This window comes from Coffea arabica, chromosome 2c (assembly GCF_036785885.1).
Source record: "Coffea arabica cultivar ET-39 chromosome 2c, Coffea Arabica ET-39 HiFi, whole genome shotgun sequence".
Taxonomy (NCBI): Eukaryota; Viridiplantae; Streptophyta; class Magnoliopsida; order Gentianales; family Rubiaceae; genus Coffea; species Coffea arabica.
The window spans coordinates 28,615,147-28,687,235 of record NC_092312.1 but is presented as its reverse complement, the minus strand read 5'-3'; the positions used below and the strand labels follow the sequence as shown (position 1 = coordinate 28,687,235).

General features: G+C 37.0%; 6 protein-coding genes across 13 annotated transcripts in view; 3 read left to right on the top strand and 3 right to left on the bottom strand.

Annotated features, from left to right (window-relative positions):
• The window catches only part of LOC140035291 (uncharacterized), a 19,184-nt gene extending 3,426 nt beyond the window's left edge, over positions 1-15,758 (top strand). Inside the window, exons 2-4 of one of the 5 annotated variants that reach the window (XR_011839298.1) lie at positions 12,494-12,561; positions 12,632-14,850; positions 14,939-15,758. Coding sequence is in view for 4 of the 5 variants with exons in the window: in XM_072075650.1 (XP_071931751.1) it covers positions 14,251-15,753 (1,503 nt within the window). In the remaining variant the exon portion in view is untranslated. Of the gene's footprint in view, positions 1-12,493; positions 12,562-12,631 lie in introns of all 5 variants that reach the window. The other 4 variants (XM_072075650.1, XM_072075649.1, XM_072075647.1 and 1 more) reach the window with 4 other exon arrangements.
• A 624-nt stretch (positions 15,759-16,382) lies between these two features.
• On the bottom strand, positions 16,383-16,772 carry LOC140035596 (uncharacterized). The gene has a single exon (XM_072076888.1). The coding sequence runs from the start codon at positions 16,770-16,772 to the stop codon at positions 16,383-16,385; it is 390 nt and encodes a 129-aa protein (XP_071932989.1).
• A 462-nt stretch (positions 16,773-17,234) lies between these two features.
• On the bottom strand, positions 17,235-17,888 carry LOC140035595 (uncharacterized). Its single transcript, XM_072076887.1, has one exon. The coding sequence runs from the start codon at positions 17,886-17,888 to the stop codon at positions 17,235-17,237; it is 654 nt and encodes a 217-aa protein (XP_071932988.1).
• A 13,335-nt stretch (positions 17,889-31,223) lies between these two features.
• On the bottom strand, positions 31,224-33,968 carry LOC140035594 (uncharacterized). Its single transcript, XM_072076886.1, has 2 exons — positions 33,827-33,968; positions 31,224-31,708 (listed from the first exon to the last, which is right to left on the bottom strand). The coding sequence occupies exons 1-2, from the start codon at positions 33,966-33,968 to the stop codon at positions 31,224-31,226; spliced, it is 627 nt and encodes a 208-aa protein (XP_071932987.1).
• Positions 33,969-43,702: 9,734 nt separating this feature from the next.
• On the top strand, positions 43,703-49,624 carry LOC113727131 (phenylacetaldehyde reductase). Of its 4 annotated transcripts, XM_072075652.1 has the most exons (9): positions 43,703-44,005; positions 44,196-44,259; positions 45,171-45,222; positions 46,113-46,244; positions 46,405-46,580; positions 46,734-46,922; positions 47,954-48,116; positions 48,389-48,575; positions 49,239-49,624. In XM_072075652.1, exons 2-9 carry the CDS (start codon positions 44,212-44,214, stop codon positions 49,384-49,386), a joined length of 1,095 nt encoding a protein of 364 aa, XP_071931753.1. In that variant the 5' UTR covers positions 43,703-44,005; positions 44,196-44,211; the 3' UTR covers positions 49,387-49,624. The 4 variants fall into 4 exon arrangements, with proteins under 4 accessions (XP_071931753.1, XP_071931755.1, XP_071931754.1 ...); XM_072075654.1 differs by lacking the exon at positions 44,196-44,259 and having other exon boundaries at positions 43,705-44,005; XM_072075653.1 differs by lacking the exons at positions 44,196-44,259; positions 45,171-45,222 and having other exon boundaries at positions 43,705-44,005.
• Positions 49,625-50,676: 1,052 nt separating this feature from the next.
• LOC140035290 (phenylacetaldehyde reductase-like) lies at positions 50,677-59,187 on the top strand. Its single transcript, XM_072075646.1, has 6 exons — positions 50,677-51,002; positions 53,147-53,316; positions 54,258-54,446; positions 55,859-56,021; positions 57,376-57,562; positions 58,842-59,187. The coding sequence occupies exons 1-6, from the start codon at positions 50,885-50,887 to the stop codon at positions 58,987-58,989; spliced, it is 975 nt and encodes a 324-aa protein (XP_071931747.1). The 5' UTR covers positions 50,677-50,884; the 3' UTR covers positions 58,990-59,187.
• Positions 59,188-72,089: the final 12,902 nt, after the last annotated feature.

Genomic DNA, 72,089 nt, shown 5'->3' with positions numbered 1-72,089 from the left:
AAGGGAGTGCCTTAGGCATTGCTTTTGCCTTCTCCCTTATCAAATGTGACCCCCGATCCCTCTCTTTGGTTGCGTAGACCTAAAAGTTTTTTAAAAGGATTTGTTTATTTTTTCTTTCAAAAACAAAACAAAAAATCATTTTTGGGTGACTTGGTACACCCTAACTCCATACCAAGTGGCGACTCCATTTTTCATCCAAAAACCCTTTTTGAACTTTATTTGGCCAAACCGTCGCATTTCACAATCCCACGGCCTTTATTTTCACTTTTGCACACATTCACATACATATTTCACACACCACATCCACACTATCAAAAAGTGGGGCGCGACAGTTGGCGACTCCACTGGGGACATCCTAAGTGGGTCCAAGCATTTGATTTAGCCATTCTTTTCCTTTTTCTACCCCTTTTATGCCTTGTATTTTGGATATTAGGGTTGCATTTTCCTTTTTAGGACCCTTTGCCTCCCTCGCTCACGAATGTATGATTGGTTGATTGGATGTATGTTTACTTGTTTATCTCGCGCTTGCATTGCATTTAGGGGGGGTGTGTCACCCTAGAGCCTCGCGTTGGTTCTTGATCCCTCCCCTCCAAACGAGCACTAGCATACGAGCATACGTTTTAATCTTTTCACCCCTCTTTTATTTTTCTTTTTCTTTAGTGGCTTGTCACGCAACTCCACCCTATTAGGATTATTAGGCGATCCACTTGGACATGTGATCGTGACACGACGTGTGCGTAGCATGATCCGAGGGGTCACTCGATCTTCCGTTTTAAACTTTAGGTTAATGACCTATTAGTTTTTAGTCGAAGATTGAGGATTCTTTTTAGATTCGCCCAAACGGGTAGCCGTGACACGACGTGTGCGTAGCAACGTCTGGGGAATCGCTCGAGCCACCGACAAAGAACCTTGGGATTGATGACCCTTGATTTCCAAGTCTGAAGGCTCGGGGACCTAAAACCTATCGAGTTTAGATGCATTAGTGAGCCAATACCTCATGCATCCATGATAGCTTGTCTAGGGTAGAGTCGGCCTTATCCTGAGTTAGGGACACTATTCACGAGGGGAGGGATCCAACCCCTTTTTCCCTTTTATTGCTTTGTATTGATTGCTTTATCTCGTTGCTACAATGTGTTATGTGTATTTATCTGTCTGAACTAACTTTTCTTGATTTTGTGTCCCCATTGCATTCACAAACCCCTAGCAAATAAGAGGTCTGGCATGACCTTCTTTTAGAATCCTACCCGTGTAGATAGGATATTGCACGTTTAAGAAGTTGTGGTATATTTCATTCATAAATTAATAATGTCATATCATTTTAGGCTTACCCTGGCAAATAAAGGGTCCCTTAGGTCATGTTTCGTTTCAAATTGCATGTTTTACTGCTTTAATAAATGGCATCATGCATAACCCTAGAAAGGTAATGCCATTTAGGGGATCCCGTGTCAGGAATAAACCACCTTGTGTCTCGGATACTTAATCCAAAGAGACTTGCACATTTACATTTTGTACCATCCAAAGGGGTAGTGCACAAGGTAAGGTAGGATCCGATCGTCTTCATAAGAGCGATTTTTGGAATATGAGCGTCTAATAATCACTTTTTGGCCATTGTATCAAAAGTTGGTAAAAATCCCTTGCGCAAAGGACATTAATTTGAAGAAATTCACAAATGATTCCTCCTATTGAGACGATAAATAAATTGAGGCCAAAATTTGATTTTAAAAGGCTCATAAGCTAATGCATTGTAATAATTTTTTTGAAACTACCAGTGGATAGCTTGATTTTTAATAAGCTCCCAATTCCATTTAATCCATTGGACCATTTCATTCATCAATTTCATCCAGTCCATTTTATCAACTTAGTCGATTTGGAATTCATTTGACCAGTTTACCCTGTTTTTAGGGCAATCTAGTTGATTTTGAATAAATCATCAATTTCAATCAATTCATTTGACTAATTTACCCTTTTTGGGTGATATGGTCGATTTTTGAATAAATCATCAATTTCAATCAATTCATTTGACTAATTTACCCTTTTTGGGTGATTTGGTCGATTTTTGAATAAATCATCAATTTCAATCAATTCATTTGACTAATTTACCCTTTTTGGGTGATATGGTCGATTTTTGAATAAATCATCAATTTCAATCAATTCATTTGACTAATTTACCCTTTTTGGGTGATTTGGTCGATTTTTGAATAAATCATCAATTTCAATCAATTCATTTGACTAATTTACCCTTTTTGAGTGATATGGTCGATTTTGATGATTTGAATAAATCATCAATTTCAATCAATTCATTTGACTAATTTACCCTTTTTGGGTGATATGATTGATTTTTGAATAAATCATCAATTTCAATTAATTCATTTGCCTAATTTACCCTTTTTGGGTGATATGGTCGATTTTTGAATAAATCATCAATTTCAATCAATTCATTTGACTAATTTACCCTTTTTGGGTGATTTGATCGATTTTTGAATAAATCATCAATTTCAATCAATTCATTTGACTAATTTACCCTTTTTGGTGATTTGGTTGATTTTTGAATAAATCATCAATTTCATTAAATTTATTTGACCAGTTTACCCTTTTTAGGGCGATCCGGTCAAATTTGAATAAAATTCTCAATTTCATTCAGTTTCATTTGATCAAGTTCCTTTTTTAGGATGATCCGGTCAATTTTGAGTAAGTTCTTAAATTTCACTCAATTCATTTGACCCGTTTCCCTTTTTAGGTTAATCCGGCCGATTTTAAATAAATGGTCAATTTCATTCAACCCATTTGACCAATCACGGTTTCAATGTCAATTTCAAATTGGGAAACTTAGTCGATTTTTGAGAAAACCATCCATTGCATCCAGCCATTTGATCAGTTGGGGTTTTGACCCGTGCTTCACTGAAAAAATTTGGTCAACGAATTCCAATATCTTCGATAGGAAGTTCGTCAAGGTCAAACCCGTGCGTTTTTGCAAATTCTTGTATCGATCAAAAGTGATCAATCCATTCGGACGTTGACCTCATTTTGACAAAGTGTCTCTCGTCACTCCAATTGACCAAATTTTTCAAAATTAGTTTTCACTCAATGAGTTGATCAGATCCGTCAGGTATGGTATAGTGCCTACCCTAGAGGATTGCATTTTCATACTAAGCCTACCCTTGGCATAAAAGGGTTCCCCCCATAGGACATGCATACCGATTTTATAATCTTGCTTGCTAATTCAGGGTATTTTTCTTTTGTTTTTCCCCTTCCCTGCATTCATAAAAATACTTCAATAAAGGAAAAATATTTTTCTATATCTGATGGCACTTCCGATCTAATAAAGTGTCAAAATTGCAAGTATTGTGTGATTTTTGGGCAGATCCTACAATGAAAACATAAATGATCTATCTGGAAGCTCTACGCTAAAGCCTCTGAGAGATGTTGTAATTGTTTTTCAAAGGAAAATTTTGTATATTTGATTTGTTAATACGTTTTGTTCCAAAAGAAAAGGAGACAAAAAGTGTATATGTGGAGCTCTTTACAAGTTTCTCTCTTCTCATTTGTATCGTAATTGAACAGGAATTTTTGTTTCAAACTTTTTCAGCAATAAAATTTTTGGACAATTATTGTCTTGTGTATATGTACATTTCATTCTTTATTCTTACTCATTAGAGATTTCATGATGAATTTTGAGAAATAAGGCCAAATTGAGATTTTTTCAACCTATAGCCTGAATTTCGCAAGTGTATACTCTCTAAAATCCTCATGTACACTAGGTTGGTGATCCGAGCTATACAATAAGAGTGCTCAGAAAAGGGTGAACGGTCACTCAAAAGGCCCAATGAGATACCTTTTCTCCTTCACTTAACCCCAGAATAAAATCAGTCACATTGATTGATAAATTACAAATTGGGGTCATCTTTGCTTGAAAATATCCATTGTGTTTAACCGATTCAATTCACATCTAAGTGAAAGCCAAAATGTGCATTATTCTTGTTTGTTTTGAAAATTTGGAATGATACTTCGAGCATTCTTTTCTCTACCTATACTCATTTTATCATTTGCTCTCCCATTTGAGCATTTGAAAGAATAATTTCGTTTTAAATAAGAGCCCTAATGATCACTACCCTATATTGGAAAATTTTCAAATATCAAAAAGGGGAATGAATTTTCAATGACCATTTCGTTACTTTGGTTGTCATGAGGTGTAAGAATGATACTTTGGCCGTCGTTTCTACAACCTAAACACTGATCATCCCTTGCATCCTCATTTGAGCTAAAATTGGTGGTTCTTTTCGAGTGCACATATGATCACACCCCACATTGGGGAAGGAGATTGGGAAATTTTGAAAAAGAAAAAAAGAAAAGGGGAAAGGGAACCGCGAATTGGGAAAATTTTATTCTACCTGGGTTTCAATTTTGAAAAGAAAAGAAAAGAGGAAAAAGGACAAGTTCTGTCTGGTGGATCACTTATGTTTCATAGATATGAATGAGCAAGAGTCTTCCTCAGTCAATTAATTCAGATACATGCAAGAAATTTCGCATTAATGAAAGTTTCCTCTCAGAGTTATTGTAAGGAACGGAATAAAAGTCAGGCCCTCTTCTTTTCCGATCAAGCATTTTATCCCTAGTTATCCCTTTTGAGCCTTCAGAATAAAATACTTCATTTGGCAACCCCTGAGAATCGCAAACCCCATACTGGGGGCAAGTTTGAGTTGAAAAGGAAAATTTCAAGAAGTGAAAAAGTGAAAAGTCACAAAATCAAAAGCAAAAGAAGAAAAGAGAACCTCAGTTCACAAATAAATTGGGGCAAATTTTGTGAAAGTTCAAGAATGACAGAAGGCCGAAAAATCAAAAGAAGAAAGAAAATGAAAGAGAAAAAGCCTCAATTGAGCATAAACTCTGGGGCAAGTCTTGATTTAACCCTAAAATAGGGTTGGCACAACAATGCGATCTCAGATTACTTAAACCACTCTTGAAATCTGCCTTCAAGCCTTAACTTTTCTAAGCACCCCACCTGACCCCATTACAAAAGCCGAAAGTCCTGACTTCTGTAATAGCCCTGTCAAGAAAATTTCTGATGCCGAAAATTTTAGCTGTATTTCTAAATTGTTTGGGTATGAGGCTGACGCTACTCACCATGAGAAAACCCACCAGATCGAGGAAAAGAAAAGGAAAGCGAAAAAACAAAGCAAGAAAAGAAAATGCAAAAATCGACTCTGAAACTCCTGGTGAAATGATGAGAAAAATGCAAACAAAGTCTGAGATCTTTGAGTTCAAAATAGGGGCAATTTTGGAAAAAATGCGATCTTCGGTGCAATGTCCTTGAAAGTCTTATTCTTTAACTATCGTTTTCAAGCCACATTATAAGCTTATAAAGTCCATCGTTGACTTATTCCTTCATGACAATCCAAAGTGAGGATTATGCTCGTAAGAAATCCATCAATCATTTGTGATCATGGGGGTATAACCAGTTTTCACAGGTTTAACTATCGCTTCTACACATGTTGTTGCAAGCCTATAAAACTTATACGTTGACTAAATTTTCTTAAGAAATAAGAGTGACAAACTCTTTGCTTTCACTAAGATGTGGTTTTGAAGGAATTACATACAATTTGGGCACAAGAATAAAAACAAGTCCCGACTTCTCATTTTCCTTAGCCACTTCTAACGAGAGCCAACAGGAAATGGTGATCCATTACCCAAATCATCGATGCTAAAGTTAGGAAAAATCTTTTAATTTGGCATTATTTTGAGAAATTCATCATGAAATGTCCTGTATGAGTTAAGCAAGACGTTCGATTTTCTTCACATTATATAGGAAACACAGTTTCTTACTTTGTTCAAATAAATGGAAAGTCATCCAAACCAGTTTTTGCAATTAAATGGCCCACACTGGGGCAAAATTTTTATTTGCAAGATTTCGCAAAATAAACCCACACTGGGGCAAATTTTTTATAGTCCATTTGAGAATTTCGTCCAAGAATCAAAATAATGCATTTTTTCAAATCAATCACGTTGTTTCTTTTCACAAAAATTTGAGTGCATGTCATATTTTGGTAAGCCCCTGTGCAGGTATTCATAGTTGAAATTGACGAAAGAGCATCTGGTGATGTGGAAGGCCGATGCCGAAGAAAGAGAAGAAAGAAGGGAAAAGGGCCCTATACTGGGGGCAAATTATTTTTGAAAAAGATTTTCTCGAAAAATCAGAAAAATTCAAAAATTAAAAATCAAAAATCAAGTTCAAATTCTTGTATCTTGGAAAATCAAATTTAATTGCTTGTTTTTTTTGATAAATCAAATTCAATTTTTTGACCACTTACCTCAGCAGGACCGGGTTTTATCCCGCTGACCGTTCTTACTTCGTTGGGACCGGGTTTCATCCCGCCAACCTCGGCAGGACCGGGTTTTATCCCGCTGACCGCTTATTTCGTTGGGACTGGGTTTTATCCCGCCAACCTCGGCAGGATCGGGTTTTATCCCGCTGACCGCTTACTTCGTTGGGATCGGGTTTCATCCCGCCAACCTCGGCAGGACCGGGTTTTACCCCTCTGACCGCTTATTTCGGCAGGACCGGGTTTTATCCCGCTGACCGCTTACTTCGTTGGGACCGGATTTTATCCCGCCAACCTCGGCAGGACCGGGTTTTATCCCGCTGACCGCTTACTTCAGCAGGACCGGGTTTTATCCCGCCAACCTCGGCAGGACCGGGTTTTATCCCGCTGACCGCTTATTTCGTTGGGACCGGGTTTTATCTCGCCAACCTCGGCAGGATCGGGTTTTATCCCGCTGACCGTCCACACCCCGTCAGGCTCAGATGTTGTCCCACTGACCAATACATCGCTACTGGAGCGTGGGTTTGTCCCGCCAGTGAGCATTTCATTTGTATCGCTACTGGAGCGTAGGGTTAGTCCCGCCAGTAAGCATTTCATTTTCACAGTCACTGGAGCGTGGGTTTGTCCCGCCAGTGACCATTTCATTTGTATCACTACTGGAGCGTAAGGTTAGTCCCGCTAGAAAGCATTTCATTTTTCACCGTTGCTGGAACGTGGGTCAGTCCCGCCAGTGAACATTTCATTTTTCATCGCTACTGGAGCGAGGGTTAGTCCCGCCAGTAAGCATTTCATTTTTTCTGCCACTAGCCGTGGGTCAGTCCCACTAGTGAGCATTTCCTTTTGCACCGCCACTAGCCATGGGTTAGTCCCACTAGTGAGCATCCCATGATTAAAAGCTTATTCGGGTCAGTCCCATGATTAAAAGTTTATTCGGGTCAGTCCCATGATTAAAAGTTTATTCAGGTCAGTCCCATGATTAAAAGTTTATTCGGGCCAGTCCCATGATTTTATATTTATTCGGGTCAGTCCCATGATTTTATGTTATTCGGGTCAGTCCCATGATTTTATGTTATTCGGGTCAGTCCCATGATTTTAAGTTTTTCGGGTCAGTCCCATGATTTTACGTTATTCGGGCCAATCCCATGATTTTATGTTTATTCGGGTCAGTCCCGTTTTAAATTTCTATTCGGGTCAGTCCCGTTTTAATTTTTGTTCGGGTCAGTCCCGTTTTAAATTTCTGACCAGGTCAGTCCCATGATTTTAAATTTCCAGTTTCGGGTCAGTTCCGATTTTAAATTTGGGTCAGTCCCATTTCAAAAAATTTTTTGTCAAAAAAGGTCAGTCCTCATTTCAAAAACAGCAGTCGTTCGAATAAGTGACAGCCGAATGGCACAGGTAGGTATTTGGTGTCTACTTCTTTGTCTCAAGTTTTTTCAAAACTCAGACAAAGAGGGGCAAACTGTAAACACCAAATTTTTTATTTTCAACTATGTTTATTTAATTGATTTAAGTTTAGATTTATGTGTTCAATTTTTAGGTTTTTTAGTTTATTTATTTATTTTTATTTTTATTTTTAGGTCTTTTACTTTATTTTATTCTAGTTTATTTTGGTCCTTATACTAAATTGCAGAAAAAAAGAAAAAGAAAAGAAACTTGACAAGTGGAAACTAGCATGTGGGACAAGTGTTCCTTCTTATTTGCTAACAACACATCACTTAGGTGGCAAGGGGAGAAGACACTTGTAGGATAGAGAATTTTGGAAAGAAAAAGAAAAAAAGAGGAAAAAGGAGACGGCAGAAAAAGAAAAAGGGGAGAGCTGAGAGGGCAACGGGGGAATAGCGGAGCAAAAAGAAAAAAAGAGAAACCATCGTGAGGGAGAAAAGAAAAGAAAGCAAAAGGGAGAAGAAAACAAGGGGGCGGCGGTCTGAGAGTAGGGAAGAGAGGAAAAACGCAGAAAAGAAAAAGAGAGTAGAAGAAAGCTAGGATTTTTTGGGCAAGAGAGCTTCGAGAGTGAAAAGAGGAGAGAACGAAAAAAAGAAAAGGAATGAACTGAGCAAAAGGAAAAACCAGAGGCGGCGGGCAGATAGAGCTAAGGAAAAATTAAGGGCGGCGAGGGATTAGAAAAATGTTCCGGCTGAAACAGAGAATCAAGAAAAGGAAAAAGGGAGAAGGATGACGGCCGAATTTCCCACCATCTCAACTGGCTGCTACGGCTCACTCTCCACCCTCTGTCTTCAAATTCTCCCCAATTTCCCCAAACGACTCCTCCACAAACCCCCTCACTTCCTATTCTGCTCTTCCCCGTTTCCAACACAAGCTTTTTCTGCAGTCACTCCCCAATGCCTCCGCCACAGCCCTTCCCCTTCACCGTTGTCTCTGTCCGCGCCAAGCCCAAAGAACTCATCCTCGGCAACCTTTATGTTCTCAGTGAAAAGGACAAGAACAGCTACGACATTGAGGCTCTCATCAATTTCTTCTCCACCTGCTCCTCTCCCGTGGATGACTTGAGCAGCAACAGCAGCGGAAATTTCCCAACTCACCGAGCCGTCACTATCTCATCGGATATCCATTGCGGCCTGTGAATTTCACCAAGAAAGCATTGTAAGTCGCCTTCCCTCTTTGAACTTCAGTTTCCATTCAAGCACAAACATCTGAACTTTCAAAGCATGTTCCGTGTCTCTGTTGGTGCAATTTTCTTGTTGATTGTTTATGGTTTTAGACTATACAGGCTCTATGTGTCAATTGGACTGATTTATCTTGTGTTTATGACAAATTTTGGGCTAGTCATAATCTCAAGTGAGCAAAAAATTTGGTAAAATTATAATGCCCGTTAGGTGTTTGATGAAATGCTCAGACAAAAGTCTTTGAGCCAGAAGAAGAAACCTTCGATTGTGATATGCATGATCTTTTTGAAATTTCGTTTTGGTCCTTCAACTTACTTTATTGTTTGTTTATTTATTCCCCAAAGTTTAAGACTTTACAATTTGACCCTAAATTTTTCATAATTCTTTCGATTAAGTCCCTGTTGTTATTGCATTGGAACCCCTCAATTTCTGTCTAATTTCATCGTATCCCAAAATTTGGAAAAATCAAACTAATTTCATCCTTTTAAGTTTAATTCTTTGTTTGCATATTTTTATGTGATTTTGTGGATAGATTAATTCTTGATTGAGGGTCATAATCGTGGTTTAATAATTTTAGTTGATTTGTTTATCTTGTTGGGTTTAGTGAAATAAGTGTTGTGGATTAAGAGGTTATTTTGTTTGGGTTTTAGAAATGGATTGTTGACTTGTTTTCTGGGTTTTGATTTGGGCTTAGAAGATTGACATCTAACACTTTTTGATTGGGTTTTGATGGTGAGTTTATCTGTTTTGATTTGGTTTTAGTTTATTATTCTTTTGGGGCTTTGGTTTGGGTTAGAGGGTCAAGGCCCATCTATTTGGTTGGCTAATTTTTGGCCAAAATAATATACAAGCCCACTTGTTTTTTCTTTGGACTTCCGATTGGGCCAAGTGATCTTGGCCCAAGAAAAGTGAAAATGGCCCATTCCCTTTTGTTTTGGATTTCCGATTGGGCCTGGAAGGTTTTGGCCCAAGCAAATAAGGAAAAATGGCCCAATGGTTTGGTCCATTAAGAAATCAGAAAACAATTTTGCAAATCAGTCCCTGAATTTCTGCTTAATTGTACTGTGGCCCTGGACATTTTCAACTTCTTTGAATTGGGTCCCTAACTTAATTGCAGATAGGCCCCTAAACTTTATTTTTCTTTAATTTTGACCCCAAAGCTTTGTTAATTTTTGCAATCAAATCCTTTCTTCTTTTGACTTCTTAAATATGGGTTGTCTACATGATTTAATTGATTCAATTTCATGTTTATTTTTATCTTTTTGTGATTATTTCTTGATTAAAGTGATGCCTTGACTCTTTTATTATTTTGGAGGGTAAATAAGTGGTTTCACTCTATTGGGACCCCAATTCAAGGGAGATATAACTTCTTTTATCTTTTTTGTCTCTCCCCTATATGATCCAACGTGCTAAGTGAGAATTGCATGTCTAATTTGCTTTCTTTGCCTTTCTTTAGTTCCTTTATTTCATTTACTCTTGCTTTTTGTTAAGTTATTATTTTATGGGGTATGTGTACACCTCTTGGCTTGTAATAGATAGGGCTTGGAAAGCACTTGATGAAGACCTATTGAAGACGTGTGCCTAGTTAACAAATGTAATAGGTTCATTAGCTTGATTGCTTGCTTTTGTTGCTATGTGTTAATTTGCTTTATTAGGCTCTTGCATCTAGTCGAGCATGCTAAGTGTTATGTGCTACGTGTTTATAGGTGATTTGCATGTCTACTTGCTTTCTATAATCGTAGATGAATGTGATGGATGAATGTACGTCACCACACTAGTCCAATGCTAGTTGTGACTCATTATTCCGTTGGGAATTCATAGAAAGGGCTAGTCCAACGCTAGACCCAATAGGCCGTCCCCCTTTCGTTAGTGCATACTTGCATGTTCACTACATTTCATGCATTTTTCTTAGTTTTATCATTTGGCATGCTCCTCCAATCCTTTTCCCCTCATTTTAGGCTTTTTGCATCCTCATGTTTGTTATAGGGTACATTTGCTTGAGAGTCCCCTTTCGATAAGGGAAACGAGCGAGTTTGGTTACAAAATAGCCTTAGCACGCTAGTTCTTCCTTCTAATCCAAGGGAAAATCAAAGTCGTAAAGTTAGGAGTTCTTCCCGTGCCCGACCTGATGCATTCCCTTAGGGTCATACACTTGCATTCTTTTTATATCACCTCCTCACTCTTTTAGCCACATTTTCTCACTACTTAGATTTTTCTCAATCCATTTTCTCATCACCTTTTTCCTATCCCTCATTTATTTTTCTACCTCACAAATGGCACTCAAATTGCACTTATACGTATCTAATATCGTATTTTCATTCATTTGCACACATAAACACCTTTATTTTCTCACACTTGCACACTTGCACTTGAGTCCTCACTTGCATTAATCACGACTTCCATGAGAGCTTTCCTTATTGGCCACCACAATTCATGTGGTTGGGACCTAAAAGTCTCATGAGAAACATTTTAGGTTTAGGATTGCATTTTTCTTTCCTTTTTGCATCCATTAGTCATATCCAACATGCGATACGTATCTTGGGTAGAAAAATTAGGAAAAGTAGGGGCTAAGTCACACAACTAGCTTTGGCTAGGGTAAGGGAGTGCCTTAGGCGTTGCCTTTGCCTTCTCCCTTATCAAATGTGACCTCCGATCCCTCTCTTTGGTTGCGTAGCCCTAAAAGTTCTTTAAAAGGGTTTGCTTACTTTTTCTTTCAAAAACAAAACAAAAAATCATTTTTGGGTGACTTGGTACACCCTAACTCCATACCAAGTGGCAACTCCATTTTTCATCCAAAAACCCTTTTTGAACTTTATTTGGCCAAACCGTCGCATTTCACAATCCCACGGCCTTTATTTTCACTTTTGCACACGTTCACATACATATTTCACACACCACATCCACACTATCAAAAAGTGGTGCGCGACAATCATTCATCGGCTGCACCCCAAAAAATTTTTTTCTTCTTGCTCACTAGGTACTTGAAACTCCTTTTTTTTGTCCACAATGTTTAATTGCTACAAGAAACTTCGGTCAATTGAGAAGCTTAGAGCCCTACCAAATAAATTCTTAAAACATTATTTGAGAATGAAGCTTGGGTCTCGGCTGGAAGATTGAAATTGATCGAATGACGATTGGTCCAAAATATAATTTGAGCTACCCCTTAAATATTATTCAAAATCATGTATACCCTTTGAATATTACTAGAAAATGAAGATTGGCTCAAATTATTTTTTTGAGCTATTCCTCAGGGCTGAAAATTTAATCTCAATTTTCGTACCATTTTTTTTTGTTTTGTTAATTTGTTTTAAATTTGTTTTGCTTTTTTTTTCTTGTGTTTTTTTTTGTTTTTTTGTATTTTTTTGTTTTCTTTTTTGTTTTTTTTTGTTCTTGTTTTCTTGTTTTTTTTTTGCTCATCCATTGGGACAATACCAAATATGATATTTGAGCAAAAATTTTCCTTCTTTTTGCTAGAACTCTGACCTTAAAAATAAATTTTTTTTGCCCCGGTTCATGTCAATATCTCAACTTTACTAACTTGCTCTTTTGTAGATACCCCATCTCGTGCCTGAAAAGGAGTTTGAAACAATTTCGGGGATTTGAAAAGAGCCACCAATTAGGTAATTTAATTACCAAAATTTTGTAAGAAATTCCCCTCATTGTCTAATACTTTCTTTTTCAAAATTCCAGCAATCATGCAAATTAAGGACTACGCCGTGCCACTGCCGCATATTTCACTAACGGATGAACGGGGAGGAACTCAATCAAAGAGCTTGTCACTACATGTTTACAAACCACCAAACGGCCCGCTCGCTGAATCCTTCATACCCCTCGAAAGATGCTTTCATCTCGAAGATTGGACTAGCAAGTGGACTAAGGAAGTGGTGGCACCGTCGACTTTCTCCACTACATCGAGGGAAGAGGAAGTGGTCGTATTAAACTCGTCACTCTATAATGGAGACCCAGAAATAGCCAAATTCACACTTCCGCTCGTGGGATTCAATATTGACAAAACTACATGGAAGATCCCTTCGTCCTTCTTTGGTGAGGCATGCTTCACCTCCTATTATTAGGAGTGGGTCGAGAACATTCTTGGAAGGTATAAAGAGGTACTTACACACACTGGCATATTTGAAGCTGTCTACGTGTCAAGATATTCCTACGACCGCTGTGAAAATATCTTGCGAGCCTTCTTCAAATATTGGTGTCCCTCGACAAACACACTTTATACGCTCGTTGGGGAGTTGTCCATCATACTTTGGGACATTTATTGACTTGACGGCCTTTCGATCGATGGCTCGTTTTTTGATGAAGTTGTTCCTTCGGCGCAGGAGCTTCTTACTCGTGACAAAGAAGGGAAGCCACTTCTCCCTAAGAGCTGCAGGCACCTCTTTTCCGCTTACTACCACCTTTGGACGAATGACCAAGGTGTATGAATGAAAGACTGGATCCGTTTCTGGTTCAAAGGAGATGCTAGGTATAGGGCCCCTCCGAGCAGAGCGAATAGAAGAAAGACCGCATCTAAACCGAATATGACTTATAACCCTTCTGGAAGCGTAGAGCCTCACGACCTTGCTGATACGAAAGATTTCAACGTCCCTTTCGACACATTAGGTATCCCGGGGTCTTTAAGAAAGGAAACCTATATTACGGCATTCATAGCGTGTTGGATTTGCAAGTTCCTTCTGCCAAGCAAAAATGTCGATCGTATTCACCAAAGTGTCTTCAAGGTTACATGCCTAATGGCCACAGGAAAAAGATTATGCCTTGCAATTCCCGTTCTTGCGAGCATATATCATGGGTTGAGGGAGATCGTCTACGCCCATAACCTTGGAGAATACGGGGTAATTTTTTCAATCCATTACGTCTATGCTTGAATCGGCCAATACTTTGACTTATATTACGAAAATAATCAAGTGAGTGGCCACCATGCGCGTATGACGAGATTTAGTGGTGAGAAAATGATAATATTTTATGGCTGATCAGAAGCTGAGGAAATCTTCAAAGAGGTGAACCTTTTGATACTTCCTAAGTTGTGCTGGACTGAGAATGAAGAAAAGGTGTTGATCGATGACGGATCCTTGTCATCAAGACTCACGAGCTATTTCATTAGTCAACGCTCTTACCATTTAACTCTACGTAAGGACAACACTTTCATTATTGAAAAATATAATCCTTGCAGGTTTAGCAGGCAATTCGGCTTCTGTCAGGACATTCCCAATAACTTGAAAGAGATCACTCATACTAATACTTTGGGTGAGGCTATTCAACTATGGGATTGCTCAGTTCGCAAGCAGACGCGATCTCGGATGACTATACCTACACACAGGAAGCATTCATTGATCACAAAAGGCTATGACGTCTGGTGGTCGACTCGATCAAATAGTGTCTCTTCCACTCCCTTTAAATTCACTATTAAGATCTCTCAACAATCATCGAAAAAGGGTAAGGTAACCCCCGCCAACGAGTCAGTGCATCATGATGAAGCTATAGCGATTGTAACGGGTCTTACCTCATCCACCTTGCGGAGCAACAAAATCATTAGCAGTCCCTCGAAAAACATTGCCGCAAAAAATAAGTCTTCCAAGGACTCTCGACAGGCCATCAAAGAGGCGCAACCAGTGATTCCAGCAAAGAAGACGCCGCCCAAAGTTTCAAAATTCGTATCGGCGACTCGCACTGAAGAAGACGTCGAAATTGAAACGGTGGATGATCGTGATTCTATTAAGGCTATAGAAAAGGAAGGGACTCAAGTTCAGGACGTCGGATCTACCCAAAGAGGAGCCCATTCGTTGGCGAGTGGTAGTAATAGTCAAGACCGTCACTGGAACAGATCAAAGAAGAGGACATCTTCTGATTTGGAGGAGGTTTCCTTTACACCACCATCGGTTGGAGTGTCGCCACTTAAGGTAATCATCTTTCAATTTTTTCCCTCTTTTTTTTTTTGTAAAAATGTTTTCCCTTTTCAGCCCCCGTTCCTTGAATTTCATCAAGAAGGTGTTGGTAACAACTCACCACCCGAGCTTGAAGCTGATGATATAATTTCAAACAACAAAAGTGAAGAAATAGCTATCAGTACCCAAAAACAATTTACCCCCAGTGGAGATACCTCATCAATGCATAAGAAAGAGCTGACTAGTTCACACGAAATCCGAAAAAGACCTAAGGTAGTACTGGTTTCAGAATTTCATGGCCAAAAGCTGATCCAGGCACATCGAAGAAAGTATTTGCAGAGCTTGTGGATGGATGTTCGCGGACAGATTCTTGACACTCCAATTGAGCAGATCTTCTCTTTAAAAGAGTGTGCAGAGGAAATCATTGCGGAAATCAAAAGAACGGATCCCACCAATGGTCTCCCTTTAAAAGACCACTTGATTGAATTGTTTGCCAAGGCGGAGGCGTATGACGTTCTGGCATCTTTATCATGGGAAAGGATGAGCAAAGAAACACATGCAGAACTCCTTTCCAAAGTGACCGTCCAACTCGAGAGAGTTAAGGCAAAGGAAGGAGAACTAACTTGTCATTTGCAAAGTCTTGAAGAAAAGTTGCAGTCCATTGAAGATAGGAAGAAGGTTCTGCAACAGGAACTTATCAATTTGGAGAAACAAAACCTGGAAATCAGCTCAACTATCGATCAAAAGCATGAGACTTTTAAAGAGATCCAGACCGAAATAACCCAAGCGCATGATGAGCTATCTTCCATTGAGAATACTAGCATCTTGACTGATGACGCTGTGAAGGAACTTAAAGACATGAAATCTGTACTTGAATCACATAAAGTAGTCGTAGTGGAATACAAATTTGATATTTAAGCTTTCCACTATGATTTTATTTTCCATGTAATGATTTTTTTTTTAAAAGAGAAAAGAACTTTTAAATTTAGCATTTTATCTCAAAGAAAAAGAGAAGTTCTTTTTTTCTTTTTTCTTTTTTTGCAAGGAAAGAAGGTTTGGTTTAGGAGGTGTAACTGAACTTAGAACTTGCCCTCCAAGTTGCCTACATATCCCAACAAAGGAATCAAGTCATACGTAGTTCCTGCCGTTCACATTTTAACTTCATGCAGGTCAGGAGTATCTATTTGTTTACCACCTTAGACTTGGTGGAGTGTTTCAACAGTTTAACCACATACTACACTATTGGTGGTTGCCATTCACAGTTTTAGCTCATGCGGGCTAGGAGCATCGCACGGTTCCGATTACGCATAGTACCTTTTTAGGTACTTGCCATTGATGGGACCAACCCTTAATCCATCTTCAGCAATCAACTTGTATGATCCATTTGTATATACTTCTCGAACGACATATGGACCATCCCATTTAGGAGTAAACTTTCTTTGTCCGCCATGAGTGAGAATGATTGGTCTCCGAACAGCGAGCACTAACTCTCCAATTTGGAAAGAGTGAGGTCGGACGTGCTTATTGAATGCTTTTGAAAGGCGGGCTTAATAGCACTCAATTCGTTGTTGAGCTTCCAATCTCTTTTCGTCGAGTGCATCTAACTCCTCGAGGCGAAGACGGACATTATCTTCTTCACTGAGCCCTTCTTGAATCGCAATTCTTAGCGAAAGTATTTGACACTCAAGTGGAAGAACAGCTTCAACACCGTAAACAAGCGCGTATGGGGTTGCTTGCGTGGGAGTTTGAAAAGTAGTTCGGTATGCCCAAAGTACTTCTCCAATTCGAAAATGCCAATCCCTTTTTGATTTATCCACGATTTTCTTCAACAGATTACATAAGGTCTTGTTGAATGCTTCAGCGAGTCCATTTGCAGCAGCGTAGTACATGGACGAATTGTATTGTTTGAAATGAAACTTTTCGCAAAGATTGTTCATTGTTACAATACAAAAATGTTTACCATTATCGGTGATGATATAACACGGGGCTCCATACCGATAAATGATGTGCAAGCGAATGAAATCTACTACATTCTCCTTTTTGACCTCTATTAGAGGAACCGCTTCAGCCCATTTTGAAAAGTAATCTGTCGTCGCCAAAATGAAAATGTGTCCGCCAAAAGGCTTTGGAAGTGGTCCAACTATATCCAAACCCCAAGCATCGAACGGCCAAGAAGCCACAGTTGGGTGCAATGGTTCAGGAGGTTGATGGATGAAATTGCCATGGAATTAACATGCTTGACATCTTCTAGCAAAGTCAATGCAGTCCTTCACCATTGTTGGCCAATAGTATCCCATTCTTTTAATGCGAAAGTGTAGTTTGGGGCCAGACTGGTGAGCACCGCATATCCCAGAGTGAGCCTCCTCCATTGCTTGCATGGCCTCATCTTCTCCAAGACATCATAGAAACACTCCATCGAATGACCTTCGATAAAGCGTCCCTTTGTAGTAAATGAAACGTGGCGCTCGACGACGTATATCAACCCTTTTCTTGGGATTTTCTGGTAATTTTTCATGATTAAGGTAATCAATGATAGGGTAACGCCAATCCTCCTTTTCGATCTCATGGACAAAAATATGATAAGCATTTTCTTCTTCACCACCACTCTCTTCATCAAACATCGGAGGTATGACCCAACTTTGACATATTGAAACTTGACTTCGATTAGAAGGTAGAGTGATTACAGACGCCAATTTTGCCAAAGAGTCAGCTTGTTGGTTGAAATTCCTAAGGATATGTTCGATAGTGACGCTATCTAAATATCCCATGAGTTGTCTTGCATACTTATAATATGGGATCAATTCAGGTTTCTTGACATCATAAATACCAAGAAATTGATTTACCACCAATTTTGAATCACCATAGACTCTAAAATACAACTGTTTCATGTCTACAGCTGTTTCAAGACCGAGAATCAACGCCTGATATTCGGCCACATTGTTTGAACACCGACGTGTTAAAGTAAAAGAGTACGGCAATATATCTGTTTCAAGAGTATAAAAGACAACTCCCGCACCAGTTCCATCACGGTGAGCAACTCCATCAAAATACATTGACCACGGTTATTCAACCATAACACTTCTTTATCGGGGAGTTCATCAGTCAACTCCCACTCGGCAGGTATGGGATGATCGGCTAAAAAGTCTGCCAATATTTGTCCTTTGACAGCCTTCGCAGGTATATAAATAATTTCAAATTGTTGAAACTGGAGGTACTATCTCGCGAGTCGATCAGATAGTACAGGTTTTGCCATGACATATTTAATGGGATTAGACCTAAATATGAGTCGAATAGTGTATGTTTGAAAATAATGTTTTAGCTTCTGAATGACAAATATAAGTGCCAAATACAACTTCTCGAATGGTGAGTAATTCAACTCATTAGGTGTCATCATCCGATTCAAGTAATACAGCGCATTCTCCTTACCTTCATCATTTTCTTGAGCAAATAAGGTCCCCACCGACCGTTCTTGAGCGAAAATATAGAGAATCAATGGTTTTCCTGGGATGGGTGCAGCCAACACTGGGGGATTCATGAGGTACGTTGATGCTTGTAAAAGCATTTCTACACGATTCATCCCACTCGAAGGGCACCCCTTTCTTCATCAGTCAACTGAAGGGTTGGGATCGTCCGGCCAAATTAGAAATAAACCTCCGGATATAAGCCAACTTTCCTTGAAGGCTCTTCAATTCATGAATATTTCGCGGTTCATGCATGTTCACAATGGCATCAATTTAGATCCATCGACCTCTATTCCCTGTTGATGAACGATGAAACCGAGAAACTTGCCAGAAATGACTTCGAATGCGCAGTTCAAAGGATTCATCTTCAGTTGGTATCTCCGAAGGCGTTGAAAAACTCTTCGAAGGTCTTGAATATGATCCTCTGGCTTCTTTGATTTCACCACAAGGTCATCAACGTAGCACTCCACATTTCTATGGAGCATATCATCAAAAATTCTTTGCATTGCCCTTTGATATGTCACTCCAACGTTTTTCAAGCCAAACGGCATCACTTTATAGCAATAAATTCCCTTGGGGGTGCGGAAGGCAGTGAGCTCATCATCCTCGGGCGCCATACGTATTTGATTGTAGCCAGATGATTCATCGAGAAAAGATAGTGATTCGTGCCCGGTCGTAGCATCTACCATCAATTCTGTGATGGGGAGTGGAAAATCATCTTTGGGACAAGTCTCATTTAAGTCTCAAAAATCAACACAAATTCGGATTTGCCCATTCTTCTTTCTCACAGGGACAATGCTTGAAATCCATGTTGGATATTTCACTTCTCGTATGAACCCAGATTCAATCAGTCTATTTATCTCATTTTCTATCAGAGAAATCAATTCGGGCCGAAAGCGCCTTTGAGTTTGCTTGACAGGTTTTGTTCATCGCTTGACAGATAAATTATGAACAGCAACTCTAGGATCCAAACCAGGCATTTCTGAGTAATTCCAGGCAAAGACATCTTTGAACTCGAGTAGCAAATCAACATACTCTTTCTTTTCTTCAAGAGTCATACAAGAACTTATGTAAATTGGGCGAGGATCGTCACTTGTGCCAAAATTAATTTCTTTTAGGGTATCGACTGTATTTTTTACTCCCTGCTCAAATTCAGCGGGAGCGTCATCTGCATCTTCTTTTTCTTTTTCAAAATCACTGATCGTAATATGATGACAGGAAGCCGTACTTTCTTGATCCTGTTCTTTAGAAATAGTTTCAATTCTTACATTGAATAAGTCTCCATAGTGCATGAAGAAATTGGAGACTCGTTTTCTTGGTCCGTTTTTTTTTATTAGAGTAAGACTTTCTTTCTTGGCAACTTGGTACTCTTGCTTTTTATTGCCTAATCTTGCATAGACGGACGGTTTCAAATATTTCGGCTGCTGGTCAAGTCTGTCAAATACAGAAGTACACTTCGACTTATTTCCCAACCTATCGAACACAGATCTCTTTCGGCTTGTGACCTCCATTTCTTCGTTCACGTAGTTACAACTTGCCCTTTTGATCATTATACGCACTGGAGAAGGTGGGTGATAACCAAGACCCATCGATGAACTTTCAACATTATAACCTTTTTCTTTCAACATTTTCTGCGTAGGTGTTAATCCATGAGTTTTCTCGCCAGTCACTTCAGGAGGGAGTTTTTCCAATGCATGCTTCTTATACAGGTTATAACCGGCCTTAACAAGAAGTCTATATGCGTTTGGATCAAAATCTTCTTGAGTCCGATTAGTTGGTAGTGAGTAATGCTCTACTGCCGGTTCTTCTTTGCGACGAACAAATCCTTACAAGCTCACTTTCTCACTCTTAATAGGCTTTATTTTGGTGAATGGAACATTTAATGTGTCATTCATGACAAAAGAACATTGACTTTCTTCTCCTTTTGATCTTGGAATATACCGCAAAATGGGTATTTTGACTTTCTTCTTTTGAGACGGTATTTTCGAGACAAAATGGGTATTTTCGAGACTTTCTTCTCCTAGATTCCAAGATCAAAAGGAGAAGAAAGTCAATAATTTCATTCTCGTGAATCTAGGGTCTTCCCAAGAGCATGTTATAAGAGGTTTGGCTTCAATGATATGAAATAATGCGTTTGAAGACAACTCGCCAATGAGCAATTCAAGCCTTATGAGGCCAATTGCTCTTTGCCCCCTTTGGTTAAATTCTTGGATCATGAGGCGGCTCTGGGAGAGTTCATCGCTTGAAATTCCTAACTCTTTCATAGCATGCACGGACATGATATTGACAGCAGATCCCCATCAATGAGTATTCGATTCATCTTCTGCTCTCGAACATACGCACTAACAAATAAAGGTCGATTGTGGGTTTTGAACTCAACAGTTAAATCGTCATCATAAAAAATGATAGTCGTTGCACAATCCACTGGTGGTTTCTCATCGATTTTGAGTTTTTTCTCAAATCCCGTGCCAATTTGTGTGACTTGAGAATTTTCAGCTTTGACGACATTACAAGAGGTGGAGTTATCAGCATCGTCACTTAAATACCCCTTAGGTATAAATTCTCTCAGTGTCACGGGCTGTCGAACCTTTTGAAGGAGCTGAAAATCTGAGGGAATTGGTTTTGTGGCCACTCCCTTTTGTTTCTTTGTTGCATTTCGTCGTTTCATTGTCACTTCAGGCTTTGTCGAGCGAATGCTTTTCGAAAAGATGTACTTCTTTATTTTTGGCTTGCAAGTCCTCTTTCGAGTGACTAACGTCCATCCTTCGTTGTCATCTTCAATAACATCTTCAATTGAAGATTTTTCAAGCTCCTTGGATGAAGCACTGTTTGTTGTGGATAAAACTTCTATCGTACAACACACAGACTCAAACATTATTGTTGTTTGGTTTGTCGATACTTTATCTTTCTCGAGAAAGATTTTTCCTTGACGGGCCAATTCCATAATTTTGTCTTTAAAGACAAAGCATTTAGTGAGAGGGTGGCCAATCAAGTGATGATAACAACAATAATTTGGATCATTGACTTGACCAATTTCCTCTGGGCGCTTCATGTCGGGAAGTTCAAGGAGTTTCTCTTTGAAAAGATCATCAAACATTCCTTGTAAATCGGATTCGAAGAAGGGTATTCCTTTTCTTGCATTTCTTTTAAAGTAGGTCTTCTTACCGACCTATTTTGAGGGGAGTCTACTTTTTCAATGACTTTTCGACTCACTTTGGTAACAATTTTCATGGGAGTTGTGTTTATTGCCATTGACTCCTTATTACTGAATCTTGAAGGAGGTTTGCCCCCTTTTTTATTTTCTTGCCTTTAATTGCTTTGACGAGGCAGCTGCACTCGCGGAGCTTGAATAGAAAGCCCATCAGTTGCATTGACCGTGATGCTTAACTCCATATCATGAGCACGAGTAGCTAATTCTTCAAATGTGTTCGGACGTATACCCTGTAGAATGTAGCTTAGGCTCCAATGCATTCCTCGGATGCACATTTTTATGGCAGAGGGTTCAGACAGCCTATCCTTGCAATTGAGACTCAGACTTTTCCACCTATCAATGTAGTTGACCACAGGTTCATCCTTCCATTGACGAGTGTTAGTCAATTCCATCATACTAACGGTTCTTCTAGTGCTGTAGAAGCGATTCAAAAACTCTTGTTCCAACTGTTCCCAACTATCGATGGACCCCGGAGTGAGATCAGTGTACCAATCAAACGCGTTGCCCTTCAAGGATCGGACAAACTGTTTGACTAGCAGGTCACCATAGGTTCCAGCATTATTGCAGGTTTCAACAAAATGGACCACATGTTGCTTTGGACTACTTTTCCCATCGAACTGTTGAAATTTAGGCAGTTGATATCCAGCAGGCATTGCTAGGTTGTCAATTCTAGCAGTGTAAGGCTTGCAGTAGGTAAAACTTGACTTTGAACCACCCTCCTTTTTATCTTTGATCACGCCTTCAACAAGTTCCTTCAGTTGTTCCACGGGGATAGTTCCATCAGCGGTCACATATATTTCCTTCACCTTGTCTTTGCCTTTAGATGAGGGAATTTCATGCTCTTGGTTCGCATGGCTTCCTTCAGGAGCGTGATCTTTCTGGGTGAGCAGTTGAGCAATGAGAGCATCTTGGTCCTTGATGTGTTTCATCATGGTTTTCATCATCTTGGACATGCTCGAAACTTGCTCTTTGAGACTTAAAGTATTTGTCATCATAGCAGGCATTGCAGCAGAAGAAGCATCAGAATCTTCAATAGAAAATCTCGATTGAAGAGTTTCATGTGAAGAGGCTGATCCAGTACTTGATGAATCATCGTCATGCTTAGAAAATTTGGATTTGGATCCAAATTCGAGCATAGCAAGATCCTTCTCAATCGAGGCAGAAACGTCTTGGATCCCCATCGTGGAAGAATAGCTAATTGGTGATGTTGAACCGAAGACGGGAGTTGGCGCCGATGGAGCTTCCATGCTACTTTGGGTGGAGGCTCTCGTCATACTTCTTGTCACAGGACCAATAGCGCGGGTATTGGTGGCAACATGTGTAGCTTCCTGAACAGACTTAGCATCAGTAGCCTTGGAACGTGCAATCATGATTTTGTTGCTCTTTGGTGCCATTGATGATGTATGTAGTTGAATATTCGAAGAGAAGAGATGGAAGGTAGAGATGGTCCTACCGGGCGTGCCAAAAATTTGTACGCGATAAATTTTTCAAGTCTGCAGAACGACAAGAAAAAGAAATACACGACAAATATGTAATATATAAACTTAGAAAAATATGTAGGTACAATCTCTAGAAGTTTCTCGAACTTATGGAGAGCTTCCTTTGATTCTTCTCCTCGAACGCCAATCCAAGGGCTTCGCAGCTTGTTTTTGGATCAATCACTGACTCTTTCAAATCTTGATATTGAAGATTTGAAGAATTTGAAAATATTTGGAGGCTCAAGCCTTGATATGCGAAAAACTTGGAGAGTTTGAGGATCCAACCCTTCGTAACTTGAAGCTTCAATACTTGAGTGTATTAGATGCCTCTTGAAGTCTCTGTGTGTCCTTGATTTGGTTGAGAGACCCCTATTTATAGCTGTAGTAAGAGGTAGAGGCTGAAGACCTGTGTACCATTTTGCTTGTCTTGCAAGACGTGCAGTCATATTAGGACTGTACTAGTCAAATATTATCCCTTCATTTTATATTTATTAATAAAGAGATAAGTAATTTCTCGATTGGCCAAATCTGCGGGGACACGTGACGTGGCGCCATTTGATTAGACAACATATTGTAGTATATAAGAAGTATATATGGATTAAACGACTCCAAATATTATTTCTTTAATAAGAAATAAATATTTAGATATTTATCCAAAAATTTTCACGTCGCGTAGATATGATTTGGTTGGTAGAGACATCCTCGCAATTTCAATTGATTGGAACGTTCCAACTTGACACGTGGCAAAATATAATTGGCCATTTAATAACCAAAATTTTCAAGTGTACGTGACATATGGCAATATCCGATTGGATAGAAATAGGCCACCAAAAATAATTTATAGACCAATGGTAATTTTTAGAATTTAATTAAAATTCCATTGTCTACAGTTAGGTTGGCTTCTATTTGCCTATGCTTTGATTTGTTTGTGCATTGTTTATTGAATTTGGGATTCCATAGGCTGTAGAAATTTGTTGAGCGATAGCCACATGCATTACTTCGTTTGCATGGTAGAATTTGTACTGCTTTGTCATTGTAGCAGTCTTTTTTCCTATGGTCTAAAAGGGGTTTTTTAAATTTTTCAGGAAGCAGGTACTATTTGAATTTAATGCGATGAACAAAGCAAAAAGATGTGAAGAAGCCATGCATGTTGGGGAAAATATGTGAAGTGTGGAATGACCAGGAAAGAGGGACAAAACAGCGATGAACCAATGCAGGCACAAGGAAGGAAGAGGCAAACAAAACCACAAAACAAGCATCTAACCTGCAAGGAAATTCCTAGCGTAAGACATAGCAGAAGATCAGCTCCACAGCAGGCTCCCTAGGAGGCCAAAAATGGCAGCAAAATTCGGAAAATACGGACATCGAATAAAGCTACAAAAGATGGAAAAAATGACAACAACAGAAAGATGAGATATTGGAGAGGGAAAAACAGAAAGGCAGGAAATTTTTTTTTAAACAATGAGCTTACCAGGAAACCAAAGGCATATGTAGACCAACATTTATCAGCAGGGAAAGTGGGGAAAAACAACAAAGTCAGTGATTAAAATAGCTAATGCTGCCACAGCTCATAAACAGGAATAGCAAAAAAACATATAAATCAATAAGCAAAAAACTAACCCAGACAATTATCCTGAAACTGCCGAATAGAAACGAAGGATTCAAAAGAACAGAGGAACGAGCAAAGGGAAAAAATGAGCAAACCAACCTTATAGCTGATGATGAAATGAAACAACAAAACGAGAGAGGGAAAATGGTGACCGAATGCGGAAGCCAACCACAAAGCATGATAACAGTTGCAGAATGCAGGACAGACCGTATAGAGCAGCTTCCAAAGGCGCACAGAAGGAGAACGTTGGAAACCATCAGAGGCAAAGAACAGAGGCCTGTCTGGAAAAGTGCACAGTGACTAACCATTATTTTGACATCTATAACCCAATTACAACTAAACTAAGGCAACTCACAAAAAGACAATGTAAATAAACATCTAAGGCAAGGGTAAATAGGTAACTCATGAGCTGTCACATTGACCAAATACACACTCTAATCTCACCAAAAACTTGACATTAGGTAAAATTGGAAGGATAGTAGCATTATTATCAGCACCTTAGGTTGACAACTATTATTATTATGACCACTATGACCCATTGCTGTGTTCCATACCAGCAGTTTAATTTTCCTAGTCAAGAGTCCATTTTGCAGTTCCATGCAAGTAGTCAAAACACACCCCGCCAAAATACACCCCATTCATTTAGTCAAAACGCAACCAACATCACAGAGCAGGCATCCACCACGTGGAGGAGGAGGACTACAACTTTTTCACCAATCACAAAGCGACACATCAGCTTACAACACACCGCTTGGCAACTTTCCTAAGCACTTAGTCTACCTTAGGTTGATAACAACCGTTTGAACTATGCGAACTGAAATAAACAGTTGAATCGGCAGTTTATTGTTTAGTCTATTAAATAGAAAAAGAATAGGTTTTCCTTAATTCTAAAGACTAATTATTGAATATCACATTCACTCATTTTCTTCTCATTTTTCCCTCTTATCAAGTTTGCATCACTATTTTCTATTTTCTTGACTTCCTTTGAACTCGAAGTTTCTTTTTTAAAAAAAAAAATAGTTGCAATATCTAAATCCCAAATACATGATTTAAAATTTAAAGTCATAATGTTTAATTCTCATAGACATGAATTTTGTATAATTTTAGAATGTTGTGCCATTTTTGGGTTGGATTTAATTTTTTTTTTTTGGTAGATACAATTGAGATTGAAATAAAATTTATTTGTTTCAACTTATAATTTAAAATTTTTATATATGAAAATCCAAGTTCTTTGAAAATATTAAATTTTTCATCATATAAAGTTTTAAATTAGTTCATTGCATGTCTTATTTTGTACATATATATTTATATAAATTATTTTTAAGCAAATTCATTGAACCAGGGTTAAACTAATTTGACTGATTGAATCTCGATCCGAATACCTCGCCGATTCAATTAATGGTTTGAGTTTCAAAACATTGGTGATGGGAGATAAAATGTGAACCCTACCTTCCACCTCGTTGGTTAGCATCATTTCCCTTGTTAAATATGCGAATAGATGGGTACCCAGACCCGGTCCATATTTCAGGCTATAAAATTCCTTTTAGATTTCTTTACTTGGTTGAATCCGAAGTATACGCTATTGTTAAGAGCACACCCAATCTGTGTGCAATTAGGGAATAATTAAAATAAATCAATTTGGTATAAATTTTGTTTGTTACATACATAAATACAAAAAATTTATATAAATTTTTCATGAAAAAACTTTTATTCATATGATTATAGTAATTTTGTAGTTACAATATTTAGGATAGTTATGAGTAGTTATATTGGCAAAATGTAATTAGATGATTGGGATAAAAATTAATTTTTACAAGGGTAAAATTGAAAATTGAAAATATGATAAAAAATATTTATATCAACTGCCATTACTTAGACATTATACATTGTACACATACTAAACAGGTTAGATTTACACATTTCGACCTGTTTTGACCAATGATCCGATTAATAAGAATAGATAAATAAATTAGTTTTATATAATTATTATGAGTTTACTAGTGCACATGTTTTCTCTCCCGAAAACAAAGATGTCCTATTGATCGAATGATTGTTGGTGTTATTGTCATTGTATTGAAACTATTTTATTAATAAAATTTGTCTAAAAATAAAATATTAAAATGATTAAAATTTTATTATGTTGAATTAACTGAGCTAACTAGATATATCCGATCGCAACCGAATCCAGAACTACACATCAAGACCTATTGAGTAATCAGATCTGAAATAATTATTGCAAACAATATTTGGGTGTGTACCTATTTATACCCTACTCCAAACACAGAGCTAAAAGTTGGCAGTTTATTTCAAAAGTAAAGTTGGCACACCTTATTGTGCATGAGATACAACTTTGTTTAATAGACATTTTGTGTAGACTATAGCAGAAATATCTTAAATCATGACAATTGGCGGGAGAATAGATGGATGCTTTACCCACTAATCATGGAAGATGATTGCGAACCAAAAGCTAAAGAATATTCTAGGAGATTTGCAAGAAATGTCCTTACATTTTGCCGTTTGAACTTTTATGGGCCCTGGCTTTTCATATGATGCATTTAAGTCTCTCCCAAAAGTGAAAACACCAATTTGGCTGCAAACTCTAGTTGAGACCACATTTTCACTAGAAAGCATCGCCGAACCTACACATGGACTTTAAAGGGGCAAAAATGTCAAATAAAAAATTTTTAACATCCAAATGACCTGATATATCTTGTCAATCCTAAAACATCTTATAATTATTTCAACCTCTTTATCAGATTAAAGAGGAGAGGAAAAGAATTGTCAAATTGAGTGAGTGAAGGATTTTAGAGAAACAACCCAGACCATTAAATGTATTTGCTCGTTCTTTTTTCGCTCCTTTTTATTTGATAAAGGGATGATATCACTTACAAGATGTTTTAGAATTGATTAAAATGAATCTCCTCATATGGGTAACTTGAAATTACTTATTTGATCTTTTTGCTCCTTTAAAGTTTTTGATACTGGATAGTTTGGGAGTTCTTTTAGGCACTCTATTTGATACTAGAATTGGAATTAGAAGCCTTGTGATGCGACTAACAAGAATGCGATCTGATCTGAGTTGCCACGAGTAGAGTGGACAGAGAATGGCCGAGCTGATGGGGAGAGGACGAACGAGCCGTCCTGCAGAGAAAAATGGACAGAAGAGGTTAGTTCTCCGGAGTAGCTCCGACGATCAAGTCAGTAGAGCTTATGAGCATAGCAGCAGTATGGAGTACTGTATATGGCGTACCTTGTGTTGCCTTGAAGTGCTGTATTTATAGGCTTGTGGGCAGCAGTTTCCTTATAGAACTATGAGTCCTAGTAGAGAGGGAGTCCTTCTAGGGTTTCGCCTGTTTGCTCCGAAAGGTTCGGGGGTCGTAGCCCACAAGGCCCATCCTGCTAAAAGGTGGCGGGCACGACTGAGCTAGCGCCCCCTTACGCCCGAACTGACTGGTCCGAGCAGACAGATCACCCAATCCGAACTGACATGTGGCATCCGTAGATTGGCCCACTGCACAAGCCCTCCCCAGAGTCTAGAGTCATCGAAAGGTCGCATGAATCTAGACCAAGTTTCGAGGCGACAGGTCAGTTCGGTGTGGGGCTCACGATCCCATGATTGCCGTCTTGGCTTGGGTAACTGCCACGTTCGCCCAGGCATCCGTCACTTGGTGTGTCACGTCCCATCATAATGATGGTTACCAGTTCAATCGTCGCGCAGTATAGAGATTTTTCGGTAATAAATTTGGAATTTAATTCGGAACGCTTCGTCTTCCCGCTCTGGTGGCCTATAAATAGGCCCTACCAGACGTCACTTTCACTCTTTCTTCCTCATTTCCCAGCTCGCAGATTTTTTAATCAGCTCGCACATCTCCTTCCCTCTCCAGTCTTGTCGTGAGTTCGGTTAAGAGTCAGCTCGTTCATTCTTTTTTCCAAGTCTGTTCATGCGTCTAGCCTAGAGCTCGATCGAAAGTGTGTTCACCTATCCTTCTAAGCATCACCTAGCTATCCTCCCCTTCTCACCAGTAAGTTTTCTTTTATCCTTTTATGTCTTCTTCTTCTACACATTCCGACATAACTAGTTCGGCCCCCAGGCGTAGAGCAACCCGATCTATTCCCATAGAAATCATTTCTTCCTCTCCTTCTTCTTCCAGCTTTTCATCTCCGAATTCATCCGAGTCAGAGTATATTCCTTCCTCCCTCCTTCTCCTGTCAGAGCAATGGCTCAATTCGATCAGCCCGTAGCCGGAATTGCTGATGAAGCAATTCCGCTCGAGGCACCTTCACTTCGAGCCAGGGAGGGACCCTCCAGGGGTCCTGACATTGATTTCGGAGAGGTAGATTTCATCCCCCTTATCCTAGATCAGGGGGCTGTGGATGAGCTGGTGGAGAAATACGGCATTCCCCATCAGTTCAAAGCCCGAGCTGCCCAACCTGGGGAGGTTGCTTGCCGACCTCCCCATGGGTTCGTGGCGATCTACAAGGACCAGCTGATAGCGGGCCTTCACCTTCCTATTCCCCAGTTTCTCTTTCAAATTCTGATCTTCTGGGGAATCCGAGTGACCTAGCTCACTCCCAATGCAATTCGGTCGATCCTAGGTTTTTTCATGCTTTGTACAATTCTGGAGATTCCCTACTCCTTGGAGCTATTCAGGTCCTTCTTTCAGATAAAAGTAATGGGTCAGGTTCACGGTTGATTCTACTTTGCTCTTAGGGGCGGAGCAGAGTTCCCAACCCGCGAGCTGTTTTCTGGCACCCCTTCCTTTATCAAGGGTTGGAAGGCTCAGTTCTTCTTTGTGAAAAACACTGGTTTTCCTTCCCCGACTTGGAAGGAGGATATCCAAGTGTTCGACCCTCTCCCTTCACCTCTTCCTGCTGCCGAGCTAGACCGACTGGTCAGTTCGGACACGCGTTTGAATGTGAAGGAATTCAGTAATGCTCAACTCTGGTCTGCGGGGCTGATTCTGGCAGAGTGACCGACCCTGCTCCTGATCTCAAGCCACTCACCCTAGAAGAGCTGGCTGGCCGTAAATTTTTCTTCTCCTTTTTTTTTGTCCGATCTGACCTCTCACCATTTTTCTGCAGTGAAAAGATTCTCCCAACTGCTATTCATGGGTGGAGTTGGCAACTCGAGCACTCCTGCCCCCTCTACTACCCCTACCAGCTCAGCTCCCCCTTCGCCTCCTGTCGCACCTACCCAGCAGGCGCTAGCTCAATCCTCTCCGGTGAAGGGGCCTAGCAAGAAAAAGAGGAAGAAGTCGACGGCAAGAGGGCACGAACTGAGGTCACTTCCTCGCCGACCCAGCTAGAGCGATCTGCTCTCACCCCGCAGTCCGACCATTATGGGATGAATTCTGCTGAACAGCAGGCCTTGTCTGAATCTCATTCGGCGATGTAGCGGTAGAGGAACGTCATCCCCCTGAAGTAGACGTCCGAGCTGAGCACCCACTTCCCATGCATTTCTGCCCGAAATGGGGGTTGTCGGTCAATGACCGGGCTCAGTTTTCAGAGGCTGCTCGGGAGGTTCTCCAAAGTGCGGTGGTCCCACATGACTACAATTTTATACGAGTCGGTTCAGATGCCGAGGTCTGCAGCATTACTATCTCAGCACGGCCCAGATCAGTCTTGAGCTAGTTGTTTACTTAACTTACTTTCAAAATTAAGTCCCTTGGTTCACTTTATTGGTTGTCAAATGCAGCTGAACGTGGCCGGCTCCGAGCTGTCAAGAAGATATGAAAACATGAACGAGACGCTGTCTCATGTCGGGATGGCTAAGGATAAATTAAAAGACCAACTCAATGCTGCTGAGGCCGAGATGGAGTCTTTGAAGAAACAGCTCACAGATGCCCAGGCGGCCGGCGAGCTGGAGAAGAAGAAGACTTCCGACTTGACCGCGCAACTACAAGAGGAGCAGAAGAAATCCGCCGAGTTGCTGAACCAAGTTAAGGCTGCTCTAGAGGAGGGGCGCCAGTTGGACGTCCAAGAGTTCAAAAGGTTGGAGGGCTTTCTGGCTGACTTGGCCATCCTGAATGGCCCAGTCTTGCAGATTAGATATACGCAAGCCATGAACGATGTGCAAGAGCTGAATCTGCCTGGTTTTGACCTCAACCGTTGGTCCAACTACAATCCTTACGCGATGAAGCTGGTCGACCGTTTAATGGAGGATTATAAGCAAGGGTGCAAGCTAGCCGACCCTACCTTGCCTACGACTTCCCTCGAACCCGAACAGGAGCACCAGGGAAAAAATTAGATAGCACTTAGTATAGATATAAGTAGGGTAGGACCCGAGCTAGCCAATTCATTTTTGTATGGCCCCCTTTTGTATATTCTCTTGAGAATGAGTGAAATTTCCCTTTGTTTAACACTTAGCCAAAATTTCATTTCTTGTCATAATATCTGAATACATGTGCTTGCGCGAACTAACCACATGTGAACTGGCTTACAAGAAATTACGTTCAACACATGTTGGAACAGTTCAACTAGCTCCCCGAACTGACTTCTAACTTATCTAAACTCACGCGAATTAAACCAGGTCATGCATCCGAATACTAATGAAAAAGCCTTAAATTGGAGTTGTGTCATGTGCGCGGGACTTCTTCCTCGCTGAGGTGAGCTAACTTACAGTAGCCAACTCAATCTGTTTCCTTTACCACATAGGGGCTCTCCCAGCTCGGATCTAGCTTGCTTGTGCCAACAGCATGACTTACCGAGTTCTTTCGTAGCACCAAGTCTCCTGGTTTGAATGACATGTGTCTTACCCTAACGTTGTAGTACCGCGCAACCTGTCCTTTGTACTTGGCCATTCTTATGGCTGTTTCTTCCCTCTGCTGTTCGAACAGGTCTAAGTTGAGCCGCATCTCCTCCTCATTATCTTGGGTTACAAAATGCTGCACCCTGCCCGAGGGCACACCAATTTCTGCTGGGATTATCGCCTCCGCCCCATAAGTTAAGACAAATGGAGTTTCCTGGGTAGCAGTTCGGGGTGTAGTCCGGTAAGCCCACAGTATGGTCGACAGCTCGTCTATCCACCTAGTTCGGACAGATTCTATCCGTGTCTTCAAGTCATGCAGGATGGTTCTATTGACATTCTCAACCTGACCGTTAGCTTGTGAATGCCCTACGGAAGTGAAGTGCTACTGAATTTCGAGCTCGGAGCACCAATCTTGGAGGGAACTGTCAGCGAATTGTCTGCCATTGTTTGAGATCAGGGCTCGTGGTATGCCGAACCGACAAACTACGTTCTTTCAAAGGAACTTTTGAATCAATTTGCTACTAATGGTGCTGAGAGGCTCAACTTTTACCCACTTAGTGAAGTAGTTTATTGCCACCACCAGATGTCCATATCCCCTTAGAGCCCGGGAAAAAGGACCTAGCAGGTCAATTCTCCACTGGAAGAATGGCCATGGGCTCTGAAAAGGGACCGTCTCCTGAGTCGGGGCATGATGAATTGGCACGTGCAGTTGGCATGACTTACATTTTGCCACCAGTTCGGCTAAGTCCCGGAAGATAATCGGCCAGTAGTATCCGGAAAACATGCCCTTCTTGGCTAGAACTCGTGGGCCGACATGATTTTCATATATGCTCTCATGCAATTCGCGCAGAATGTAGCTCCCCTCCTCAGGCGTTACACACTTCAGCCACAGCTGCAAGTAGGATTTTCTGTACAGTGTTCCGCCTGTGAGTACATATCTCTGTGACTTGAGAAGAACTTTTCGAGCTTCTATCTTGTTGGAGGGGAGTTCTCCATTGGCTAAGTACTGAACAGTAGGATCCATCCAAGAGCTCATCACCTGAACGACCGCTATGTCCAACTGCTCATACGCCCGACCCTTAACGACCTCCACCAACACTTCTTTGTTTAACGTGCCGAGCAAAGTGGAGGCCAGTTTGGACAGAACGTCGGCTTTTTTATTCCGGTTACGTGGGATCTGTTTGAGCGTGAAACGCTTGAACTAGCTCCTCAGCTCGTGCACCTTGGTGGCGTACTTCTTCAGCGGCTCTTCTTTGATTTTGTAATTCCCCAGGACCTGGTTTACTATCAGCTACGAGTCGCTATAGACGTTCAGTGATTCGGCCCCCAATTTTTGAGTTATATCCATGCCCGCGATCAGAGCCTCATATTCGAACTCATTATTGGAGATTCTGAAGTCGAACCTCAGGGCATATGCCAGCTCTTCTTTGGTGGGACTAGTCAAGAGGAGCCCTGCTCCTCACCCTTCTTTGATGGAAGATCCGTCAACATACAGTGCCCAAACCTAGGTGGCCTGTTCGGTGGCCCCCTTGTTCTCCTCAGCCTTGACTCGCCCAGCGGCCTCTTCAATCCGTTTGGCCTCAGCTTGCATAGGAGTTTCTTCGGCCTATGTAGCATCAGCTGGCTAGGTACCAATCTCTCCGGCCTGTTCGACCTCAGCTCGCGGAAGAGCCTCTCTGGCCTGGGTGGCCTCTGCTAGCTTAGTGCCAGTCTTTCCGGTCTGTTTGATTTCAACTCGCACAAGATCCTCTCCCGCTTAGGTGACCTCAGCCGAGCTAGTGCCAGCCTCTCCGGCCTGTTTGGATCCCGACTGCCTAAAGGAAATGTCTTTTGCTATAAAGTCAGCCAGGGCTTGAATCTTGATGGCTGTTCGGGGCCGGTACCCGAGGTTGTATTTGGACAACTCGACAGCCCACTTAACCATTCTTCCTGATACGTCTAATTTGGATAGGATCTGTTTCAAAGGCTGGTCGGTCACTACTACGATGCGATGAGTTTGGAAGTATGACCTAAGCTTCTAAGCTGCGTGAACTAACGTCAGGACATACCGTTTAACCGTGGAATACCTCGCATTTGCCCCTTGCAAAGCTCGGCTGACAAAGTACACAAGCTTCTAGATCTTGTCTTCCTCTCGAACTAACACCGCGTTGATTGCCTCCTCCCCCACAGTTAGGTATATGAACAGGGTTTTTCCCTGTCCGGAAGAGGTTAAGGCTGACCGCTGGGCAATGTGGGTCTTCAGTTCGTCGAATACTTTTTGGCACTCCGGAGTCCATTCGAATTGAGGATTTCTTTTTAGGGTCTTGAAAAAAGGTGAATCCCAAGCTGCCGATTTGGATAGGAACCTGTTCAGGGTTGCCATCCTACCAGCTAAGCGCTATACTTCCTTAATGTTTCTGAGGGGAGCCATATCTATGATAGCCTTTACCTTATCAACGTTAGCACTTACTTCGTTTTTGGATATCATATACCCTAAGAATTTACCCGATCTGACTCCAAACGTGCATTTCTTGGGATTCAACCGCATGCGTGAGCTCCGGAGAACGTCGAAGATCTCCCGGAGATTGGTGATGAACTGCTCCTGAGTCCGGCTCTTTACTAGCATGTCATCCACATAAACCTCCATATTCCGATCGATCTGCTATTTGAATAACTTGTTCACCAACCTTTGGTATGTTATACCTGCGTTTTTTAGTCCAAACGGCATGGTGACATAGCAATAGGTACCGTATTCAGTGATGAATGAGATCTTTTCCTAATCCTTCTCATCCATAGCTATCTGATGATACCCCTTGAAGGCGTCCAGGAAACAGAAGATCTCATATTCCGTAGTGGAGTCCACAAACTGATCTATTCGCGGGAGAGGGTAGCAGTCCTTCGGGCAAGTCTTATTTTGGTCGGTGAAATCCACACACATCTTCCAGGCCTTTTCATCCTTCTTGACCAGCATTGGGTTAGCCAGTCAGGTCGGGTAGTAGACCTTTTTTACAATCTTCGCCTCCAACAGCTTGCCTACCTCGCTCTTAACAACCTCATTCCGTTCGGGCACAAAGTTTCTCTTTTTCTGCTTCACAGGTCGGATGCTGGGGTCGACGTGAAGCTTGTGCATTGCCAGTTCGGGCGGAATCTCGGGTATGTCCTCTGCACTCCAGGTGAAAATTTCTGTGTACTCCTTTAAAAGGGATTTTAGTGCCCTCCGAGTCAGCTCACTCAGGCACGAGCCTACCTGGACCACACGATCGAGTCATTCTGGGCTGATCGGCAGTTCGACCAACCCCTCATCCATCTCCAATCTCTCATTTTTCTCCACGGGCTTCCAAGGCTCTAAATAGACTGTTTGAGCTACCAACTTTTCCTTGCATTTGAGAGTTGCGATGTAACACCTCTGGATCCCCCAGCACTTCATCTACTCCCGCCGGCATGGGGAATTTCATGTTGAGGTGCAAGGTCGAGCAGACAGCTCGGAGTGCGTTCAAGGTTGGCCACCCCAGAATCATGTTATATGAAGATGTCTCCCTTACTACTGAGAAATTCAATGGAATAGTTCGGCATTTCGACGACACCTCCACCGTGATTATGAGGGTTATCATTCCCTCTGGTCGTACGGGTGGCGCCGCAAAGCTAATTAGAGGAGTTCATACAGGGATGAGCTGCTTGTCCTCCAACTGCAGTTCCTTAAAGGTCTTATAGTACGGCACGTCAATAGTGCTTCCATTGTCTATGTATACCTTCTTGACTTTATAGTTGCACATGATGACCTCTATCACAATGGTCTCGTGATTATTAGAGGCAAGAGGTATTGCGTCTTCAGGTCCGTAAATGATCTTTTCGTACATCTTCAACTGCTTGCTCGAACTCTCTCCATCAGGAGGTGGACGGTTGCTCCGCCGAGCTGCATGACTATCCCCTCCAACTGGTCCTCTAGCAATTGTGTTGATTACCCTTGCTAAGTTCTACGCTCCCAGTTCGAGAGTTCGATCACGGGTGCCCTGAGATCGGTCGCGCGGGTAGCTCGTGCGTTCTCGTTTGTGTCCCCTTTGCCTCTGGCCAGCTCGTCCGTCTCGTATGAATTGCCTTAGGTGCCCTCGTTTAATCAGCTCTTCGATATCTTTCTTGAGGTGACAACAATTTTCGGTATTATGCCCTACGTCGCGATGGTAAGCACAATACAAACTCTGGTCTCGTCGGCTCTTATCACCGAGCAATTGTCGCGGAGGTCAGGAAAGGCTTTCCTGTTCCATTACCACGAGGACATGAGTCCGGGGCGTTGTGAGAGAAGTCCAGACCCTCTCTCTCTCTCAAAGGGCTGACTCCTAAATAGGCGGTCGGAGGTATGCTTTCAAGCTTGACTAGGTTGCGCCTCCCCTTGATTAGCACTCTTTCTGCGCCTGTCGTCCCTTAGTCTTTCCTAAGCACTCTTTAAATGATTGGCCTCTTCGACATTGCCTTTCTCGTGAGCTCGATCCAGTATCTCCCGAAATTGACCTGGGAGGCTTTTCGACGAACTCAATGTACAGCTTCTGCTTATGCAATCCATTAATGAAAACAGCCATGACAACTTGATCGTCCTTGTCCCGGACCTGGAGAGACTCATTATTGAATCGTTCCACGTACTCCCGTAGGGATTCCTCAGACCTCTGCTAAACTGTCATCAGGTGAGCAGTGCTCTTGGTAAAAAATTCGCGACGAGATGAACTGGGCTGCGAACAGGCGTGCGAGCTAACTGAAGGAACGAATTGACCTGGGTGGTAGTCCCTGAAACCATTGACGCGCCTTGCCTTCTAAAAACATCGGGAAAGTTTTGCATCGGATCGCATCAGCAACTGTCTATAAGTGCATATGAGTAAAAAATGTGAACATATGATCCTCTGGATCCGTGGTCTCATCATAGGACTTCATAGTTGGTATTTTGAACCTTGCGGGCAAAAGGTAACTCTCGATGTCCGGTACAAAGGAGGAAGCGGTGCATTTGTCCGCTTCCGGATCTAACAACATATCCAACTCGTCCTGAATCTGGTAATCTTCTTTTCTCGAAGAGAGCTCCCTTCTCAGGAGACCTTGGAAGGGCTCCGAGTGCTCAGTTCGGGAGTTCTTGTGAGAGGGCTTGATGACCTCGATCTGTTCACGCGTGAACTCCTTCCGCGCTCGTTTTGGCCGGGGGTCAGGGCTCCTGTTCGAGACCTTGATGACGTGGTTCCGTCCATCCTTCGTGCCTTGGGCTCCTGGTCGTGACGGCCTTCGGACTGCCCTTTAGGTAATTCATAATAGCCTCAAAGGTGGGCAGATTTCCTGCTACCGCCTGCACAAATTGCTTAGGTGGGATTCGCGAGGGCTCCGTTCCATCATTCCTCAGTGTAGGATCCTGATGTGAATGTTGGGGGTCGCCTTGCTCGTTCCACTTGGACCCATCGGCGTTTCTCTGAGATCTAGTTCTCGGCATGATTCGTGAAAGGAACAACGTGTTTCCCACAGACAACGCCAATTGATGTGACCGCCAAGAACGCGATCCGAGCTGAGCTGCCACGAGCAGAGTGGACAGAGAATGGCCGAGCTGATGGGGAGAGGATGAACGAGCTGTCCTGCAGAGAAAAATGGACGGAGGGGGCTAGTTCCCTAGAGTAGCTCCAACGATCAAGTCAGTAGAGCTTATGAGCAGAGTAGCAGTATGGAATACTGTAGATGGCGTACCTTGTGTTGTCTTGAAGTGCTATATTTATAGGCTTGTGGGTAGCAGTTTTCTTATAAAACTATGAGTCCTAGTAGAGAGGGAGTCCTTCTAGGATTTCGCCTGCGAGCTCCGAAAGGTTTAGGGGTCGCGGCCCACAAGGCCCATTCTGCTGAAATGCGGCAGGCACGGCCGAGCTGGCGCCCCCTTACGCCCGAACTGATTGGTCCGAGCAGACAGATTGCCCAATCCGAATTGACACATGGCATCCGTAGATTGGCCCACTACACCTTGTAATCTGTAGAGGTTGAAAAAATTAATACCTGACATATATCATGGCCGAGCTCTCATGGCCGAACTATCATGATCAAGCTATCATGACTGAATCATTATGACCTAACTACATTGATTGGACATGGCCGAACTGTAGTCATGTCCAAGTCCATAGATAAGACTCATACTGTTATTAATGGATAAGTGAATAAACTATTAGAATTATCTTCAATAACTTGATAACATTACTAAATGATCATCCTAACTCATAAGATAATCACTAAAGGATTATCCCTATCAAGAACTCATGAGATAATTATTTGATGGTCATTTTTATCAGGAATTCAAGGGTATAAATACAGGTATAGACCATTAAAGGTAGGATATCTAATACTTACTCAACTCTCTACTTCTTCTTTCCTAAAAATATCAGTAACTCAGAAATTGACTTGATCATTACAGTAACCTTGGGGATTAGACCCCGATCCTTTGACATCCTCTTTGTATGTAGGTCATATTCAAGAGTTGACAGAAGGTCAAGTCATCTAACCTCCCCTATGTTAGTTTGAACAAATATAGTTCATCTCGTCCCAACAGGTTAGTTGGTTGTAATATTCTATCTCATGGAATCTCGATGATTATAATGTTAACTTGTCAGATACACATTACCCAGGTTGGCTTAGTTAGGCCCTTATGTCAGTTTAGCTTGGTCAAGCGTAGTTATCTCCATATCTTAGCTTATTAGCTAAACTATCCATATCAGTTCGACTTGTGGATTTTTTCTATTTTTACAATTGACGCTATCTGTGGGAATCGACAGTTGTGCTTCTCCTATGAATAACGATACAAAAATATCCTACAAGCATGCCTTCCAAACTTATGACCATTTCACCACATTCAGTAAAATCAAATGAAAAAGTATTCTCATAAAGTAATAAGAAGAAAGCAAGAAGACCTCACTAAAGACCTCATCACTAGATGATGAGGCGAAGAGCTCATCACACAATGAGAAGCTAAAAAGTAGAAGACCCCACATTGACGAAAACTAAAGAGTTAAGATCCTCAAAGAACAAATTCTGGTCACACAATGACTAGAGAAGAGAATTCGATTTGATCGCATCGTGGCAAAATTTGATGAATAAAGATATCAAAAAAACCAAAAGTTGGTTACAAGATGACTAAATAAGAAAAGATGTGTATATCTATCTCGGTGAAAACTAATGAGTTAAGGTCCTCGAAAGCAAACTCTAGTTGCATAATAACTAGGGAAAAGAATAAAGAGCCAATCTTACTTAGATGAAAGTTACCGAATTGAAGAGCAAAATTTGGGCCTTGAAGAGCGAGCAAAGAAGATTAAAAGATCCCGAACAACCTAAATTATCACAAGATGATGAGTTAAACTACAAGCAGAGGGCATCAAAAGATGCCAAATTGCAGAGGTCATCAAAAGATGTTGAACTGTCAAGTTTATTAGAAGATGACGAACTACAAAGTTTTACCAAAAAATGACGAACTAAAGAGATCATCACAAGTGACGAGTTGGTCTATGAGAAAAACTCATCACAATATGACGAGCTGAACTACGAACCAAACTCATCAAAATATGCCGAATTGTAGAGGTAAACAATGATGCCGAACTACCAAACTCAGCGCAAGATGATGAATTGAGCTGCAAGTAGAGGGCATTAAAAGATGCAAAACCGCAAAGGCCATCAAAAGATGTCGAACTATTGAACTCATCAAAAGATGACAAACTATAAAGTTCACTTTAGTTGGGCCAATCCACATGTGACACGTGTCAGCTCGACTGTGGCACACGCGAGCTAGGCAATAGAGATCCCACAGCTCGGACACCTCAGCTCGGGACAGAGAGAGGTCAGTTCGGCCGTGGCCGCCGCCTCTCCATGAAGTGGGCCTAGTGGGCTGCCGCCTCTGGACCTTTAGGGGTTGTCCTACGAAACCCTAGAAGGGATCCGAATCCTAAGGGGACTCCGACTCCTATATGGAAACTACTACCCATTAAGCCTATAAATATGGCACTACGCGACAACTCAAGGGATGCCATCCACAGTACTCTCTATTGTTACCCTACTCATAAGCTCTAATGACTTGACCGTGAGCTATTTCGGGGACTTTAGTCCCGCTGTTATTCTTTCTTTGCAGGATAGCCTGTTTGTTTTCCCCTTCAGTTCGGCTGCACAGCCAGCTCGGTTCGCAGCAGCTCAGCTCGGATTGCGTTCTTGGCCGTCGCATCATTCACCAAAAGATAATGAGTTAAAGAATTCATCACAAGGTGACAAGTTGATTTATCAGAAAAACTCATCGCAACATGACAAACTGAACTATGAGTTGAGCTCATCAAATGATGCCCTGAACTCCATAGCTTATTTCAAGATGATGAGCTGCAAAGCTCATCATAAGATGAAAAGCTAAGCTATGAGCCGAACATATCAAATGATGTTGAGATGTAGAATTTATCAAAAGATGAAAATTGCTGTAAATGATGAACTGTAGAGCTCAGCATAAGGTGACAAGCTGATCTATGAGAAGATCTCTTCTACGTTGCCAAAATTAACATATGAGCTAACACCACCACAACAAAATGGTTGTCTAAAGTTTTGATAAGTCAACTTGACATAACAATTTAGACGATCTAAACTAAGTTATTATAATAAACTCAAGAGATCTAACCAAATTTCTCAACTTAAAAATTTTTAGACCATTTGCAATGATCTACCTATACAAGGTAGTCAATTAATAGCTTTAATGAGCTCTTGATTAAAATTATCTACACAAGATAGAATGACCCACGAAAAATATATGCATAGGTAACAGATCGGATATATCCCAAATTGAAAAATATTCGATTTGGGGGGTATTGTAGAGGTTGAAAAAATTAATACCTGACATATATCATGGCTGAGGTATCATGGCTGAATTGTCATGGCCGAATTATTATAGCTAAATTGTCATGACCGAACTACGTTGGTTGGATAGAGTCAAACTATAGTTATGTCCAAATCTATATATAAGACTTATATTGTTATTAATTGATAAGTGAATAAACTATCAGAATTATCCCCACTAACTTGATAACATTACTAAATAATCATCCTAACTCATGATACAATCACTAAAGGATTATCCCTATCAGGAATCCATGAAATAATTATTAGATTGTCATCTTTATCAGAAACTCATAGGATAATCACTAAAGGATCCATTTATGATTTGTTCATTCCTATAAATATAGGCACAGACCATCAAAGGGAGGGCATCTGATACTTACTCAACTCTTTACTTCTCATTTCCTAAAAACAAACCCAAAAACAGACCCTGGTCCTTTTGAAAAACAAACCCAAAAACAGCTAATCCAAACGGAGCCATCAATAACTTGAAAACTGACTCGATTGTCAGAGTGACCCGGGGATCAGACCCTGGTCCTTTAATAGCCCCTTTATATGCAAGTCATATTCAAGAGCTGACAAAAGGTTAGTTCATCCAACCTCCCCTTTGTTAGTTTGAACAAATATAATTCATCTCATCCCAATAGATCAGCTGGTGGTAAAATTCTACCTCATGGAATCTCGATGATTATAGTGCTAGCTTGTCAGATCCAATCTCGGTGAAGCACATAAGTTAGTTCGGCCTGATCAAGCATAGTCATCTTAGCAGCTCAATTCATTTGGCTGAATTATCCAGATCAGTTCAATCTGTGGATTTTTTTAGTTTTTACATAACCCAACCTTGATTTTTGTGTAAATTGGAAGCAGGATCCATAGTTATTCGGAGGTCCATGTAGAATGAGTTTACCTACCATAGGGAGAGATAGGGGTCTATGGATAGGCAACTCTAAGAAGGAATCGCCCTCACCCGAGCACTGTGGCTTAGGCCTAGTTGTCTATTGCTCTAGATCAGAGGGCCTTAGAATGTGATCAGGGAGAGAGCTCAATGGGAACATGGAATGCAAAAACAAATAAGGTAGCTAGCAAAAAAAGGTACTAACACTGGGAAGTGAGATGGTGTATGTACATTACTTCCTCTAGTAGTGCTACCTCACAGGGGTGATGGAAAAGATATGGTTATTTAAAATAGGGATGATTATAGCATTTGGAGGGACTTTTCACTCTTTGGGCATACATTAGGATGTTTGAGCCGTCACTACCATTCCCGATTTGATCCCAATTCTTGCCTCACTTACACCCTATCCAGATTCTTAGGCCCTCATCTTGGATATGGTTTTACTGATAATTGATTTATTAGTTATTATCCTGGTCTTCCATGAGAGCCATCTTGAGGTCCAAATTCTTAGAACTCGGGTGAGAATCCCCAACAAAAGTTCCTCACATGTACATCGCATTAAAGTATCGAGCCGAAAAGTGGATGGAATAAGGAGTTTGGACCAACTTAGTGCGCTTCACTTTTTGGGAGGAACGTAAACATATCATTTAAAACTACGTTACCCAAAAAGTCAACATATGAACTGTAAGGGAGGTTCGGTGCATTTTTCTTGGAAATTAATTCAGTAATTAAAATTTTTTTAGGTTTATTGCAATATGCACCTTAGACTATTTTCAATTTGCACTTGTCTCTTAAAATATATGTTCTAGCATTTAAACCTTGGTACCCTAATCTACATCAATTTATCAAAACATTTTTATGAGTGCCATTTTATCTAAGATATCTATCATGATTGATTAGATTCACCTGATTTAAGTAATATGCAACATATTCATGATCTGAGGTTTACTGCTAAAATTGATAGTTTAGTATGCCAATTGCAAATCAGAAAATTATAACAAACTCTATATTTATTCTATTTACTTCTTTGTTCCCTTACAAAAAGCTGTTATGGTTTGTTGAGTCCTCTCTTGTCAAATTGAGAATGGCGCATTCTTGTAATAACAATTATAACGGGTGGAGAATTTCCACGCTTTTAACCTAAAATTTTCTTGGAAAGACAAGATTCTAAAGACTAATTGTTTAATGCCCAAATCCTTCTATTTGTTGACTATTTGAACTTCTCCTCTACTTCTTCGAAAGCAAGAAACGATTGCACTGTCAAGGGACAAATAGGACAAATCCAACAGAAAAAAAAAAAAAAGAATATTTAAGGTAGGCCAGCCAATTTAAAGAAGGCAGAGAACTTTCATGAGTAATTGATAATTGAGTTAGATTAATTGTAGGCATGTCTTTATTTGGGATAAATATACCAATATAATACTCAGCCGGCTATATGATTGACATCACAAATTTCTTGTCGTTATTTTGTATTTTATATTTCCATTTTTGCACAGATTGTAGTGAGAAGTAGTTGAAATATCGATCATCAAGCGACGTAATACTGTTCCGCAAGGCTAATAATAATGTTATATTTGAAAATGAGACTGGGAATCGTAAACTATTCAAATCCATCATAATCCTGTTTGGATTGCCTTTTTGAGGAAATTTTTGTAGAAAAATTACTGTTGTACTTTTTTTTATTTATAAAATATGAGGTAAAAAGGTGATTGAAAAAAATGAGAGAACAAAATTCTCATGGAAATTTAAAAAAATTTTCTACAAAAAATGCAATCATACCTAGAATAGAAAGATGTTTTCACTCAGAATGCTTTTCTATTTGGAATGGTTTAGAAAAAATTTTATTATTGAAGTGTCTGATACACATATCAGAATGAAGACATATCAGAATGAAGTGTAGATTGGTATAATCAATTTTTAAATATTAGAATAGAATAGATTCTGTATAGATTCAATATAATTACCCTAAAACGTAGCATAGGACATTCCATATCTTTAATTTTGTTTTATTTATTTGTGCTATGCTATTTGTTTACCTTATTGAACTTTATTTTTTTATTTTAAAGACAACTCATGTACTTATTAAAATAATTAATTTTAATATTCTATTAATTTGAAAAATGAATTTTCATTTTAGTTTTTGTTTTCACTAGCAATATAATTATCAGCCGATACAAAATAAAACTACATGAAATCAAGCATTCGTGTTCTCTTTTTATTATGTTTTGATTGTATATATCAGGTGCAACTAAGATCCTCATAGATTTTCATAAAAGTTTAGAAAAAAATAATGTTTTAAAATTAGCAAAGAAAAAAATAATATATATATATATATATATATATATATATATATATAATAAACATAGCTGGATTAGTTTGTTAAAATAGATTAAGATCAATTATTGATTAAACTAACGAATAGCTGAATAAATAAATACGAATAGAAAAAAATGGAATAGCCCATTTCAACCTTATCATCATTATATTCTCCTATTAATCACATTCGATCAACAAAACTACATCAGGATGAGCTGAAAAACGACATTATGATGAGCTGAAAACGACACCCTACTAGTATAAATTAGTAATGTAAATTAGTATAAATCAACGGTTTAGTCAAGCCTCCCTCCTCTTAATCCACCAAACCCTTTCTTCTCCATCTATCAACGGCACCTTAATTCCACCAATACGCAAAACTCCTCCATTATTTTTTCCATCGACTTTTGTCATCATCTACTTCTCTCTCAACCAAGAAAATCCCCAAAAAATACATCAAATGTTTTAGCAACAAAACCCAGCAGGAGAAAAGTCAACACTTCTGAGCTCTTTTAAAGGTTACAGAAACTTAGGAGCAGAGGAAGGGGAGGAGCCATCGCAGCTTGGCGCTGCCGTTTTCGCCCTGCTTTCTTCAGCAAATAACCCTTGTAAGACTACTCTCCTTTTCTCCTTTATCTCTCGATTCCATGTTCATTTAACAGAGTTTTGCTGGTTCTGCTTTGGTGTACTCTTCTATTTTTCTTCAGCACTTTTATTGCGGTACTAAATCAAAGAAGGGATAACATCACTCATCATTAGTTTAATTTGCATTTTTTTTATTTTCTTTAATTTCTACAGTTCGTGCAAGCCCTATATGGAACAGAGGATTTTTGTATCGTTTTCTTGGACCATTTTTTCTTGGGTAAAATGCCCTTTACCCCCCATGGTTTGGCGATTTTCAACATAACTCCTATAGTTTTAAAAGTTATGTACGTAATTCCTTCGTGGTTTGAACTAATTGTCAAAATGATGTAAATGATCATTTGTAACAGATTTCACGGAAATGATCATTTCAATAATATTCCAATAAAGATTTGCACAGGAGTAGTATACTCCTAATACATCAAGAGCATTTAGCGTACCATCCCACTATACAAACTGGCTTTACCAATTATCAAGATCAAATCAAAACAGGAATAACACTAGACTTGGAGACTGTCTAAATCCAGTCCCCATTCCAGTGCCGGTTGCCAGTTCTCCTGAGTTTGCGGAACTTTAGGCCATGAACTAACAATCATCTGAATTGTTCTAGCTACTGCATTCAGAAGCTGTACTGTAGTCATAGCAGATCTCTGAAAAATTCTTCTTGTCCTTTCTTGTCACACAGTCCACATAGCTGCAACTAACACAAGTCTTCCAAGACTGGCAGCAAAAGATCTAGAAATACCATGATGACACCACCATAGCACTTTCTGTTCCCAAAAAAGATTACCTCTGTATAGCAAGCACATATGTTGCATCTTGTCCCAAATACATCGAGAGTACGCACATTCAAAGAAGAGATGCTCCTGAGATTAATCCTTCTGATTACATAACACACAAACTGGAGATATATTTGAAACACCCAATCTGATGAGTATGTCTTTTGTCTTCAGTTTTCTTTTGTAGACCTAACCACAGTACAAAAGAAAATTTTGGCACATGACCACTACCCCACACCAGTTTACACCAAGTCACTGTCTTCTCAACAAGAAAAAGTTTTCTAATTGCTGATTTCACTGAGGACTCCCCAGAAGAAGCCCCTTTCCATGTGACACGATCCTCTCTGTGCAGCTTGCTCAACAAGGAATTAGGAGTACTTTGCTCAAACTCCTCCACAACAGCAGTACATCTCCTCCCTGTCTGCCAAGACCGCTTGCCATGCCTTATGCATTCCACCACTTTAGTGTTATAAGAAAGTCCTAAACACTTGAGTAGAGAATCAGGAAATTTCAGGAATTAGCACTTTGTTTAGTTGTTTCTATTCTTTTTTATATTAATTAAATGCATGATTCACATATCCACCTAGATCCAATATATCCCTGTATTTTGATAAATTGATATAAAAATGTTTTAATGTACTTTCTGGGGAATAAAAAGAGATTTTGTTCTAATTGAAACATCTTGGCTTCTACTGTGGAGTGGTTGGTCTGAGCAGTTAAACTACAGGAGCTGCAAAAAATTGGCATTCCTGCTCTAAGAGGGGGGATATAACAGGCCAACCAAGAATTTTGTGAAGCATGGGTGCTTGAGCCTCTAACATGTAGTTTAAAAGGACTTTAATTCTCTTCTAATGATCAACCTGTTCTAAATGAGTTGGGACAATGCCTCACATTTATGACTTAATCATTCTTGGTCTCTTCGTGTATGTAAGGGAAGCTTGTTAAAAAACAAACATGTGAAAAACGAAATAGTTTTGTCTATTTAAAACAACTTTTTGGATAAAAAAAATGTGGCAAAGTTTTGATGACTTTGCTGAGATCATAGATCACATTGCTCTATTTTCGTAAAAAAAAAAGAAAAAAAATTCTTCTTCTGCATTTAGAAAAATACAAGAAATTGATGATTGATATGTTGTCACATAATTTAAATTTTATTAAGGTAGTTGTTAATCTGTTAGTGGGTTCAATGACTAAAGCATATACAATCCACAAACAAACTTGTTTGGAGTCTTTGTCCATTTGCCTTTTGGGATGGATCATATCTGGACTTCCTTGATTTACATTTGACATGAAGGAAAAAGAGACAGAATGAGCGGAGCGGGAAAGGTGGTGTGCGTGACAGGAGCATCAGGATACATAGCTTCATGGTTGATCAAGATGTTGCTTCATCGGGGTTATACCGTCAAAGCTTCCGTTCGTGACCTCAGTAAGTCATTGGTGACCTCCATATCTCACTCTTGTTAGGAAAAGTGAGTTGTTTTCTATAGATCTCATTTGTATTTATTCTTTAGGATTTGAATGAATGGTTTTGGTTAATATCCCACAAAAGTTGGCATTTCTTAAGTATTTTTTTTTTGATGCCTCAGATGATCCAAAAAAGACAGAATTCTTGATGGCACTGGATGGAGCCAAGGAAAGACTTCGCTTGTTTCAGGCAAACTTACTAGAAGAGGGATCCTTTGATGCAATAGTTGATGGATGTGAAGGTGTTTTTCATACTGCATCTCCACTCCTTCATCCAACGAGTGTGACCAATCCACAGGTATATTTACCTCATGAACAAATCTGGAGATTTTGAAATGTCAACAAACATTAATGATTTAGCTCTTGGAATTCGTAATCTTGACATCTTTAAGGGATTTTTATGAGATTACTTAGATATTCAAATGATCTAATTCATTTATATTAACTTCAGATAGAGCAATTGGATCCTGCACTAAAGGGGACACTGAATGTGCTGCGATCTTGTGCTAGAGTTTCAACTATCAAAAGAGTGGTTTTAACATCTTCTATGAGAGCAGTGACATGTAATCGGGAACTAAAGGATGGTGTTGTAGTTGATGAAAGTTGGTTTGCCGATCCAACATACTGTGAGGAGCGCAAGGTGCGTCTATGATCAGCTGTTTTTTATATCCTGATAAACTGTCTCAAAAAATGTTGGTTCCTTGTTCTGTTTGTCAAAGGAAATGTTAGTGTTTATTCAATTTATTGATGGAAGATAATAATATTTCTGAAAAGGCTTGAGCAATGGAAGTATTTACAAAAATTCATTTTTTAATGTGAACTTGACAAAAGGCTTTACGGTGAAGTGTTTCCTGACTTTGATTCCATAAAAAATGCTTTACAAAATAAACCCAACTGATGCCACAGGATAGGTCGCCACTAAGAAAATAAAAATAGGACACCATAAGAATAAAATATCCTAAGATGTTTTAAATACCAAAAGAACAGGTTGCTAAATAGAAAAGGAAACAACAAAGAAAAAAAGAACTCTTTTCTGAAATTTTCTGCTGCTTACCATTTGCCAGCTTCAACAAAATTAAAAGGCTTGTAGCAATCAAAGTTGAGAGAGAACAAAACAACCATGTTTTTAATTTTTAAGATGAAAGAATTTAGGTAAGTCTTACAATTTTCAATAATTTGATATAGGACACTGCTATCAATCAAAATGCTTAAAGCCGACTTGTTAATGAGAAATTGCCAACATTATGATGAATTTGAGACAGGATACATCACCTAAAGCTTTATACACCACTAAATTAATCCCCATATCTATGTCCAATGGGGGAAAAACATCTGAGTCTGGCGATTACCCTGCAGCAACCATGTCATCCCTAACATGCCAAAATTCCAAGCACCTTGGGGCTACTATCACACCAATATACCATAGCACCTGAACTAACCGAAAAATGCTCATACCAAGTTGATAGTAGACTTGGCTCAAGCTTAGTCTTTTGCAGAACTTTATCTAAAGCCATGTATACTTCTAATACAAACCCCATATATATCAAAGTGGGAAGGTCGAATGTGAGCAAATGATCTCCTTGAGTTCTTTGGAAACATAGCTTTTGCATTTTCCAACTTAAAGAATTATGTTTTTAAAATGAAGCTAACAAATCTTTTTACTCATGTCAGTTGTGGTATCCACTATCAAAGATTTTGGCAGAGAATGCTGCTTGGGAGTTCTCAAAGGAGCATGGTATTGATATGGTTGCAATCATACCAGGAATGGTCATTGGTCCCATCTTGCAGCCTTATCCCAGTTTAACTGCAGGAATGGTCCTGAACCTAGTAAATGGTACGTAGAGAAATTTGTTTTAGATTGTTAACTAGTGATTCTATAACAAATATTGTCGATCTTTCATTATGATTAAATATCTACCATCTTCTTTCAAGAATAAGTTAATCAATGTAATTTAGGACACCTCATATAAACTACGCTCATCCTGGGAAAGCAGGCTGCAATTCTAAATTTGACAACTTTCATCTTTCATTGACTGTTCTACCTTTACAAGTAAGTATTCTAGTAATTATCGTATGAGACGATATTGATTTAAGTGTTAAATGCAGGAGCTGCATCATTCTATACCGCGCGCATGAGATGGGTTGATGTTAGAGATGTTGCCTATGCACATATTCTAGCCTTTGAAGTCCCTTCTGCCAGTGGAAGATATTGTGTAGTTGAGGGATTTGCACTGTGGACTGAGTTTATCAAGACTCTGAATGAATTGTATCCTACTCTCCAATTGTCAGATGAGTGAGTCTCGAATTCCTTGGGTCTTTTACCATGTTTATTTCATTGATTGATCCTAAAAAATACAAGCTCGAGAGTTACATATTCGTTTCTAGAGCTTCACTGTCATGGTCCAAGTGTCCAACCATGTGAGAATTGGGATAGGAAATAATTCTAGTCGCCGGAATATTGTTTCAACAGTTTGTTAATGGTGTTATAAAAATCACCTAAATAGTCTGATGCTCAAGATTTTAGATAAACTCCAACCTGCTAGGCCAAGTTACTCGGCTGGGCAAAATCAGTGGGAAATTTGCTTAAACAGGAGACAGCATATTTGTTTAAGTCAATCCTAGTTACATGTAGACGGAGTATTGCAGAGACTACACTTGAAGATAATCAATTTGTTTTAGCAAGTGTTATTAGGCTATTCTAAGATGAGGATCAAGAAAGAGTCTAGACTATTGAGGCTGGTAGGCCTATGTATTCCCGTTCACTAAATTCACTGAATCATGCTTCTCCTGGCCAAAATAAAGCGTGATGCTTTTGCTATTACAGATCAGCATCGTCTTATTTGAATTCTAGTCCATCAAAATGCAAAATCGACCTTTCTAATGTTACACAGCTTTAATTGAATATAAGCATTTTCATTTCTAAAAGTTTGTTTCTAATTGTTTTGACCTGTTGCAGGTGTTCTACTAGTACACCCCTAGTTGAGCCAAACTACGAAATATCAAATGAAAAAGCAAAGAGTTTGGGGATTGAGTTCATTCCTTTCAACGTTTGCCTCAAGGATACTATCGAAAGCTTCAAAGAGAGGAACTTGGTTAACTTCTGAACAAAATTCTTAAGCAGATTGAGATTGGAAAATATACATTTTCCAATTTTTCATTCTCTTGTGTGAGAGTAAACTCTTAGAACTATGTGACTGGTGCACTTTTATTCTAGTTAGTAATTGTCTGTGGTACTTTCATTGAACTGATCGAACTTTTATTGTAGCAATATGAAACCATAGGAGGGCTATGCCAAGGAAGGCTTAATCCAATGGCTAAAGTTACGACTCTTAAGAATTAAAAGTCCGAGTTTAGATTCCCCCTCCCCTCCCCCTCCTCACTTCTTAATTTGCGCCTTTCTCCTGTTAAAAAAAAAAATAATTGAGGATTATTAGCACTACATAAACCACATGAGCCTGCTGAAGTTTAAAATGTGTTCAATACTTAATTTATTTATTGAGGACTCATTAGGGTGGGAATGTGCTAATCAAATGATTCTGGGAATAAATTAGCAAGTGTTTGATTCAGAGATTAATGGTATGCGGCGTGTGTTTAGATGGAAGATTATTTTGAAAAAATTTGTTAGAATATTATTGTAATATTTTTTGTGATTTAATGCATGTGAGATAAAAAAGATAGTTAGAAAGATTAAAAAATAATTGTAAAAATATGTTTGTAATGCAACAAAAAATTTTCCAAAGGATAAGTTATCCAACAATTTGGAAACATATTTTAGATTATATTGTAACAATTTCTCTTTTTTTTTTTGGTGATATAATGTGCTTAAGACAAAAAGATGATTGGAAAGATAAAAAAATAACAGAAAAATACGTTCTCAAATTTCTTTTCCAAATAATCACCTAGCCAAACAAATTATTAAAGGTTAGTTCTTGTCAGTTTGAACTTTCCCAAAGCCAATTACGGAAAAAGTCATTTCAAAATTATCTCAAACTTTTATCACTTATTTATTTGTTTACTATACAAAAAAAAACCTTTTGAATTCCCAGTAGAAAGAGATTTTCTTAAGAAAAAAGCTTTTAAAGCTATCCAATATTCATTCACTTTCCATATATTTTTATGAATACAATTTTTTTTTGATATAGAAGTACGCATTTTTGGAAATACCATTTAATTTAAAGGGTATTGCTTCTTGTTCTAATTGAATGTGGAAGGCATCTATTTTGCAAAACCAATTATTTAGTCTACTTATTATTGATGGAATATTTCCTTAAAAAAAAGAATTTCAATAGGAAATATTCTCACATATATTTAAGAACATGAAAGAATTTATGACTTACGTCGTTATCAGAAACTTCCCGCTTACACACCAAAAAAAAAGAAGTCATGATCAGACACTAAATACTACCAAAAAGTCTCGACTGATTATGATTAAATTGAAAAATCTAGTCCCATCTTGGAAAGAGGAGGTGGAGTTAAAACAACGCTTTGTCCTTTGCTGAAACTTCAACAGCCACTACTTTCTTCGTCCATTAAAGTATATGAATTCTTCTGTAGTCAAGCTAACATACTTAAGACTAACAAGCAAAAGGGGTCCAAGGGGAGATGAGTGGAGCTGGGAAAGTGGTGTGTGTGACTGGAGCTTCGGGTTACATCGATTCATGGCTGGTGAAGCTGCTTCTAGACCGCGGTTATACTGTCAAAGCTTCTGTTCGTGATCTCAGTACGTCATTCAAAACTCCATATAAGCCATCTTGAAAGTTGCTAATTGTATTGTGTTTATAGTTGTAGATTATTCCTGTTTTGCATGTGTTTGTACAAAGGTGCCACTGTCTATTTGGTCCGGTGGTCATCACCCTCTTTGGTAACGCTGGAGGGAGGGGTAGCCTCTTTGGTGATGCCGGAGGTCAGGGGTTCTACCCCTGCCTCCCTCAAATTTGCCACAACACGTGGCTAGTCTTAGTTGACCATCTCCCCTTGCTCCTTTTCCCTAGATTAGGCTAGATTAGGTTATAGGACCCTAGATTAGGCTAGATTAGGTTACAGGACATCTACCGTTGCCGACCAAAAAAAAAAAGGTGTTTTGTACAAAGGTCTTGTTCCCTACATTAATCATAACCTTACAAGGAAAAGCTTCAACCGGTTTTGGGTACTACGTCGCATATTGGGTGGCACTATGTCCTACAAAATAGAGGTATTTGGAATTTGTGGATATAGCACTTTTAAATAAGTTGAATAATATTTGATATTTAGACTCTTTTCTTATATTATCTGTTATATGAACTGTAAGTGTTGTTCAAGAGTTCAATTTGTTAACTATTGAAGTTTGAATGCGTTAAACTAAATGAGCCTAGCTGAACTCAAGCTTGAATTTGAGTTTGACAAATTGGCTTAATTCGATTGTTGAGAAATAATACATAATTTAGGATAAATATGATTTTATATAATTTTATGTATTATTAGTCTTTTGAAGGAAAGAGCGATATATATATATATACACACACATATGAATGATCATTTCCATTACTTTGATACTTTAATCTAAATCATGATGGAACATTTCCATCATAAATAATGCATTATTTTTGCGTATCTGCATTATTTATTATTATCTGCATTATTTTTGCGTATCTGCATCATTTCCACTTATATGTTCCTTATTCTACTCGTCTCTTTTCGATGTGGGACATTGATTCACACTTGATATCCCAACAGAGAGAACTCAACTTGTGAGGCCCTTATTTGTGTTACACTAATTTATTTAATTCATGGAAAATTTTTCCATTGTCACGTCCCTATCCAGCACAAACTTAAACTAGACATTAAACCTATAATATGTAGGGTATCATTTCCGATTGTGCTAATTAGTTTAAATGGTTTTTTTTTTTTATAACAAAAGTTTGAGTGAGTTCAACTCTGATCATCACTATGAGACATAACTGGTTAGATGGATTCAAGATAGTTGTCTTTATGTGCAAAATCATGTTTTAGACTGGGCATTGGCAGGGCACCTTAAAAGTTAAAAGCTATCTAATTTTGTTAGTTTTATTTGTATTTGTTGTATATTATACAGAAGGATAAAAGGATGGGATAGATGAATTAATTCCAAAATTTATTCCGGGGAAACTTCTTTTGACATAAAAATGGTGATGAAATTTCTTTTATAACTTGAAATTGATTTGTATGTAACTTCAGCTATGCTAAATTCTTTTCTTGAAAGCTTCAGGATTTGGATGCGAGCAATCAAAACAATGAAAAGTTTACCCCATATCTTTTATTATCTTCAAATTTGTTTGGTTAATATAACATCTTTGTTTGAATTTCACATAATATTATCTTCTCTAGGAGATACTAGTTTCTACATGTATAGTGATCCCTGCCCTGCATTGTATAAGCTGGTTCTGAGGAGATGACCTAGTGGTGGAGAGGTGATTTGCTTGCTTTATGCTGGATGATTGTGGCATTTTACTACTGTCCAATTATGCTGCTAACTTGTACTTCATTATAAATCAACATCAGATGCACATTGACTTTTGTGATCATTCCGTTTAAAAAATGTTTATGATTTTCAAAGTTACGGTGTCTGTGATGCTACTAGAATCCATTGTCAAATTGCAAAACAGAGTTTGAGGAAACATAATTTGCCAAAAAGAAGTTTTGCACTTTAGAGAGCACAAGAATCGATTGTACCTGCATATTGTCACTCCCTACCATCTTTTGTTTCTTTCCTCTTTTCAATGTTATATAACACGCTAACATCATACTTTTCGGTTCTTTAGAACTATGTTATCCTTTTAATCACAAATTTGGTTTGCCTTGAGTATTTTTGTGCTAAAAACATGATACTGGCTTGTATTCATGCCACAGATGATCCAAATAAGACAGAATTCTTGATGGCACTTGATGGAGCCAAGGAAAGACTTCACTTGTTTCAGGCAGACTTACTAGAAAATGGATCCTTCAGTGCTCTAGTTGATGGCTGTGAAGGCGTATTTCACACAGCATCTCCTGTTCTGCTTTCTGTCAGCAACCCTGAGGTACATTGACCTTCTGACCGCTTGGAGAAAGACCATAAGTCAACAAAAATTTCAAGTACTTTTGCTCTATGAGTTTGTGAGAGACATATTTACTCATTTTAGTTATTTCTTTAAGTGGATGGCTCATGGCTCTGCTGCTTGAGGTCATTGTGGATGATTTAGCAAATTTTACGGCATAATACAATCCTCTGACGTTTGATCTGAGCAACCTTATAATACTCGTATTGAGTGCATGAGTTAGTCTACTGAAACAATAAAAGATAAACAGGTTAAATTTCAACATTTTCAGTTCAATGTCTTTATAGTGCACAAGGACCTTCTAATTGATTTTTTGTTCTGAACGTAAGAGATAAATAATGCAGATACGCAAAAATGTTGAAGATAATTTCTTCATATCTTGGAACATTTCATACTACTTCCAGAATTCATTAGCAAAGACAATGAAGTGTTGTGAAGTTTCATCTGTTGAGTATATAAGTCGAACAAATGTGATCTATACCTCTTGCCAGTTGAAATTTAGAAGCATTTTAGCTCCCAGCCTGCAATTCAAAGAACATATTGCAATTACAGGAGTTATTCAGTGCTATAAAATAGTAATCAGATTTGCTAGACTTTTCAATCTTTTAAGATCTCAGGGAGCATGAACTTTCTCATTTTTAGCAGTGTTGATAGTTGATCTAAGGTGTTCAAGAACCTATATTTGTACGACTGCCATACATATTTCTCTAGTTTCCCAATGTTGGTTCTTTTGGTACTTAAGATGATCCACGTGATGAATAAACATTGCAATGGAGCTGTATACTGAAAGGCATATGTACTAAAAATCCATTACTAGTTAGAATTAGAGTACTTAAATGATAACTTTTGTCATGAAGCATGGATGGAGCTTATGTATATAGTTTCTCCAATGCCTGACTTCTTCTTTCTGCTTCGATTCTTAGGCAGAGCTATTGGACCCTGCAGTAAAGGGAACACTAAATGTGCTGCGCTCTTGTGCAAGAGTTTCATGTATCAAAAGAGTAGTATTAACATCTTCTATGGCTGCCGTTGCAAACAACCGAGAATTAAAGGATGGTGTGGTAGTTGATGAGAGTTGGTTTTCAGACCCGTCATACTGTGAAGAGCACAAGGTGCATTTACCATATTTTTTTTTCAAGACAAACTCCTGATGAAGTATTTGTTTTATTTCATTTGTTAACCCAACAGAAGCCGAGAGTAGATTGATCCTGATGATACTTTTGTAGGAAAAAGATTGCCATTGTTGTTCATGTTTTCCAAATCATACCACAATCCAATTTCTCTGCCTTTTTTTGTTTTGGTGTGTGCGTGCGTCTAAGCAACAATTATAATGGTTTTGATCAGTAGAGTTAATGATGTATGAAAGCATCAAGAGAAAGACGATTTGATAGTTTGTCTAGAAAATAGAGAACAAATATTGCCTGTGTTTCCAAGGATGACTATTTGACATCACCAAAAAATCACAAGGCTGATGGCAGGGAATCAAAACAGGCATAGAGCAACAGTATGCAATTTTAAGATGAATTTAACATGACAGATGGTCTAGCTTATTCAGAAGAAATCAAGTAACTGCAACTGAAATGTTAGTATCAGGTGTTAGGCTTGCACCATAAAACTCGAATTACTTCCTATAGCTATGTGCAGAGTTTTCAGAGAATCACAACAGGATAGTGCTAGCCAAATCTCGAAGAACTAAAAGAAAGTTACTAGTAATTGAAAAAAGTTCATATGCACACTTCATATATGTAAGGATATTAGGGCACACTATTATGCACCTCACATAACGGGAAGCTTTCCAGTCACAATGATTGATAATATGGCCTTAAAATTGAAACAGTACGTATAAGATTGAGACGCAAAAAAATTGTGCTGAACAAGTGTTATGCTGATATTTTGTATTTTTTTGTAGACCATAATCAAATAAAGTTATCTAGATAAGCTTTCTCCAAAGGAGGTTGAACACTATTCTTGAGAAATTGATGAAAACTAGTTGTGTCTAAATCATAGCCTGTCTAGATATGTCTAACCTTTAGGTTTCATTATACCTGGAAGGCACTGCAGAAAGTGCTAATTATAACCGAGGTAAGGACAGGGGTAAAAATCTAGGAATTGCAATACCCCAATCTTTTGACTTGAACTGGGGACTTATGATGCTTATGGTGAATTGGTAGTTGCAATTCAACAATGGCGTTATGTGTCACTGAAATGATTCTGAGATGTCCAGTGCTGAGCAGTTCCTGGATATCGTGATCACGCACCATTAAAGACATGCCATCCCTAAGATAGCCCTATATAACATGCCTAGTGTTGCCAAAACCACCAGCCTTCATAATCTAACACCAACTTTGGCCACTTCAGACATGGACTAGGCCAACAACTCTTGATCTCAAATGTTGGACAAAACTTGGAATGAGACAGGAGGATTTTCAGAGTTCTTTTGTTTTTCCAAAACATGCTTTTGTATTGTCCTTCTTGAAGAAATACCTTTTACAAGGATAACTGACAAACCTTTTGGTCTTTTCAGATGTGGTATGTACTTTCAAAAATTTTAGCAGAGAATGCTGCATGGCAATTCACAAAAAAGCACGGAATTGACATGATTGTGATTAATCCAGGAATGGTTATTGGTCCTATCCTGCAGCCTTTTGCCAGTCAAAGTGTAGGAATAATCCTGAACCTAGTAAATGGTACTTCTGGAAACCTTTAAGATCTCTAGTTAATCATGCTCTATCTGATGTGTGTTTATGTTTTTCAGTTAGAGGCTTCCTAGCCATTTGAAGTTTGTTCTTCGCAAAGTAGTACAAGCAAGTAATTCTTAAGTAACTCTATTGATATTTAGAGTCTATTCATTTAACAAAAGAATTTCCGAACAAATATATGCATTCTTGCCCATCATGTTCCATCTGAATTCAAATTTTCACTGATAGCATTTTGGGTAATCTAAAGCAAAGGTACATAAATACAAGTGAAGGCACATATAATCAATGTATATCTACTTATACTATCTTTGAATATTCCTGTCTAATTTTTCTTTTGGTTTCATCTATGATAGCACCTTTCTTGCTGCAAAATTTGCATTTTAAGTCAAATACACAAAGAAAAATATTTGAGTAATATTCCTAAATATTTTTCCTCCCTGAAGTATTACAAAAAGGTGTGTAATTCCTAACTATTTTTACTTGTGTAATGTATATTTGAATCTCAGTTTTATCAGTTGAAAGACATCCTATTGCTCGGAAAAGTTATCATGAATCCCAAAGTTTTTTGCCTAGATAGTATAACCAATCACACTGCAGAAGTCTACCTATTAGCATTCCACCAGAACAGATGGCTCTCCTTAGCTTTTACCTTTTGCAAGAACAGATGACAAATCTCTCTGTCTGTCTGTCTGTCTGTCTCTCTTTCTCTCTCTCTCTCTCTCTCTCTATATATATATATATATATATATATCTATCTATCTATCTATTTTGGTTGATTTACTATCACATATGGAGGGAAGGAAGCAACAATTTTTTCAACTTCATTCTATATATTACCTGTCTGTTTGAACTTTGAACACATATCATCCAGACAAACCTGCATATTCATGACAATCACGTTGATTTCTTAGCCTGGATTGCCTAGTAAATGGCTTTTGTTATGAAAGTAGACAGACTGTTGGAAACTTGAATAAAAGCAAAAGACTTGAGGACATTTTTAGCATGTATTACTTAATTGAGTCACTAAAATTGCATCCAAAAGACTAAATCAGTTATGCAACTTTTGAGTCCAACAGTTGTTTCAAGTGGTTAATGACCTGCCTTACTAGCTTATTGACCTCCCAATAATCACTTTCTTTGATAGCTATTGGTGTACCAAGAAAGAAGAAAAGAGATATGCAATTCTCAATGTAAATCTCCATTTCGACCAAAAAGCTGCACTAGCTTCTAGTTTTGCCTATTTTTCTCTCTCAATATTGGCTAATAGTGCCTTCAAAAACACTGGCAAGATATGTTAGTGATTACAGGTTGATCATATTATTCATTGAATTTTTCAATGCAGGAGCTGATTCGATCAAGGGTGCACCTTTTGGATGGGTTGATGTTAGAGATGTAGCCTATGCACACATTCTAGCCTTTGAAATCCCTTCTGCCAGTGGAAGATATTGTATAATTGAGAGATCTGCTCACATCTCTCAGCTCACCAAACTTCTGCGAGAACTTTACCCTACTCTCCACTTACCAGATATGTATGTATAGCTTCAACTAATTCCATGCCAAATTATGTCATATGTCATGACATCTCCTTTGAATCTGATTAAAAGTATATTCTATGTTGTTAAGCATCATCTTCTCATAAACGAGCCACTTTCTTTGATTTCTTCTTGCAATAAGGTTTTTTCATGAGTTGAGGTCCAACAAAATATGTAATTGTGACAACTTTCTGCATGATCAACTAAAAGTTTTTCAACTATCACTTGGATCCTCCATACTTCTGGATGAAATAATTGATTTGATATGGTTTTGCCTTATGCCATCAGTATAGAATCTGTAAATTTTACCGGTATATCTTTCTGTTTCATTGGATGGAAAGACACTTAGAATAGAGGTAATGTAGTCGTAGAAGAATCCATTTGTTCAATTGCTTAAGCTGATTCAACTGTGAATCAGACAGGAGTTGATCTGCTCCCCAAGCCACCATCCAGAATTTCAAATAGGAGCATAATCCAGCATTCTTTTTGCTACAGGAATAGCAAAAAATAAAGTACCAAAACAAAATGTTTATCTCCTGATATTGTACTTCAAATTTGACTATTTCAAGTTACTATGACCAAATCAGCATTTTGGTTTTCCAATTGCTTACAGAAAGGTTTTAACATATTAAGTTAGAAAGGTCTATTACAGAATTCTTTGAATACAAAGCAGGAAAGATATACCTCTTTATAGAAATGAATTCAAGTATCCAACAACTAGATGCTTTCTGATAATACTGAACCAAAATATTTGGCATATTGTTTCAATGTATTTTGGTAGGTATTATGGACTAGGCAAAATGGCGTGATGATGCTTGGTCTTGGAGCCAAGCCAGGATAGATTCTGGTTCTGGTAGGATAAAAGTTCCTGTGAGAGGCTTCTGTTCTGTAAGATGCCCAATCTGGAAGAAATTCAACCTGCAATGCCAAAAGATTTCACAGGGTTAAAAGAGTCGGTTCAAATTAGTGAATTCAGCTTGAAAGTGTCATCTCTTCTTCCTTCTATGAGTTCCACCTTCCAGACTAACTTCTGAGCCTCTCAACTTGCTTCTAGGCTAAATTTCTTGGGCAAGGGCCAGATATATAGGCCACAGTCATGTGTTTACTGGACAGTTATGCAGTTAGAAATTGGTAGCATCATGTTGATTTGAATGTCAACAAGGAACAAAGTAGTGAACATTGATTACATATGCATCATATAGCAAATGCCCTCCTCATTTTTGAAGAGTTAAATTTGATGAGTATATCTGTATTCACCTCTCCACTTTTTCCTTAGGTGTTCTACCAGTGGCAATTCCCAACACCCAGACTATGGAGTATCAAACAAGAAAGTTAAAAGCTTGGGAATGGAATTGATTCCATTGGATGTCAGCCTAAAGGATACCATTGACAGCTTGAAGGAGAAGAACTTAGTTAGTCTTTAAATAATAGAAATGATTTTTTGTGAATCAACTACTGAATAGAAAATTGTTACATGTTCTCAAAACTTTCCTGCTTTAAACCCTCCACATGCTTATTCCAGTTTGGCAAAACTTCTTTTAACATTAGTGTCCAAATCCCATCCTTGGTGTCCAAATTGACAAGTGCATATTTTGAGTGTTTTAAGTGTATTTTATTATTTAGTTTCGGTGTGTTTTAGTCATGTTTATAGCTAATGAACTGGGTTTCAAATGAAAATATACATTTTGTGGTTTAAGTAGTAAAATTGCATTTCTATGGATTTTTATCGTAAAAACTTCATGTTTTTATAGGTTTAAGGATTCAATCATCAAATGAAGTGATTTGAGAAGATATTTGGATGATTGATGATGATTTGAATTAGTTTAAAGAAGACATGAAATGCAAAAGAGGAAATGCAAGCAAGAACAAAAGGAAGCAAGTTTCACAGCTTCGATATATTGTGGTATTTTGATAATATCTTGAGTACAAGTATCTAATTGAGACGATTCTTATACCATTTTGAAGCTAAGAGATAGATCTATATTTGGTATGGAAACATAGAAATCCAGTTCAGTCGTTTTCATTGTTAAAAAGTCGAAATACAGAAGTGCATTTTCATGGTCGAAAGCTGAAAAAGAGTTCTGACCAGTTGAGGGTTTTTTAGTCATTTCTCAGTTCACAGAGCTTTAAATTGGATGATTCTTGATGCATTGAAAAGCGAACTCAAAGAGCTACAACTTTTATATTTTGAACAAGAACTAGTTCAGCCTCCATCATCAAGAAAAGATCAGTGGAAGTTGGAAAAACACAGAGCAAGTAAATCCAAGTTTGGATTTGTACTAAACCTGACTTCGGATAAACTTCTGTAATCAGAGGCTATATCCGAGGGGAGGTCCGGGCTCGGATCCCCATGTTACGAGCCTCGGATCTTAATGTGCAGTGAAAATAAAAATGAAGAAAAATGAGATCCGAGGGGTATTTTGAGCGATCCGACCTTGGATCTTGCCCTCGAATCTCCAATTGCGGCTCTGCAACTTGTGCTCTATTCACACAAGATTTTTGATCAATTTATCTGCAAGAAATCCAGCTGGAACTGAGCAAGTAAGTATAGAGAATTCAAGAAGCATCTTTTGGTGATTCCAAGGAGCAATTTACATCAACCTCAACAACTCACCTTGAGCTTGAATTCCTTTATAAATAGAGGCCTTGGAGAACATTTTCACAACTTTGGAAGGTTAGAGAAACTCACAAAAAATGTAGGGTCCGTTTGGATCCCTTGTTTTTGGAGTTGTTTTTGAAAAACTATTTTTCACATTCCAAATGCTAGTAAATGTGTATTTCCAAAACAACTCCAAAAACACCATATCCAAACATTATATCAAAAACAACTACATTTGTATATTTCAATTATGTATATATTATATATATATTATATTAATATAAATTGAAATATACAAATTGAAAAAATATATATATTATATTATATAAATGTTTATATACATTAATATAATACATAATATTGTATATTATACATAATATAATATAATATACATAATATAATATACATAATATGTAATATTGTATACATAAATGTGTAAATATTTATACATAATATATTATGTACATTATATTATAATATATATATTATTAATGTATGATATTATTATGTACATTATTGTGTATAATAATGTATAATAATGTTATGTATAATATATAATATACATAATATGTAATAATGTAATAATGTATATTATGTATAAATATATTATATTATGTATATTATATTATATATATACAATATTATGTATATTATACAAATTGGAAATTATATATTATATACTATACAAATATTTGTATAATGAAATATACAATAAATATTACAAATTGAAATATTATATAAACACCATATTTATAATATTATAATATTTATAATTAATATTAATGTATATTATATATATTAATTATTTATTTATTTATTTATACATATTATAAATATTTAATTTTATTTAAAAATATTTTTATATATTTATAATATATTTATATGAATACTATATATTATATAAATTATGTATAATATAATATATAATATATATTTTATATATTATACATTTATATAAATGTACATTTATACATAATATATATATTAATGTATATTTATAATATACATTTATACATAATATTAATTTTACATTTATACATAATATTAATACATTTGTACATTTATATTAATTATATTAATACATTTATACATAATATTAACATATATGAATAAAATTATAATTTATACATTTATATAATATTCATTTATAATTTATACATTTATAATAATATACACTTATACATTTATAAATATATTAATATATGTATTATATATAATATAATACATTTATATATTTTTATATAAATACATAAATATATTTATTTATAAATATTTATAAATATATTATAAATGCATAAATGTATATTTATATAAAAATATAAAATTTATACATTTATACATTTATACACTTATATAATATTCATTTATAATTTATACATTTACAATAATATATAGTTATACATTTATAAATATATTTATATTATGTATTATTTATAATATAATAAATTTATAATACGTTTATATATTTTTATATGAATATATAAATATATTTATTTATAAATGTATTATAAATGCATAAATGTATATTTATATAAAAATATAAAATTTATAATTTGTAATTTATACATTTATATAATATTCATTTATAATTTATAAATTTATATAATATTCATTTATAATTTATACATTTATAATAATATACACTTATACATTTATAAATACATTTATATTATGTATTATATATAATATAATACATAAATTTATATATTTTTATATAAATATATTTATTTATAAATATTTATAAATGTTTTATAAATGCATAAATGTATGTAAAAATAAAAATTATAAATTATAAATTATAAAAATACCCAAAAATATTTTTTAAAAATACCTCTAATCCAAAAAACATTTACAGTAAAAGTTTTTCATATAGTTTTTGAAAAACAACCGCAAAAACAACTAATCCAAACGGATTTGTATTTCAAAAACGAAATGCTACAGTGCTGTTTTTGAAAAACAACCCCAAAAACAGCTAATCCAAATGGAGCCGTAGTTTTCACTAGAATTTCCTTAGTTCATTAGTTAGGGTAGTATAGAGTAGTTAGTGTAGTTTCTCTTTCTTGTATTTATAGTTAGATTTGGATGAAGATTGAGGAGCAAAGATGGAGAGGTTGATCTCATGTGACAAGGGTGATATCTCTTCTACTGCTTGCTCTCTTGTATTTGATTTCATGTTTAGCTATAATACAAGTTTGGCTTCGTGTTTTTATCATGTTTAGTTAAAGTTTATGCCTAGAGTTATGGATGAACTTTCTATATCTTGTTTGTGATATTTACTTGGTTATTTGATGATATTATTTTGAACAAGTTATTTATTACTTTTGCTTTTCTAATCATGATTAACCGGCCATTAGTTATGATTATCTAAAGGTGTTAAGTTTGCAATGAAAATTGAAACTTGATACTAGTTCAAGGAAGTGATAAACCTAGGGAATACACTCACGAGAGTAGAGGTGCACCTTTGTGGTTTTAGTGACTTGTTTCATGTAATTTCATAGAAGAAATGAGTTTGTAGTTAATTCATAACCACGAGAGTAGGTATGGTTTAGCTATAAGTATAGTCGATTCACTACGAGAGTAGGTTTCACATACATTAGGAAATTACACCATAACTAGGTAAGATAATAACATTCACTTAACCGGTAACTTCATTTGCAAGAATAGTAAGGAATTCCATACCTCTAGAAACTTTCTAGCATTATTTTCATTACTTTTACGTTTATGGTATTCTAGATAATAAAGAAGTTCGAAAATCACCAGTAATTGAAAATCTTCCTTATGGGTTCGACTCTTAGTACCCTATACTCGCTCACCACCTGTATACTTGCAGAAAAATCTTGTGTAGGGTATTTAGGATGTTATAAATGTAAAACTTGACTGTGAATGAACTAATTGTATATGTATACCCCGTGCATGTCACAAATTATTTCGACAAACAAAGAAATCTATATCCTACCAACGCAATTGATGGAAAACGGCCGAAGTCAATCCTTTTAATTGGCGTGATGACCATTATGCTTGTGTTCAGCCTAAATAACAAAATGGATGCTGAGCTGCTTGAGGTTGAAACATGAATCATGAAGTCTTTTCATGCTTTTAAATTGCTATGTTTGTTTTGAGATATCTATTGAGATATTTTTTTGCTGTTAAGTTGAGTGAATATTGAACCACGTTCATGCACAAAACTTAAAATAAATGTCATATTTAAATGTACAAAATCATTATAAAGTAATGAAATTTAATAGGTATAAGAATTTACTAAGAATATAATTCTATAGCCTTATTACACTTATTTCTGAACAATATCGTACTAAATGTTGAAAGGCTTTCAAGTTGGCAATGTCGCACTGATGGCATTGCACAACATGAATCTCAATTGACTAAATTTAAAATTTACACTGAAGCCACATAGAGCATTTATCCATGAAAATGATACACTTAGAATTAGTATGTAACTCGATACCTATCAATTTATAAAAAGTATTCTTCATTTTAGGAGTAAGAAAAGGTTTTATAGGATTAAATTACTCATAAATAAATGAAACAAATCAATTAAATTAGATTTCACAGTATTCGATGAACCAAAACTTTGATAATCCTCTAACTACAACAGAAAATTAGCCATTCATCGTAATGGAATCGTAGCAAAAGATATTTTTAGGATTTTTTAATTAAAGTGAAAAGAAAAGAAAAGAAAAGGAATAATGGAAAATTTTGTTTCAACGAAAGAAAAAACAAAAGGCCTGAGGATCGTATTCTCCTCTTTGGCTTTATTCATTCCTAATTGACTACTCCCGAGTCATGATCAACTCTCCTACGCTATCCTTGAGTTATTCCCATAACCAAAAGGATAACAGTCCTTTTTGGAATGTGATTCTAAATAATATAGTACTAATAAAAAGGAAACCAAATATTTTGTCCCTATAGTAACTAATCAGCAGAGATTATCTCCATAAAGAAACAATGATTCTGTTGCAATTGATCAGTAGAATATGGCCCACTTCAAATCGTGGGACATTCAGATTTCAAATCCTGCATGCAGAGTGTTATCTTTTAGAAATTTCAAATTTAATGCACTTTTTACTCTCTTTTAATAGCAAATTAGTTTTGTACCCGTTCGTTGAACGGAATCGTCGAAAAATAATAAATTATTTAGCCAATTTTATAAAAATGTTTATATGAAATACAAATTTAATGTATATTTTATTATAACCTTTCTTAAATACAAACTTAATGTATATGAAAACTTAAGATGAAAATACTTGTTTAAATCCTATCTCTTCATACAAAACAAATAGAAAATAAAACCAAAACACACAAAATTCAAGATATGTTACTAAATGCTTATAATTGAAGATGAACATGTCTTTTTAAAAAAGAAAAATGTGTATCGAAGAAAGATGTACCTGATAATCAAGAGGAGTGGAAACCCAAAATCGATGCTTTAATGTGCCAACCGCTTGCACTGAAAATGCTTAACCATGAATTTGATGCTTAATTGAAATTCGTTTATTAGAGGTTATATGTAGGCATAAGAATTGATAAGCTTATAAAGAGATATTGATAAAAATATTAAAAGTAGTTTTATCTTAATTTAAGTTGCTTAAAGTATGTAACTTTGGGTAGGAAATAAAAATTGATAAGGATATAAAGAGATATTGTTAAGAAAATTAAAAGTAGTTTTATCTTAAATTAAGTTGCTTAAAGTATTTAACTTTGGGTAGGAAATAAGAATTGATAAGGATATAAAAAGATATTGATAAGAATATAAAAAGATGATAATAAAAAATAGTTTTACTAAAGGCGTGCATGTTAAAGAAATTATACGGGTCATACCTTGTTATACCTAGAAGTTCACAAACCAAAAGAGGAGCAAGCGGCCGCAAATATATGATTATGATAGAATGATAATCTGCTGCAAATCTAGGATAGAATGCTTAGGACGGTTATAATAACGGTTTTATAAGTCATACATGGATGATAAGGACGGTTTTATATTTGAAATTAAATTTAGATTGATATTGATAATTGATTTCATGTTTATGAAAAGAGAGAGATAAGCTCCGTATAGAGTATAGGTTATTTTTAAAAAAAAGGTGAAAATTGAGATGGAAGAGCGTAGGTTATTTTATAGAGCGAGTTGAAACTACTTGTCATGTCGTTAAGTCACGTAGGAAAGAGAAAGTATAAAGTGATAAGAATGAGAATACGACTTTATTATATATACTAGTTTTATACCCATTCGTTGAATGGGAATTGTCTAAAAAAAATAAATTATTTAGTGTAGTTCATAAAAATATTTGCATAAAATACAAACTTATTGTATAATCTATTATAACCTTTCTTGAATACATTGTTATTCAAAAATACTCTTATAATGTAAATTTAACATCTAATGCAAAAAAAAAAAAAAAAATCAACAATATGATGACATTCAAAAACTTGAAAATAGGGAAGATGAAATCTTGGCTGATCTTCTGTAAACAAAAGAATGGCCAACCCATTACCAAAACATCAATTTTGGTACTTAATATAAATGGTTTAAAGGTTAATGTGAAAAGAAAATAAGCCAAATGAAATATTAATAAAAAATAAGAATTCAGAATCAATCAAGTCATAGGAACACAACAACCTTCTAAATCTGTTCATGGCTAATAGAAACCAAAACGAAAACATAAGATGTATTTTGCTATTAAGTCAAAAACATAAAAAATCTAAGGGAAACTGACATGTTTCATCCCTCACATTTTATTAAAATATTCTTTTCGTCCTTCACTTTTAAAATGAAGCAATTTCGTCCCTGACATTTAAAAATTAAAGCTATTACATCCTTGAACCCAATTTTCAATTTGAATCAAACCACCTATCAACTTAATTACAAATTTTGGAGGTATAATTGGTAGATTACTTGGTTAACTCAACTTGAATATAACTCAACTTGAATTCCTACATTGTCATTGTATACACTGATGATTTTATGTACCTACCATATCATTTCAATTTAAATTTAAACACTAAAATTTGTATTTATGATACACATCTAGACTAGCAAGCGAATATACTAACGGTGCAAGAAAAGATTTACCCAAAAGAAAAAGCCTACTATTCCAAGACAAATAATGGCCTTTATGTTATAATATTTATTTTTTTGGTTTGATAAATGTCATGTGAATATGATGAAATTGACCGAGTGACCTATCAATTCTATCTCCGAAATTTATTATTGGGTTATTGGATGGTTTGATTCAGATTGAAAATTAGGTTCAGGGATGTAATAGCTTTAATTTTTAAATGTCAGGGATGAAATTACTTCATTTTAAAAGTGAGTGATGAAAAAAATATTTTTGTGAAATGTGAGGGATGAAACATGTCATTTTCCCAATCTAAATAGCCTGATGTATATTGCATGATGTGAACTGCTGTACGACAATGAACTTGATGCCTTTCCATTTATGTAATCAGTGACACCTTCTTGTTCTTTAGAAACTTTCTACCAAAGTCTAAAAAAAACATTGAAAACTGTACAAAATTTTTTTAACCCCAGAAACCTAGAAAATAAAAAAAATTAATACATTGTTGAAGACAATTAATAAATTGTCAAAGGCAATTAAAAAATCGTGTGAAAACACATAGTTTAAAAGGCCACTTTTAAATCACTAACGAAAAAAGCAATATGTGTTCTACTTGAATTGATGAGTGAATTCATAAATTGAAATAACAAATTAATTACGAAAACCTTGCCAGAAATAAAAACCAAACTGTAACTTTTGAAGACTTAGAAAATTCAAATTCAATGACCTAGCTATGAAGAAGGTGTAGGAAATTACAGACCACATATAGCGAGCATAAACAAAGTTCAAATGCGGTCCTTGCATTGAAGGGAATAAAAACAAAGTTCCAAATCCGGTCTTTGCATTGACGTAAAAAAAAAAAAAAACTTTCCAAAAACATTGTGGAAAAGTGTAAACATCTGCACTGCTTGATAAAGTGATGAGTAATAGATCGATAACCATATATATGAGTAAAAATGTAGAGCATCTTCGATAGCGATAATCTGATAAAGAAAATCTAATATTTGAATTGATATTTCGAACTTTTGAGTTGAAGATGAGAGAGAGTTAAAAACATAATTCAAAATTATTTATACTAATCCCTTGGAAATTTAGGCTTGACGATTAGGGTTAAGGAAAAAAAAGGGCGAGAGAATGGAAGAAATAATTATGGGAGGATTATCTAGAATTGTAAAGTTAAGAGAAAAAAGAGGGATAAAATAGTGTAGGTTATTAGGGGGTTAACTCATAGAGCGCGTTGCACCTACTTGCTATGTCGATAAGCCACGTAGGAAAGAGATCAATTAAAAGGATAAGAATGAGAATACGACTTTATTATATACATATATGATATATGATATCTGAAAATAACACTAAACACCAAATATGGGTAGAATCCAGCAATTAACACCATATTTTGGCCAAAGTTAAGAGGTAGCATTCATAAATAAAATGCACAATTAAATTTCTAGCACTCACTGGTGGATTTGAGTATCGAATCTATGAGCAAACAAATAAGAAAATGGAGGAAGTGGGAGCTCAAAAAGTTCGATTGGAACAAGTTATTTGGTAAGCAAAAAGAACATGATGGAAGAACATGAACGAAAGTGGTGGCTCTGTTCTGTTTACTTCCGGTTCTTTATAAGCATTTTGTTTCTAAATTTTTTATTTCTTAGGAGACAATATTAAGTATTTACTTTTTCTTTGTGGAAAATACTATCTTTAAGCTTTTGCCTTTCTCTTGCCTCATAAAAGAAATATTTCTTTTTTTGTTAGTCTTTTTGAAGAATTATCAAGTATAAAAGGAATTAAACTATGTTTTGGTTTTATTATTATTATTGTTTTTATTTTGTACAAGGGCATTTTTGAACCCTGATACTAGTTTTTTGCTGATGTTAACACCATCTATAATGGTGAAAGATGGCAGGGAGTATTTTAATAAACATTTGCTCATTCAAAGGCTTTGACTGTTATTTGGTTAAATTTCGAGGTTTATTTAGTAGTTTGGCCAAATCTCAGGGGAGGTAAATGTAATTAAGCCTAAAATAAACAATTGTTTAGAATGCATGATTCCAGTGCTTTTCATGATCAGTCAGTAACTATGAGTTCCTCAAAAAAAAAAAAATGCTGTGGGATTCGGTTAGGGTTGCATATAGTTGCGTGCGATAGCTAAGTTTCTTTCAAATTTTGATATACACTAAGAGTTGCTGTCATATATTGAATTGGTGTACACACAAACCCTTTTTTTTTCTTTTTTTTTTTCAAGGTAGACTTTAATCCTTAGAAAGGGGGGATGGATAAAGGATTGGGCTTGAGAATCAACACTAGAGCCTGACTATTACTTGGTTATTCTCCTTACCTCAAGCTGGAACATGAACAAATTTCAAGTATTCAACAAAAGTTCAGCAGTTTTCAACAGTAAAAGATGAGCGCACCAAGTTTACACCAGTTCAGCAGCTTAATATTTTCAAAGTTAACTTCCTGTAAAAAGTCAAATGAATGGAATGTAAAACAGTTTTCAGTTCATTTCTTTAGGTTTTCTGGTCACATAACTCTTGCCTTCGTGAATTAGATAGGTGAAATACAATAGGCGCATCGCATTGTAGAGTAGAAACCAATAGGGAAAACAACCAACTGTACAGCCAGAATTATAATGGACCTACTGGCTGGACTAATTATTGGCGTTAATGAACTTGATCCAAGGATATTTTCATTTCAGACCACAGCCAAATTGGTTTTTTTCAGTAGAACAAGGCCCCATTGCTAAATACCAAGTGTGGGACAGTATGTGCTGAATTTGGCTTTAGCTCATTCTACTTATTTCAGGAACTCTTTAACAATTCAAAGGACATGTACTTGCAAATCATGAATCGTGACATCCATCAAAGTTAAAGCAGTGATACTCAGAGACAAAGAACTTACTTTGATTACTATCTAGAGCAAGTAATGTTAAACTAATAATGTACATATGAATGTGCTACGCAGCGGAAATCAAAATACACTTAGCTCTAACCATTGTTGTCAAGCACAAGTCAATTTCTTCTTATGTCTTTGACTCCTTGTCTGTTCTAACAAAACAAAATACATAGAAGAAGGAAAAAGTAGAAGGAGAATTTAGAATAAGAATTTTCTAATCTATGCCTAACTCAAAAGTGTACAATTGATGGAATACCACAGACTATTATAGGTTAGGTTAGGGACCTTTACTAGCAAATATAAAAATCCCTAGGGTTTCCTTCCATCAAGGAAATCTTGCCAAAATTCATAATTAAAAATAACATTTTCTGACTAATTGATTGATTTACTAATTGATATCAATTAACAAAGATACCAATCAATCATAAACAAATGGGAGATACTAATTAATTATTGACAAAATACCAATCAATTAATCAATATCAATCACCAAATGAGCGATATCAATAACAAAGATACCAATCAATCATTAACAAATGGGAGATACTAATTAATTATTGATAAAATGTCAATCACCAATCATCAATCATTAACAAATGGGAGATGCTAATTAATTATTGACAAAATGTCAATCAATTAATTATGATATCAATCACTTTAAAATCAACCATATGGGTCATAATTGTCTCAAAAGGAGGCAAGTCTTACATTCTCCCACTTGATCCATATGAAATAGTTAGATAACTTATGAATGACTAACTACTTAAAAATGGTCATAAACCTTGTTTGCCATTCACCAAGTTCAACAGTTATATAACAGTTGTTTAATTAGAAAATAATAATACATGAAAAATGGAGGTTATGCTTTCATGGCAAACACTTCCTTCCATGTATTATAATGTATTATACTTCCTAATCAAGTGTTTTAAAAGAAATTTATGAATAATTTCATATAAATTATTTAGGGTCCAACTTTATGGATCACATGATCCTTACTTTATACATGAACAACAATGTACACAAAATCATATAAACATAAGTATCTCGAGTGTCTAGACAATAACAATAGTTTGAGAATAATAGCAAAATATTAAATGAACTAGTTAGTTCCAAATGAGTTATTTGATCATTAACAATTCAGCCGACAATCTTTAGTTGTTTGATCAATAATAATAACTCCTTACTGTATACTCAATAATTATCTTTTACTTTCTAAATAACTATTGAATACCTTATGTCGACTTGCCTATTTTGACTCCTACTCTTTCATGTATACATAATGAAAGGGTATAGTCAAATCAAATATCTATATTGGCCAAAATACAATATCGACAAACTTTAGGCCAAACAGTAGATGCCTGTGGTATGCCTTCATAGCATCCTTGGTGAATTTATATTCATTCCAATGCATGATGTGAACATTATGTAATTGTTCACTATTATTACTTAAAAGTAATACTTGTTCTTTATTACTAACGAACTCTTGTATAAAGGTTTTAATATAGATTAACTATTTTTAATATTCTATTTTGTGAATATCAATGATAGAAGGGTTTCACAAATATCATGATTGAGAAAAAATCTATAGTATTACTCCCACTAACCTGAGTGTATATTAATTTATTAGAATAATTCTTCTAATATCAAATGAAGAATAAATTAATATACTATTGAGGAGCAACAATTTGATTGAAATTCATTCTCTACAAATGTATTATGGCGACACATGTGTACACCTAATTATCAAGAGTCACGTTAAGGACATTTGTTTTCATATTTATCTAATGTAACTCTAATAGCGAGTTACTAGTGCCATAATTATCCCAAATAAAATCTCTCAAAATTTGGTAGTGATTTTTGTGGTAATTTGTGACATTATTCCTGAATATGGAGATTTCTCCATTTGCACCTTATGAAAACATTATACAATTCATCCTTAAACTCTTATAAGTATACAATGTAGTAATTAGAGAACTTCAATTCCCTATAGAGAACATTTTGCCTCCACTATCCTATTTGTGATTTTGCATCAAAGTAGATTTATCTTTATATGTTTATTTGACAAGAAGTTTTTCAATTGGTTGCTTATCTAAAATAATTAAATAATTATTTTGAGAAAAGCTATCAATTTTTCATATGCAAAGGAGTAAAAAATGAATCCTTACCTTCTCAAAACTTCATTCTTGAGTCAAAACATTCCCACTTCATGTTCTTAAGAAATTTAATCTCCAATTTTAATAATTCTTGAAGGGTAAAAAAATCTAAATTTCTTGGACTAAGATAGCCTTGTTTCCTTTGTACAACTTCTTTATTTGTAGGTTGATTACTCTCACAAAACTGAACATAATATTTTAAACTTGATTTTCATCCATACCATAATCAAAGTGGTATTTAAACAACACTAGAGAAAATTGTTTAAATATATACTTCAATTTCAAGTCACAACTCAAGATATAAAAATTACCAATATGCTATATCTACAAGTATCTCATTATTTTTTTAAGGTACAACATTTCGATGTAACCAATCAAGCATTGCTTTTATTCATTAGCAATGTTTCCTAATTGATGAGCACAAATAGGATAGCCCCCGTTTTTTTTGCCTTCATTTTAGTTTCTATCTTTCAAATTTCAAATTTCCTTTCTTGTTTGAAGACTTGCAAAGGTATGAAATATTGATCCTTTAGCAAATAAGAAAGAAACTTTGTATTTGATGAATGGTTACCTAATAATGAGATAAATATCTCTTACCAATAAAAAAGGATAGAAAATAATTCACAAAATTTTAGTATTTTAGTGAAACTCTTATGGCATGCATAATGGTTGAGTAGTTTGTTTTACTTATGCAGTCTGATAAGTGACTAATTTACGTAATAATTGTATGACATTTTATATTATTTTTAGTCACTTTGGTTATATTATTGGAAGAATATGAATCATTTTGGCTATAATTGGTGAAA

Excerpts from the sequence above, each read along its gene's own strand:
- LOC140035596 (XM_072076888.1), bottom strand. The coding sequence starts at position 16,772 with ATGAACAATCTTTGCGAAAAGTTTCATTTCAAACAATACAATTCGTCC.
- LOC140035595 (XM_072076887.1), bottom strand. The coding sequence starts at position 17,888 with ATGTATTTTGATGGAGTTGCTCACCGTGATGGAACTGGTGCGGGAGTT.
- LOC140035594 (XM_072076886.1), bottom strand. The coding sequence starts at position 33,968 with ATGGAGGTTTATGTGGATGACATGCTAGTAAAGAGCCGGACTCAGGAG. Across the intron at positions 31,709-33,826 it reads CACGTTTGGAGTCAGATCGG|GGCATTCACAAGCTAACGGT; the intron begins GTAAATTCTTAG and ends TCACTTCCGTAG.
- LOC113727131 (XM_072075652.1), top strand. The coding sequence starts at position 44,212 with ATGGAACAGAGGATTTTTGTATCGTTTTCTTGGACCATTTTTTCTTGG. Across the intron at positions 46,245-46,404 it reads AGCTTCCGTTCGTGACCTCA|ATGATCCAAAAAAGACAGAA; the intron begins GTAAGTCATTGG and ends TTGATGCCTCAG. Across the intron at positions 46,923-47,953 it reads CATACTGTGAGGAGCGCAAG|TTGTGGTATCCACTATCAAA; the intron begins GTGCGTCTATGA and ends TACTCATGTCAG.
- LOC140035290 (XM_072075646.1), top strand. The coding sequence starts at position 50,885 with ATGAGTGGAGCTGGGAAAGTGGTGTGTGTGACTGGAGCTTCGGGTTAC. Across the intron at positions 53,317-54,257 it reads TTTCTGTCAGCAACCCTGAG|GCAGAGCTATTGGACCCTGC; the intron begins GTACATTGACCT and ends TTCGATTCTTAG. Across the intron at positions 57,563-58,841 it reads ACTCTCCACTTACCAGATAT|GTGTTCTACCAGTGGCAATT; the intron begins GTATGTATAGCT and ends CTTTTTCCTTAG.